Source organism: Acomys minous (genome assembly GCF_964271855.1).
Source record: "Acomys minous genome assembly, chromosome: 3".
Lineage (NCBI taxonomy): Eukaryota > Metazoa > Chordata > Mammalia > Rodentia > Muridae > Acomys > Acomys minous.
The window spans coordinates 25,213,111-25,285,199 of NC_140485.1; positions in this window are offsets into that span (position 1 = coordinate 25,213,111).

Sequence of the window (72,089 nt, forward strand, 5' to 3'; positions counted from 1 at the left end):
AAAATATAGTTTTCTAAGGTTCTCAATTTTCCCTATTCATATGACTTATGCAGACCCCAAAATGGGTACTGATGGATCTTAATGAGAGACAGGAGAGGCAGACAGGGAGGCAGCTGCAGATGAGAAGTGATGGAAAGGCACCAGTTCTCAATGCTAAGGTATTTTAATCACCACAGCCTGGGCCTGAAGTGCCAGCACCTTCAGCAACTAATAGCTGTGATCCTTAGCAAAAGAAAATTGGGCTTGTGACACCCTGAGTAGGGAAAAATGACACCTCTTGTTTTCAGGTACAAATGAGACACTTAGGCAACCCAGAGCAGGCTGCCCAGCAGGGGTTTCCTCCAGGGGTGAATAACAGAGTTTCTGTCCTTGCTCACTGGGTCCTAGAGTCAGTCTCTCTCTCTCTCTCTCTCTCTCTCTCTCTCTCTCTCTCTCTCTCTCTCTCTCTCTCTCTCTCTCTCTCTCTCTCTCTCCTTCCTACCTGTAAAGCTCCTGAAGGGAGCAGAGCCTGACCATACCATCTGGAAGAATCAAAGTGGAGGGTTTCTGCCTAAAATCATTTATTATGTTTTGTCATAACTTTCTACATTTCAAATATTTAAAAGATGGAAGCAGAAAGACAGGACTATGATGGGAGTTTCCATCTCACTTCAATGTAGACCAAAGCTATTGCTTCTTCCATATACATATATACATACATACTTACACATATATGTGTGTACACACACACACACACACACACACACACACACACACACACACACATTCTCTCCACGTGAAATGGAAAATTCCATTAGAGTTCATCTGCCTTTTGGGCTTTTGTGGTATCACCTTGGAAGTAATGAAAAGTACATAAGTAAATGTTATTGATTTATATGACTCCAAGGAAGCATGGTGAGTTTGAAAGTAGCACCACAACCAGCTTAATAACTTGAAATTTTTATTTGCTCTGTAACTTACTTAGAACACACTGTAACAACAGAAATCAAGAAGGGAAAGGTCACGTAATGATCCTCAATACATGTCTGTGCTTGTGTGTTCATGTGTGTGTACTCCCCTGTGGTTCCGATGGAAGTGAAAGTTACTTTGTAACCAGAGTATCCAATGCAAAGGGGTTACAGTCTTTATATTAGAAGAAGAATAATCCCAATGCCCAGGAATTAATGATGAGCTCATCAGTGAGGAAGGCGATGGTCTGTCTGTCACTGTTGTGAGTCCCTGTGTCCATACTCAAACAGATGGTGGCCTCAGTGAAGGAAACTTTCTGAGCAGATCCCACTAAAGACGAGAGAGCGCTGAGCGGCCCCCTCAGCCACTTTGTTACAACTGTGTCTAGATGATTCTGTGGTTGTGGGACCTGAAGTAGCCAGAAAGCAGTAGCTGGTGTGGGTGTGAGAGTAGCAGGGAAGTGTTTGTAGCAAGGGCTGTCTAGGCCTGTGTATGGATTTATATGGGTTTTTCAGAGAAACACAGTAGTGACTAAGAGACCAAGGTTTGGTCTAAGCGTCATCATTTGTAGTTCCCTGCTCTGTAACTCAGACCTGCCGTGGTTTTCCTGGGTTTTTGCGGGTGGACTTTACAACGCAGCATCAATGCTGAGCTGCTTCTGTGGGATCTAGTGAGTGCTTCTTCTGAAGGAGACTAACTTAAAATAACTACTAACAGGAAACACAAATGCTCCTAAACGCTATTTAATGTTTTAAACTCTTCTTTCTGTGCGTTAACCATTGAATAAAAATGTTAACGATTTTCTAGTGTTAACTTCCAGCCAGAAGCCACCTTCAGTTGTGGCACTACCCATCTTAGGAGACCAGGGGTGTGTTTTTTTGTTGTTGTTGTTTTGTTTTGTTTTTTTATTATCATTTTCCAATCATATAATTGCATAAGAATTGACTAGATATTGAAAATTTGAAGTGCCCATCATAATGACAGAGTTTTAGTAATAGCAGAAAATGGAAGTCAGGATGAAACCCTTAGAGTTGCAGTAAATGGAGAGTGTTTAGCTTCTGTGGGACCAGGGTGTGATCATCTATGAAAAGAAAAGGGCAAGTGCAGATGGCTGGACACAGCTGAGCATGTGTCTCAATGAAGACGAACTAAGAATTTCATGAAGTCATGCAGTCTTCAGTCTTTTAAGAACATAGTGTTTTATGATAGAATATTTTTTTAATTTTTATTTAATATTTTTAAAAAATTTTACACATCCGTTAATAATATTACACACATATACAATAAACTACCAACAGCAAAAAGAACCATGAGACAATCAGGATTCATGTAGCTGTTACATTCCTAGGGCTTTGGCTATTTGTGTTTGGCAACCTTGGAGAAAACATCTTTCCTAACGTGGTGCATCTACGATTCTGAATGTAAATCAATCTCCATCACATCATCATTATTATCAACTGAGAACACCTATTTAGACCTAAAACTATCTTAACCCCTAAGCAATTAAGTTTAACTGTAAAACTAAACTATCTGGTCTTCAACCCCTTCAGAGGCTTGAGAAGGAATACAATTGAGTGCACACGTCAGTAGCTTCGCAAATGAGAAGATGACAGATAGTTTGCTACCTGAGCAGTCACCCAAAACTACGATAGAATCTTTAAGATACGACAACAAAAAGTGTTTCATGGTAGAGGCTAAAGAGAGGTAGTTCTCAGCCAGGGAAGTGCTTGCCTGTATCACCATGATGACCTGAGAGCCCCTGAAGCACGTGAAAGCAGCTGTGCATGATGCAGCATGCTTGCAACCCCTAGTGCTGGGGGAGGGGAGTAAATATTCATGGTTCTCTGCTACTCTCTGGCCAGCCATCTGATGTATGCTGTAAGCTCTAAGTCAGTGACAGACCCTGTGCAACAAACAAGGTGGACAGCTTCTGAGGTTGCAATCTGGCCTCCAGTAGCATGTGGACAAATGAGTACTGCATGCATGACAGGTGTGGCCATTCTCTGCCTCCACCCATAGGGCTAATCACTTACATAGACAGCCAGGAGCATTCAGAGTCAGGGTCTGAGTTCAGACTCCACCCATTGACAGAAACTGTGAGCAGGAAGAACTCATAATTGAATCCCATGTGCTTCATGAAATACACTTTGCCTCACAGTATTTTAGTTTCCTTACCTAAAAAATTAGATATGATATCCTTTGCATTGTAAAGATGATATGGAGACAAAAGCAAATAACTTCCTGTGCAGCAACAGCTCATAAGCATGTAGATGATAGTTCCTTCCAGCTGACAATGGCCGTCTGACGTTATTTCACAAGACCCTCGGGGAAATTCTATATATTTTTTTTTAATAAGAAGGAGCGAAAGGCTAGAAAGCAAGCAAATAACACATTTGAGTGTATAGGAGAAGAAAGATTTTTCTCTGTGTTGCATAGCCAATGTTTCCGCCCTGGTTTGAATACTTGAGATCATGGTGCATTTTCTTTCTGATTTTTGAGAGCTGGAAAGAGGAAAGGTGATTAAGAAAAGCTTCTCCTTTATTCTCAAACAGAAACTAAAGCAGAAGCTATGTGCTCTACTATTAATCTTCCCACAGAGGCTTATGTTTCCATAAGCTATTGGAACCCTTAGATTGGGCAGAAAACAATTTTCAATGACTGACAGTAACAATCTGGTCATAACTTTTTGTTGGTGCTTTTTTTTTTTTATCTGCTGTGCAACCCAGGAAAGCCTCAAAGCCATCCATGATCTTTCTGCCTCAGCTTCCCAAGTACCAGGATGAGAGGTACATGCCAGCACATCCAAACTCTGGACACAAATAATTTAAAGAAAAAATTGTCCATAGGCTGCACCATCCAAAGACAAAACAGAGGAGGCTGAAGGCTGTCTAGATTGGGGCACAAGAGAAATGATAAAGGAGTAGGTGCTTTCAAGACAGGAAGTCTGAAGAAGCCATGGGGATACGCCTTGGGTGCCTCACACTAGCTGTGTCTGCAAAACTTCCCTTCCTCCTCCTCCTCCTCCTCCTCCTCCTCTTCCTCTTCCTCCTCTTCTTCCTCCTCATCCTCCTCTTCCTCATCCTTCTCCTCCTCCTCCAACTTAAACCCTTAATTCCCCAAACGTGGAAAAGCAGACAGCCTAAACCTCTCAATGGCAGAACTCATGTTATTGTTCTTTCCATAAAAGGGCCAAATCACCCAAGAAGACCAAATGCCTGACTGTCTTGTTATAAACCGAGGCAGAGGTGAAGGTCTGCTTCAGTGAGAGAGTTCTTTGCAGGGGTGTATAAGACCTTGGCCCATATTTGCAGTGTAGTTCAGCTCCTACTTTCCTAGTTTCATTACCTCAGCAGAGGTATTAATGATGCTGAGAGCCTCCTCCCTGAAACTCGCTGGCTCAAATCTCAGTTTCAACTTCCAGCAAGCCTAACCTGGGACACCAGTCCTAATGAAAAGCGTTGTAAAATGGCATGAAGTCAGTTGAGTTCATAATCTTGGCAGGTCCTGGAGGTGCCTAGGGGAAGTGTAAAACACGGCACATTTGAGTAGATTTGCTGTGCAGAAGTCAGCAACCACTGGAATATCAATATCCAAACAAGTTATTGCTCTGTGCTTCAGTGTAAAGGTGATGAGGACTAAACTTTAAAATACATAGGACTAGAGAGATAGCTCAGCAGTTATGAGGCCTTATTCTTGTAAAGGACATGGATTCAGTCTCAAGCACACGCCTAGCAGCTCACAACCATTCTTACTGGTGGTACCAGCTATCAAGTGCCTGTGAATGCAGGCAAGGCACTCATATACATGAAATAAAATAAATAAAATCTAGAACATTTTAAATGTTTTTCTAGGGTCAATTAATCCCAATGGAGAACTCTCTCTAAACTGGAAGTAAACATAGATGAACCTCACATAAGTGAAAGAACAAACAAACAAACAAACAAACCAAAAGCCAAGAAAAAAGAACCACAGACCTAAACTCTACAATCAAAGACAGACTTAGTGCTTCCTGATCAGAGTTGGAGGGAAAAAACACTTATCCAGCACTTATTGATTGCCCAGAACAATTTTTCTAACTTACACCTTTAATTATTTAGCAATGACTCAGTTTTCTGAGCTGCAGAGCCAGCATGTATATACTTCCTTTAATACTTATCTTAAATATATATTGAATTCCCTTTATGAAAAACAATTATGCCCGTCTTTAATTGTAATTGTGCTTAACCAATTCCTACTGATCAATAATTATATATACTGAACTTAACTAAGGATGTGAAATTCCCTTTCAGACTTGATCCTTGGTGTAGACCCACAAGTAAACTATCCATGCTCCAGTAGATGGCTTTGCACCTTTGTGTGATTGGGGAACATTAATTTTGGGGCTCAGTGGGTTACTAAAAGTGAACTACAACAGGAGAGAATGAAATGGGGGCTAAAGTTGGGAAGAAAACATGACCGGGTATCTATCAGGAGATAGAGCTGGAGTGTGGGAGTAGACATAATTTTAATATTTTACATATATTTATGAAATTCACAAAGAATAAATAAAATTATAAAGAGAATAACATTAAAAAGAATTTCCTGTGTCTTTCTTGAGCAATAAAAACAATTAAAAGATAAATTAACAGTGTGACTTTATTCAAGTTACTGCATTTCGTAGAACCTTATATTTTTGATGAGTGACACGAATTTCAGCATCTGTTCCTCAGAATTGAGGAGAAACTGAGCAATCCTGTGAATTATTGAAATAAAAACACATAAATTGCTTGGCTTGTAACATACACTTAATGAATGTTTGTTTATCTTTTTTTCAATTTATGGATTTTTTTTGCCACAGTACATTTTCAAGTCATAGAGATGCTTTAAAAAGAATTGTCAGTAGTGAAACATCAGCTCCAGAGAGATCCACAGGAGAAGGAATGAGCTTCAGTCTAGGAGAAGGGCGGGTGGGCACAGGGGAGCACTGGGAAGTCCAGCCTCCCCTCATCTGGGACTCTTTTATTTCCCCTTGATTTGTGCAAGTCATAGGCCAGTACTCCTTGGAGCAGAGTGGTACACCTGTGAAAGCAGCTCTTTGGTTGTGGACTGATTTTGGTTTTATTTTAATTTTTATTTATATTATCTTGTTACATATGCATTTATAGTATTAGGCACATATATAATAAATTATATACAGCAAGAATAACCACAAAACAATCAAGGCTTATATTAATGCTACATTCATTATGTTTTGGCTATTTGTATTAGGCAACCTTGAAAAAAATATCTTTCCTATCTTGGTGCGTCTAAAATTCTGAATGTAAATCAATATCTATCATATTTCATTTCTATCAACATTAAACATCTATCTAGACCTAAAAACAACCCCTAAACAACTAAGCTTCACTGTAAAACTAAACTATCTGGTCTTCAACCCCATCAGAAACTTGAGAAGGAGTAAAATGAATTACCTGAGTAAACAGGAAGTGCAGGTTAGCAGCTTCCAAAGTGAAAAAAAAAATGAAGGAGACAGTTTGCTACTTGAATAGTCATCCAAAACTCTCTATAATGTTGGAGCATCATCTTCAGCCTTCTGGCCCAATATATCTGACAGACATATTTGTGAGGCAGGAACTATTGAGGACTTGCTTACCCTGTCTTGGCAGAGTTTAGGCATGGACTCCACCTGCATCCAAGCTTGCCCATTTTTAGCCAGAATTCTGTCTGTGGTAGAGATGAGGACATTTCCCCCCAGTGGCTTGTTCGCCACTTCTGAAGCCAATTCCATAAGGAGATACATTGATGCTCATCATCTCTTGGTTGTGTCTATCCTTTGGAAATTTGTGTGGGACCTTCAGGTACCATGAACACTCGTCCTCAGGGAGAACTAGCTTTCAGTTCCAGATCAGTTTCAGCTCTGAGTGCCTCTATGCCCTGAACCTTAAGTCCATGGTATCTTCAGCAATAGGGACTTACCTTCCACCTTGAAGAAAACCAGGGAGTCTCTTGGAAAACTCTAGCCAACTCAAAAGAAGCTTCTCTTTCCCAATGTGAGGGCTGTGGTCTATGGTTCTTGGGGTGAGCATTTTCAGGCCAGATGAGAAAATTGTAGACATGACTATAACTCATACATATGACATACATATATATGTTTGTGTGTGTGTATATATATATATACAATTAGATCTTTTGGCATATATATATATATATGACTATAACTGACTTACATGTATTATAGATTTTGAGCAGATAGTTAATATTATGATCTTATTACTTATTCGGACATCCTAGCTATTATTTTACCGTTCTCCCTCCTCTTTATTACAGCTGAGGTAAGCATAAATTTATGCTATTAGCTCAATCATTTGTGTTTTAATTGGTATTTATGTTCTGAGAATTTGTGCCTATGAATAAAGTTATATAAACATATATAGTCAGAAAAAAAACTTATTTTTCTTTGTGATTTACCTGCATGTTTACCTTAAAGGGAATTCTGTCTCTAGGGAACACCAAGCAGGGAAGCTTTACATAGTTAATGACATTAATTTAAATTTAAAATATAAAATTAGCTTCAGAAGCAAGAGGGCCAAAAAGGAGGACACTGCAGAGTCTCCTGGCCCATGATGGCCTCCATCTTTGGCAACTGCAACCCCTGTGTTCCAGTAACTGAAGCAGGAATGGAATAATTGCTTGGTGTTGGCTGCAGGAGAGAACCTTGTTCCTCAAACACTGAGACCCAAACTCTCATTTCTTTTTGAGCTTCCAGATGTTGAGGAAGTAAGACTTGGCTCCTCACATCCTCAGTGTCATCAAGAAAATTCACCATCCTGCTCTTTTATGTTAATTAAAATTATGCCATTTTAATGTACTTATTTTTGGTTTGGTTTATTTTCAACACCCTTAGGAAAAGAAAAAAAGAAGACTCAAATTCCCTTTTCCTTTAAGTCTATAATTATGCTTAATTCCTTGGTTTGAATAGCATTTCCTTCCTTTACACATTACAGCTGAAAATGTTAATACTATAGAGAAAGAATTCTTGGTTTACTATTCAAAATTATTTTGAAGCAATTCAATTCATCAGTCTAGTTCTCACATCATAGAGAGAAATTCAAAATATATGCTTGATGACTTTAGCAGAAGAACTTGCAAGGAAAACCAGGCAGTGAGGGTGCCTACCCTACTCCCGCCAAACAATCCCTATAGATGTTTTCTTTAATTTTTTCTTTATGGGTCTGTTTTCCCACAGAAACTAAAGTATCTACTGCTTGGTTCCCAACCCTGCTCATTATAAAATTTGGAATATCAAAACTTGCCTCAATCTAAATATCAACTCCAGACTCCAAAATGATGCTGTATGTATGGAAGAGGTAAGTATTCAAGTTTTCAAGTAGAATCTCAAACCATTATTTTATTTTTGAAATAGGTGGACATCTTAAGTCTCACAGGATAGATAATAATTATTTGGAATATTTTCATCTTTTTATATAGCGAACGAACAGAAATCCCATTGACAACATTTCAAAATGGCTGTTAATTTATGCACAGCCAAAAACTCTGTTAATGAATATAATCCATTGGCAAACAGTGCATCATAAAAATATTCATATCTTTGACTCTGTAATATATCTTTGGGAACTTTATTTTAAAGAAATAAGTCAACAGAAATAAAGCTCAAATCAACAAAAGTATTTTTCTCAGTGCTATGTAAATATATGAGCTAATAAAAACCCACTGAAAACTATCAAAATATTCAGCAATAAAGGAATAGCTTATTAATTATGTAACAACAGCAAGAGATAATATAATGAGCCATTAAAGTTATACTATAATGTGTGCAGAGCCACATGGAAACACAATGTGCAATCATTACATGGTAGCATTTCTCTGATTATATGACGTTTATTCTGCAGAAGGTGAGTTACAGCAGCGTACTTGGGTGACTATGAAAGCTGGACAAAGAACAAAGCACCCAGGTATTTTACAGAGTTTAGAAAAGAGAGCAAGATGCCAGCAGTAAAACTTAGATGTTGCAGACAACTGCCAAAGCCAAGAGGTATATGGGAGTGAGGGCAAGAGAAAGACATTCACTGGACGGGACAGGAATACACCTAAGAAGAATTAGTAACTATCTAATACATAGATTTACATGGTTTGCTACTGGTAAACAGAGTGAGTTCCTCTGTCTTCTTATTAGGAAAGTTACTGTCCCTCAGTGGCCAATATGGATAGATAGATTTTTTTTCATGATAACTTCCATGAATGCAAGGCTAGCTTACTGAGAAGTGGCTGTTTCAAACGTCTGAAGCTACTGCACACTTAATATTCGTGTGGCCTTCCATAGCTCTCTTTGGGATTCAGCTGCTTTATCTATAAGTAGCAGGGTTTTTTTTTTTTTTATCTCACATTGTAGCTGTGAGCATTTCATGAGTCACCACATAAGAGCCAGTGAGAACCAGTGAACAGTCCAGCATATAGCAGACCTGATACATGCCTATAATTCGAATATTATCCATGATCTATGCCTTCCAAGTCCTGCTTTTCCTCCTCCTCCTTCACCTCCTCCTCTTCCTCATCATCATCACATAGCTACTATTCAGGTAGATAGCTTATAAGAATTTTTGGTTACAAGTGTTAGAAGTTGTATTTAGTGCTGTAGACCAATTTTTGTTTTTTAAAATTTAGGCCATTATGTCCGGTTGCATCAATTTAACTTTCTTAATAAAAACAAACTACAACCTAGTCAGTTATCTGGTAATTTAGTCATTACTGACGTATGTTTAGAAGGAGATCGTTCACAAGTAGGAAATAAAAACCCACCACATTTAAGCTACAAATAAAAAAAATACATCGAATACCAATCTAATATAGTTAGAAGCATTGAAATAGATAAAATATTCTTTGATCTGAAAACTATAGTCAGAACAAGAAAAGAGTAGGAGTAAAGTAACTGGGATCTAAAATTTTTTTACAATATGTTTATTAAATATTGTATTTATTAATTTTTAAATATACATTTATATTATTACACATGTGTACAATAAACTACCTACAGCATGAAGAACCATGACACAATCAGGATCATGTATATGTTACATTCTTAGTGTTTTACCTATTTGTATTTGGCAGCCTTGAAGAAAACATCTTCCCTATCTTGGTGAGTCTAAAATTCTGAATGTAAATCAATATCTATCATATCTCATCCTTATCAACTTATAACATCTATCTAGACCTAAAGACATCTTAACTCCTAAACAACTAAGCAAATTGTAAAACTAAACTATCTGGTCTTCAACCCCACCAGAGACTTGAGAAGGAACAAAATTAATTACCTGAGTATATAGGAAATGCGGGTTAGTACCTTCCCAAATGAGAAGATCACAGAGACAGTTTGATACATGAGCAGTCACACAAAACTCTTTATAATTTTGGAGCATCATCTTCAGTCTTCTGGCCCAATATATCTGGCAGATATATTTGTGAGGCAGAAACTATTGAGGAATTGCATACCATGTCAAAGCAGAGTTTGGCCATCAACTTTGCCTACATCAAACCTGCCCATTTTTAGGCAAAATTCTGTCTGTGCTAGAAATGAGGATATTTTGCCCAGTGGCTGGTTTGCCACATTTGAAGCCATATCCACAAGGAGGTTATTTAATGCTCATCATCTTCTTTGAAATAGGCTGGATGTTGCCAGGAGTTAACCTGTCTCATTGTAAATGTGTCTTTGAAGTAATAAAAATTATTTTTTTAAATTTTTTTATTTTTTATTAAATTAAATTAAAATAAATAAAAATTTATTAAATTCTTTAAATGCCATATTCTTTATGTATCTGAGGTGTTTGAAGACCTTATCTAACTATTTTTACCTTATCTTTCTATAGAATCATGAAGGAGAGAGAAACATGTTTTTTTGTTTAGATCACAAGTGTGGGATGAAAAAAGACTTGTGAGAGAGATCAGGTGATGTTTATCCCTCTTAGAAGTCGAATCACCATGTGGAGGAGATTGGTTATTAACCCCTGAAAAACATCCTTGAACAAATTCTGAAAGGAGGTATGAATGTGAGTCAAAAACAAAAGGCTGGGCCTTTGGAGACTTGGGATAGTTTTGGCTGTTCATCGCTCCAGTTTGAGATGCTCCAAGGAGAACCACTTGAGGGAAGGCTTCTGGGTTCTGGACTCTGGCTGAGGGTCTGAGTTCTGCTTGCTCCAGGTTTCAGCAGAAGAAATCCTGCTGATTACACCAGGAGAATCATTCCTCTGAACTGATATCCTTATGGTTTCATTATTGTATTATTTAATCTTTTTTTTCCTATTGTTTAGGTTAGTCAGTTTATAAGTGAGGTACTCCTGGTTAATAAGTTCGTAATAAAATATATTTGTTAAGAAAATTGAGCCTACAGAATCATATCTATTGGTTACACCTAGGATGTACATTCTTGTGATAAAAATAGACTAGTAATTGATATGACCATAATTTTAATGACTAACAATTAACTTGTATAACTTACTTTTCTTAAGTAGCCTGCAATAGCACTTTAAAAGTATGGGAAACAAACCTTGTACTATAATTGAGTTGTATGGGTACAATACCACATATTAGAGTAGAAATATATATGATGTGTGAAGAATAATGTTAAATTTGAATTCTATACCAATGTATCTAAAATTAAACTTATTTTGTATATATATACAAAATTTTATACCAATGAATTAAAAATAACCCTGTGAGTAACAGTTAAGGCATTAGTTGAGGAGTAGATTCACTAATATACTTTTTGTCCTATCATCACCATGTATTTCTTTATTCCCCTTCTTTCTTTTCAATCCCTATCCCCAAACCTAAGAATGAAATACAAAGGAAGGGATAGAGAGCCCTGAGTCCAACCTTGTTTTCTCTCTAAATAAGACCAACAATAAGTTATAACCAACTCCCAATGAAAATAAACATCTATTACCCAAGAAAACAACCAAAAACCTACCCAACCCCCCCTTAAAGTTTTTTATGGCTGATTTGAGGTGAATAATACCTTTGTAGAGGCCCAAATAAATTTGGGTAAAATGGTTAAATAAGCATTTGTGGTCCAGTTTCTAAATGTTGAGAGATTCCAGGCTTAATTAGAGTCCTGTGTAGGACAGTCTGAAATGCTGAACGAATTGGGATTGGAAGCTTTCTTCAAAGCTGTCCTGGGAGAAGTTCTGTTCTGATGAGCACAGCAACTGAAACACTTGGTCCTGGAACATGAAGGATGCAGGATGTCAGTGTCCAGTGTGCTGGCAGGAATGAATCCTATCATGTATGATCCAATGTCAGTTTCTGGCTCTTTTGCTCTGAAAAAATATAACCTCTCATAAGCATTATACAGTCCTAAAATTATAAATGTATAGTGTGCATGATGCACAGAACAGTTAAGTCTGGTTCTCTGCTCTTTTTGTGCACAGAAAAATACATCCATAAACTTTCATTCATGCCATATGAAGAATGGCATCCAATAATAATTCACAGGGATTCTGTAGCCAACAAGAACTATTGCTTATGCGTAGACAATCATGTCTCAGATAGTCTCAGAGCACTTGCCATGTAGTGGGATTAGCAATATAAATTTCCTGCTTGTTCTGCTATTTAAAAATGTTCACATCTGGATTGTATCCCCATCCATCATCTCCTCCAAATTCCCCTCCCTCCCTCCCTCATCCCCTCTTCCTACCACCCCTACTCCTCAGAAAAGGGTGCAATCCTCCCCCAACATCTAACCTTTACCTATCAAATCTCATCTCTACTACCTGTATATTCTTCCTCCGTATATTCTTGCAAGGCCACCTGCCCTGCCAGGGGAAAGTGATCAAAGTTGGGGGGCCAGAGTCCAAATCAGAAGTAGTCCCTCTTCCCCATAGGTGGGATGCACAAGGAGAAGGTGCTGCCTATGGACTACATCTGAGCAGAGGGTCTAGGTCCACATCATATATGGTCCTTTGTTGGTGAATCAGTCTCTGTGTTGTTATGTAGTTATCCTGTAGTATGTGCATAATATCTGCTTCTGAGTGAGTATATACCATGTGTGTTTTCCTGGGTCTGGGTTACCTCACTCAGGATGATCTTTTCTAGTTCCATCCAGTTGCCTGCAAGTTTCAAGGTTTCCTTATTTTTAATAGCTGAGTAATATTCCATTGTGTAAATGTACCACAGGTTCTTTATCCATCCTTCAGTTGAGGGAAAGCTAGGTTGTTTGCAGATTGGCTATTACAAACAAAGCTCCTATGAACATAGTTGAGCAAGTGTCCTTGATGTATGGTGGAGCATCTTTCAGGTATGTTCCCAGGAGTGGTATGACAGGGTCTTGAGGTAGAATTATTTCCAATTTCCTGAGAAAGTGCCAGATTGATTTCAAAAGTGATTGTACAAGTTTGCACTCCCACCAGCAATGGAGGAATGTTCCCCTTGCTCCACATCTTTGGCAGCATGTGTTGTCACTTGAGTTTTTGATCTTAGCCATTCAGATAGGTGTAAGATGGAATCTCAGAGTGGTTTTGAGTTGTATTTCCATGATGACTTGAGATGTTGAGCATTTCTTTAAGTATTGCTCAGTCATTTTATATTCCTCTGTTGAGAATTCTCTGTTTAGTTCTGTACCCAATTTTTAAATTGGGTTATTTGGTTTGAAGGTATTTAATTTCTTTAGTTCTTTATATATTTTGAATATTATCCCTTTGTTAGATGTAGGGTTAGTGAAGATCTTTTCCCAGTCTGTAGGCTTGTGTTTAGTTCTGTTAACAGTATCAATTGCCTTATAGAAGCTTTTCAGTTTCATAAGATTCCATTCATCAATTGTTGATCTTAGAGCCTGAGCTATTGGTGTTCTCTTCAGGAAGTTGAGGTCACTGTGCCAATGACCTCAAAGCTCTTCCCTATTTTTCATTCTATCAGATTTAGTTGTGTCTGGTTTTATGTTGATGTCAATAATCCATTTGTACTTCAGTTTTGTACTGGGTGATAGATATGGATCAATTGGCATTTTTCTACATATAACCATCCAGTTAGACCAGCACCATTTGTTGAAGATGCTATCTTTTTTCTATACAATGGGTTTGGCTTCTTTGTCAAAAATCAAGTATCCATAGGTGTTTGGGTTTGTTTCTGGGTCTTTGATTCAATTCCATTGATCAACCACAACCCTATTTGTATACCAGAACCATGGTGATTTTGTTACTATTGCCCTATAGTACAGCATTAGGTCCAGGATGGAGATTTTTCCAGAAGATCTTTTATTGAACAGGATTAATTTAGCTCTTCTGGGTTGTTTTTGTTGTTGTTTCCATATGAAGTTGAGAATGGCTCTTTCAAGGTTGGTAAAGAATTGTGTAGGTATTTTTATAGGACTTATGTTGAATCTGTAGATTGCTTTTGATAAGATGGCCATTTTTACTGTATTGAATCTTTTGATCTATAAGCTTTGGAGATCTTTCCATCTTCTGAAATCCTCTTCAAATGCTTTCTTGGGAAATATGAAAGTTTTTTTCATACAAGTCTTTCACTTTCTTGCTTAGAGTTACACCAGGATACTTTGTATTATTTATGGCTGTTATGAAGGATGTAGTTCCCCTAACTTCTTTCTTTGCATGTTTTTCTTTTTTTTTTTTCCTTTTTTATTAATTTATTCTTGTTACATCTCAATGGTTATCCCAACCCTTGTATCCTCCCAATCTTCCCTCCCTCCCAATTTCCCCTTATTCCCCTCCCCTATGACTGTTCCTGAGGGGGATTACCTCCCCCTCTATATGATCATAGGGTATCAAGTCTCTTCTTGGTAACTTGCTGTCCTTCCTCTGAGTGCCACCAGGTCTCCCCCTCCAGGGGACATGTTTTTCATTGGTATGCAGGAGGGCTACTGATTTCTTTGAGTTGATTTTGTATCCAGCCTCTTTGCTAAAGGTGTTTATCAGCTGTAGAAGTTCCTTGATAGAATTTTGGGGGGTCACTTATATATTCTATTGTAGCATCCATGAATAGTGATAGTTTGCCTTCTTCCTTTTGAAACTGTATCCCCCTGATCTCCTTTATTTGCCTTATTGCTCTAGCTAGGACTTCAAGTACTATATTGAAGAGATTTGGAGAGAAAGGACAGCCTTGTCTTGTCCCTGATTTCAGTGGAATTGATGTAAGTTTCTCTCTGTTTAGTTTGATCTTGGCTATAGGCTTGTTGTATGTTTCCTTTATTATGTTTAAGTATGTACCTTGTACCCAGGCTCTCTCGAAGACTTTTAAAATGACTGGGTGTTGGATTTTGCCAAATGCTTTTTTGGCATCTAAGGAGATAATTGTGTGAGTTTTTTTTCTTTCAGTTTGTTTATGTGATGAATTACAGTGATGGATTTCTGTATCTTAAATCATCCATGTATGACTAGATGAAGCCTCCTTGATCATGGTGAAAGATATTTTTGATGTGTTCTTGAATCTAGTTTGTGAGTATTTTATTGAGTATTTTTGCATTGATTTTCATAAGAGAAATTGGTCTGAAATTCTCTTTCTTTATTGAGTCTTTCTATGGTTGAGGTATCAGTATGACTGTGGCCTCATAGAATGAGTTTGGTAATGTTTCTTCTGATTTTATTTCATGGAATAGTTTGAAGAGAATTAGTATTACCTCTTCTCTGAAGATCTGGTAGAATTGTGCACTTAATACATCTAGTCCTGGGCATTCTTTGGGCGATAGTTTTGATGACAGCCTCTATTTCCTTGGGTATTATAGGACTATTCAATTTGTTATGTGATCTTGATTCAATTTTGGTAATTGGTTGCTGTCAAGAAAATTGTCCATTTCATTTATTTTTTAAATTTTTTTGTGGTATATAGGCTTTTGAAGTAAGACCTGATGATTCTTTGAATTTCCTCAGTGTCTGTTGTTATGTCTCCCTTTTCATTTCTGATTCTGTTGATTTGAATACTCTCCCTCTGCCTTATGTTTAGTTTGGCTAAGGGTGTTTCTATCCTTTTGCTTTTCTCAAGGATCCAGCTCTTAGTTTCCTTGCTTCTTTGAAATGTTCTCTTTGCTTCTAATTTATGGATTTCAGCCCTGTGTTTGATGATTTCAAGCTGGTTACTCATCTTTGGTGCATCTGTTTCTTTATGTGTTAGAGCTTTCAGGTGTGCTGTCAAGTTGCTAGTGTGGAATCTCTCCAATCTCTTTATAAAGGCACCTAGTGCTATGAACTTTCCTCTTAGCACTGTTTTCATTATGTTCCATAAGTTTGGATATGTTGTACCTTCAGTTTCATTGAATTCTAGGAAGTTTTTAATTTCTCTTGTCAGTTCATCCTTTATGCAGATGTCATTGAGTAGAGTTGTACAGTTTCCATGAGTTTGTGGGCTTTCTGTTGTTTCTTCTGTTGTTGAGTTCCAGATTTAATCCATGGTGGTCTGATAAGATGCAAGGGATTATTGTGATTTTCTTATATCTGTTGAGGTTTGCTTTGTGACCAAGTAAATGGTCAGTTTTGGAGAAGGTCCCATGAGCTGCTGAAAAGGTATATTCTTTTGTGTCTGGGTAGAGTGTTCTGTAGATATCAGTTACGTTCATTTACTTTATGATGTCTATTAGTTTCCTTGTTTCTCAATTTAGTTCCAGTCTTTATGATCTGTCTATTGGGAAGAGTGGGTTGTTGAAGCCTTCCACTATTAATGTGTGGGGTTCAATGTGTGATTAAGCTTTAATAATATTTCTTTTATGAATGTGGATGCTCCTGCATTTGGGGCATACATGTTCAAGATTGAGACATCATCTTATAGTATGTTTCCTTTGATGAGGATGAAGTGTCCTTCCTCATCTCTTTTGATCAGTTTTGGTTAGAAGTCTATTTTAGTAGATATTAGAATGGTTACTCCAGCTTGTTTTTTGGGCCCATTTTCTAACGCTTTACTCTGAGGTTAGGTCTATGTTTTTTGCTGAGTTGTGTTTCTTGTATGCAGTAGAATGATGGGTCTTGTTTTCACTTCCATTCTGTTAGCCTGTGTTATTCTACTAAAGAGTTGAGGCCATTGATGTTGAGAGATAATAATGACCAGTGGTTGTTAGTTCCTTTTACTTTGATGTTGGTGATGGTAGAGTGTATGTGTGTGTTTCCTTTCTTTTGGATTTGTAGATGTGGAGTTATTTATTTCCTGTGTTTTCCTGGGTGTAGTTAGCCTCCTTGAGCTGGAGTTTTCCTTCTAGTATCTTCTGTAGGGCTGGAGTGGCTAGCTACTTATTAAATTTGGTTTTGTCATGGAATATCTTGTTTTCTCTATCTATGTTGATTGAAAGTTTGCTGGGTATAGTAGTCTTGGTTGACATCTGTGATCTCTTAATGTTTTCATGCCTTCTGTTTTCAATCTCTGTTGAGAAGTCAGATGTAACTCTGATGGGTTCGCCTTTATATGTGACTTGACCTTTTTCTCTTGCAGCTTTTAGTATTCTTTCTTTGTTCTGTACATTTAATGTTTCATTATGTGGCAGGAGGATTTTTTGTGGTTCAATCTATTTGGAGTACTATAGGCTTCTTATATGCTTATGGGCATTTCTTTCTTTATGTTGGGGAATTTTTATTCTATGATTTTGATGAAAATGTTTTCTGGGTCTTGGAGTCTGGAGTCTTCTCCTCCTTATTTTATTTTACTTTATTTTATTTTATTTTATTTATTTTTCCATTTTATTTATTTATTTATTTATTTATTTACCATTTTTTATTAATTTATTCATATTACAGCTTGATTGTTGGCCTTTCCCCTGTTTCCTCCCATTCTTCCCTCCCTCTCACTTCCCCCCTTCTCCCCTCCCCTATGTCTGTGATTGAGGGAGACTTCCACCCCCTATATATGCTCTAAGATTATCGAGTCTCTTCTTGGTAACTTGCTATCCTTCCTCTGAGTGCCACCAGGGCTCCCCATCCAGGGGACGTGGTCAGAAAAGGGGCACCAGAGTTCATGTGAGAGTCAGATCTCACTCTCCACTCAACGGTGGAAAATATTGTGTTCGTCGGCTAGGTCTTGGTAGAGGTTCGAAGTTTACTGCCTATTTCTCCTTGGCTGGTGCCTTAGTTTGAGGAGGACCCCAGGACCCAGATCTGCCTGTCATAAAGTTCTTCTTGTAGGTTTCCAGGACCCTGTGGGTCCTACTATTTCCCCATTCTTCCATGCTACTCTCGCCTAAAGTCTCAATAAGATGTCTTCTCCTCTGACCCACTTTCTTGGTAAGTAAAGTTTTCCATGGGACGTATCCCTTGGACTACTGTTTTGATATAAGTGAGTATATACCGTTTGTCTCTTTTTGCTTCTGGGTGAACTCACTCATTATGATAATTTCTAGGTCAATCCATTTGTCCACAAATTTCGGGAATTCCTTGCTTTTAATAGCTGAGTAGTACTCCATAGTGTAAATAAATGGAACCTCATGAGGCTGAGAAGCTTCTGTAAGGCAGGAGACATTGCCAAGAGAACAAAGCGACAGCCTACAGACTGGGAAAAAATCTTCACCAACCCTTCATCTGACAAAGTTTTAATATCCAAAATATATAAAGAACTCAAGAAATTAAACACCACAAAACCAAACAACCCAATTGCGAAATGGGGCTTGGAACTAAACAGAGAATTCTCAACAAAGGAATATCAAATGGCCGAGAAACACTTAAAGAAATGCTCATCCTCGTTAGGCATCAGAGAAATACAAATCAAAACGACACTGAGATTCCACCTTACGCCCATCAGAATGGCTAAGATCAAAAACTCAAATGACACCACATGTTGGCGAGGATGTGGAGAGAGAGGAACACTCCTTCACTGCTGGTGGGAATGCAAACTGGTACAACCACTTTGGAAAGCTATCTGGCGTTTTCTCAGAAAAATGGGAATAGGGCTTCCTCAAGACCCAGCTATCCCACTCCTTGGAATATACCCAGAAAATGCCCTATCACACAACAGGGACATATGCTCAACCATGTTCATAGCTGCTTTATACGTAATAGCCAGAACATGGAAACAGTCTAAGTATCCCTCAGTAGAAGAATGGACTAAGAAACTGTGGTACATTTACACTATGGCGTCTTCTCCTTCTTCTAGTCCTCTTATTCTTAGATTTGGTCTTTTTATAGTGTCACCGATTTCGTCGGTGTTTTGTCAGAAAGTTTTTAGTTTTAATGTTTTCTTTGATATATGTTTCAATAACTTTGATCATAGCTTCCACACTTGAGATTCTCTCTCTTCCACCTCTTGTATTTGGTTGGTGTTGCTTATGTCCATGGTTCCTGCCTCTCTTCTCTATGTTTTCCAACTCTAAGATTGCCTCAGCTTGTGTTTTCTTTGTTTCTTCTAATTCCCTCCTTATGTCTTGAATAGTTTTATTCATTTCTTTCTCCCATTTGACTGAATGTTCTTGTAATTTTGTATAGGATTTATTCAATGCCTTCATCTGTTTGGGTGTATTTTCCTGTAATTCTTTACAGGATTTACTCAGTTCCTTCATCGGTTTGAATGTATTTTCCTAAATTTCTTTGAGCAATTTATTTTCATGTTTCAAAGCTTCTATCATTTTCATCACTTCATATTTAAAATAATTTTCTTGTGTTTCATGGGTGTTCTTATCTCCAGGGATTGCTGTGTTAGAATCACTGTTTTGTGGTGGTGTTATATGGCTCTTAGTTTTGTTGCTAGTCTTCTTGTGCAGGACTCTAGGCATCTGGTTGTCTCTGATATTGGCAGGCCTAGAGTTTCCTCCAATGGGGTTGCTGTCTGTGTTCCATGTGGACCAGGCAGGTTGGGACCAAGCAACGAGAGCTCCAAGCTGAAAGTTGTTTGCTAGGGCTTTCCACAGGCCTCCTCAGGATGGTAGACAGTGGGTGTTTGAGACTGCACCAGGCTCAGCTCAGCTAGGTTCCCTGTCTGCATCTCAGATTGCTCAGGCAGGACAGGAGTAGGCTGATAGAGTTCTAAGCCGAAAGCTGTTCAGGTACCCTATATTTCTTTATGAGATGGCAGGGCTCTGCCTATCTGTTCTGTATTCCAGATAATCTAGGCCAGTAAACAGCTGGGAGCCTATGAGAGGTTCGAGCCCAAAGTGCTTGGGTGCCCCACAGACCTTCTTGAAGTGGTAGCAAATGTGAGTTGTGGCCCACACTAGACTTAGCTCTGCCTTTTTGTTCTGGGTCCCAGATAGGCCAGGCTGGTAGGCAGCTGGGGAAGGTGGCTAAGGGAGATCTGTGCCCAAAGCTGATGAGGTCCTTCACAAGCCTTCTCGAGATGGTGGGGTTTTGCTTGTCTTCTCTGTGTCCCAGATGGGCTAGGCTGGTAATCCACTGGCTGGTGAAGAGAGATCTGAGCCCAAAACTGCTCACGGGGTGGCAGCTAATATTGAGTGTGGGCCACGCAGGTCTCTGATTAGCATGTCTGCTCTGTGTCCTACCTGACATCTGACCAGTAGGCTTCAGGCAGGTGGGGACAGATCTGAGTCCAAAGTTGCTAGCGGGTTGGCAGCTAATGTGGATTGTGGCTTGCAAAGGACTCTGCTTTGCCTGTATGCTCCGTGTCATAGCTGAGTTAGACCAGTAAGCTTCAGGCAGATGGAGAAATATCCAGCAATTCCACTCATCAGTGGGATCATGCGCAGTCTTTGCAAGTAAATCTGTAAGGATCCTTCAACCAGATCCAAACCCTCCCTTCTCTGGATGAAGTTTGAGAACAACTGGCTAAGTAAACATCTCTGGAAAAACCACAGTAGTGCCTATTCAAGCCACAGGAGGATGGATGAGATGTTGACCTTAGCAGGTCCTGGATCACAGCAGTTATCTATGTTGTATTGGTTTAGCTCTACAAAGCAGGGTCACTTGATTTCTGTCTTCAGTCTCAGGAGAGTACCAAGTAAAGCCAAAATCTATTCTCTAGCACTGCACCCTTACATAGCATATTAGAGATTATTTTCCTATGGACAAAAATGTAATATAGACAGATGTGTAAGTAGTTCTCAGTTAAAAATGGTGCCTCTAGTACTTTTAGGTCAACATATTAAATAATGCTTATTTCTAGGAATGCACTCTCAGAGAAGCATGCCTTCTAGAAATATCTGTTATTGATATCAACTTTGATCCTTTCCCGTGTGTCCTGGAAGAGTGCCAGGAGGATCAAACTACTGATAAGTGTGTAGAGATTTTCACACTGCTCAATAAAAGCCAAGGTAGGCCAGCAGAACACTGGCACAGTGCCTGGAGCCTGATACGTGTTTCTTCCACCCAAGTGCACACCTACACGTGCCCTCACGCATCCTCAGTGTGTGGCTTTCCCTTGTTCCGGATCAAGAGGAGCAGAAATGGCAGCCTCCACTTGAGGCTCCAATCCTGATTCAATCACTTGCATAGCTGCAGCAGTGCGCAGTACAGGCTGCAAGTATAGAGCTCACTGCCCAAATGGAGATTATTTTTTAAAGAAAAAGTACATGTCATATCAGATGCATTTTAATCTGGGTTTTCACTCTCTGAGAATATTCTGAGCCTGCTGTGTTCCCAAAATGCAGAGTAAACTAAATGTTATAAGACTCAGCATAGCACAGCAGCTGATGCTCAACTCTGCTTCTCTTCATGCAGTGGGGGAACGTGAAGAGAACTTGTCAGTCTGTGCATCACTCTCAGCTTGTGATTTCCTTCTCTAAGATACACAATCCTCAGCAAATTCACAAGCAAGAAGGAGAGTTCTACAAACAGGCCTTTTGGCATGCAGCATCTCTGAGCAAAACGCCTCTGACTTCAGGATCAGGGGCGAGTGCTGAAATGAAGAAATGTCAAGAAACTCATAATTGCAGGAAGCGGTTTTGAAACACACACTTACCAACTACTGACTTTTCATCTTGTATTTGAGGTTCTGTAAAAGGATACAGGAAAGGACAGCTATCCCCCATCCCGAACTGCAACACTTTGCCTCATACCCAGAAATCAAGTGTCAGCTGTCCTGAATCATCTCTAACACAGCTAAGGATGACAGAGGGGGAAGGGAAGAGCAGATCAGGAGACAACTGCCAATGAAGACAGTGCTTGACACTTGCTATTTCACCTCATAGAAAAAATACTTGGAGAAGTAATTGCCTTTGCCAAAAAAAAAAAAAAAAAAAAATCAGAAACTCCAAAGGACATGATTGTGGAATGGTGAATATAAGGTTAAAAAAAAATAGGGTGCGAAGACAGTAGCTGAAGCAAAGCATGCTCTGTGATAACTCTAGTGAAGCCAACTTGTCCACAAGGGAGGAGCCTGGCGAGCTTAAAAGCAGACATGGAAGAGCTGGAGGCCGTTTAGTATGAGGAGAAGAGTCTCTAAAGGCCTCAGTTTATACAGTATCACAAAGCCATTGATGTTCCTGTGTAACACCATTAGGGGGATAGAAACTATATTCAGTTTCAGCTTTAGGGGGTTAGGGGGTATAGAAGGAGTTTTACAGAGTTTTTATATGACATTTAAATTCTTAAATGTTATGCCTGAAACAGTTACACGAAATCCACTCTGTATAGGACAGTGCACTTCATGACAATGCAAAGGATCGCCAAACTTAGTGCACATGGGCTGCATAGGCACATATGCTGCCTGTGGTTGTCTAATTATACTTTCCCAATGTGTGTTTTCTAAAAGCCTTTTGAGAAATGTATAAACTTGATAAGTGTCTTAGTTACTTTTCTTTTGCTTTGAGAAAGCACCACGATTAAGGGAACATATAAAAAAAAAGCATTTGATTGGAGGCTCATGGTTCCAGAATTTTCACACTTTGTCCTCTATTCGTAAAGCTCTTTGAGAGTGATTTAAAGTTGTGTCCTTGTTGGAAGAGGTGTTTATTTGGGGATGGGTGGGCTCCGAGGTTCCAATGCTCTCTGTCTCTATTGATCATACATGCACAAAGAGAGAGAGAGAGAGAGAGAGAGAGAGAGAGAGAGAGAGAGAGACAGAGAGAGAGAGACAGAGAGAGAGAGAGAGACAGAGAGAGAGAGAGAGAGACAGAGAGAGAGAGAGACAGAGAGAGAGAGACAGAGAGAGAGAGAGAGAGAGAGAGAGAGAGAGAGAGAGAGAGAGAGAGAGTACTCCTGAAACAGGGACACAAATTTAATGTGTCTCAAACAGTTTTTCCAACAGGGGACCAAATACTAAATCATATGAGTCTGTGGGTCATTCTCATTCAAACCACCACAAATAAGGCTTTTAGTCACTAAAGGAAGACCAGAGGAGACATTAAACAAAAATCTGTAAAATTAAACAAGTAATAAAAAAAATAACAAAACAACTCCTGAAAAGGCTGTAAAACAGCCATCAGAGACATACAGTATTTCAGGAAGAAAGCATATTTGTTTTCTTTAAATGATACTGGTAGATGACAATGATCTTACCAAAACATAAGAACACAGAGCTCCCCCCATGAGTGTGACATGAATAGGATGTAGATGGTCTTTGCACTCATTCCTGCATCTGTGTCTGTGTATGCAAGGACAGAACGCTCCTGTAACTGAACTGAATCACTAGTGCTCGGGGTGTCAAATTCCAGCACATGTCCAGAGCTAATAGGCAGAATAATGTTGAACATCTCTGTCATATTTCCACCAAACACATAGGAATGCACAAGTGAGATTTTTATTCAGGTTGGAGGAATGGTGATCTCCTGAGGTGCAATGGAAACAGTAGAATGTTGTATACAATCATTAGCTAGGGATAAAACAGAAAAACGAGGCATATTTTTAAAAAGGCAATCTGTGGAAGTCAAATCAAAACTCATTCATTGAAAAGGGAATAGGTGCTATTCCCACCACTCCATGAACGTGGGAGATCCTTCCATCTTCTGATATCTTCTTCAATTTCTTTCCTCAAAGAAGAAAAGTTCTTGTCATACAGATCTTTCACTAGTTTGGTTAGAGTTACACCAAGATATTTTATATTGTAGCTATTGTGAAGGTTGTTGTTTCCCTAATTTCTTTCTCAGCCCACTTAGCATCGGTATAAAGGAGAGCTACTGATTTTTCTTTAGTTATTTTTTTGTCCATCCACCTTGTTGAAGCTGTTTATCAGCTGTAGAAGTTCTCTGGTAGCTTTTTTGGGGGTCACTTAGGTATACAAAATATCTTCTGCAAGTAGAAATACTTTGATTTCTTCTTTTCCAATTCATATCCCCATTGATCTCCTTTATCAGGTTTATTGCACTAGCCATAACTTCCATGGGCTACATTGAACAGATACAGAGAGAATAGGCGGCCTTGTCTCATCCCTGATTTCAGTGGAATTTCTCTAAGTTCTCTCCTCTTAATTTGATGTTGGCTACCAGCTTGCTGCATACTGCTTTTATTGTGTTTAGGTATGGGCCTTGTATCCCTGATCTCTCCAATACTTTTATCATGAAGGGGTGCTGGATTTTGGTCAAGGGCTTTTTTTTTTTTTTTTTTTTTTTTTTTTTTTTTTTTTTTTAGCATCTAATAAGATGGTAGTGTGTGGGTTTTTTCACTTTGTTTATATGGTGGATTACATTGATGGATTTCCATATGTTGAACCATCCCTGCATCCCAGGCATGAAGCCTACTTGATCATAATGGATGATGCTTTTGATGTGTTCTTGGATTCAGTTTGCAAGTATTTTATTGAGTATATTTGCACCAATGTGTGTTTAGGCTTCCATCTACTAGACATAGATCTTGATAATAGATTTTTGAGTTGTTTATTTTTCATATGAATATAAATTCTACCCTTCCCTAAAGGCTATACCTGTGGGTAGGGACAAGAACTCTATTTCAGACATTAATCCTTTCAGAAATACAGCTTTAGACTGGGACTATAGATTTTTCTTCTAAAAATGGTTTAGAACTAGTCCTAAATTGAAAGAGGAATATTATAATAAATACTGAGATCTACTCTAGGTGGGGTCTGGAGAGTTTGATCAGCACTTAAGACAAGCATTCTGGGTTTAGTTTCCAGCAACACATAGCTGTTTGCAACATTTATAACTCTGCTTCAGCAAGAATAGCTGGTCCCTTCTGGCTTCTGTGGGAACCAGGCACATGCATGTATGGTGCACAGACATGCCCACAGGCAAAAGACCCAAACACATAAAATAAAATAACAAAAATTATTCCACGTCCCCTGGATAGGGAGGCCTGGTGGCACTCAGAGGAAGGATAGCAGGCTACCAAGAAGAGACTTGATACCCTATGAGCATATACAGGGGGAAGATGTCCCACTCAGTCACAGTCATAGGGGGAGGGAGTAAGGTGAAAATGGGAGGGAGGGAGAAATGGGAGGATACAAGGGATGAGATAACAATTGAAATGTAATATGAATAAATTAATAAAATATATTTTAAAAATAAAATAAATTAAGTTAAATTAAAATTCAAAAAAATTATTCTTGATAACAATTTTGTAAAAGCTTAATCTAGATCCAGTTGAGCCGATCCATGACCTGACTAAGGGACTGCTACTGAGGAATGTGGGTGCACCAGTAGGAAGACCAGCTAGTTCACCTCAAGCCCTGCTGCAGAGGTGGGGGGAATAATTACCCCTGCAGCAGGATAATGTACTTTTCCTCTCCAGAATTCCTGCCCCCTCATGTAATCTCTTACACAGCATGGCCATGCTGCTTCATCAGTCAGGCTTTTCCAAATTGCTCAGAAAAGCATGCCTTCCCTTTTATTTTCTTTTTCTCTGTGCCTAAGCATGTTTTCCCTAACACTGTGCTTCACTCTACCGGAAGCCTCCCTCCCAGCGATGTGACCTCCATGAGAGCTTATTGTAAACAACATGGTAGCTGTTTTTCTTTTTCTCCATTCTCCCCCTCTAGACTACTTCTAAGATTTACTGCTTGCCTGTCCTGGGGTGTTTTCCTTTTAAAATGTAATAAAATAGTCCTTGAGTTAAAAAAAATAAAAGTGAATAGGAACCATTCTATTGCCCTATGGAGAGTAGTAGGTCAGGAAGCCTATTAGTTCTGCCAAGTTAAAACATTTGAATCCAAACTTTGTAGTGTCGTATACTTTATATTTTATACTTGATGTGCCCTGAAAAAAAGCCTTCCATGAGCTCTATGAGTTATTCGTCTAAGACCTTAAGGGCTTAAGCTGATTTGAATAGAGTAGAAAGCTAATAGTTATTCATTCTTTCTTCAATATTGTACTCAGAAATCAATGCTTTCACCTAAAAGAAATCAACTCTGTGCTCATCCTTGGCCACCCTGTCTACCTCTGACCCACACATCTATGATAATATCTATGATACTAGTACTAATTTCTATTAAATAACTTGTTATTAATTATTTCACAAGTTATTTTTTTAAATTTGTGGTAAGATGTAACTAGTCACCTAATAGAAGTGTGTCAAAACTGAAAAACACTAGTTTGTCATACATGGACTTAAGCAAAGAACAAGATTTAGTTTTAACTCACAAACCTCTTGTAACTATATTCTATAAAATCTTAAATCCCCCTCTCAAGTATTTTTGTAAGTCAACACTCTGGTCTGGTAATTTTCTGTCCCACTCATCTTGCTATACTCTATTCCCCCAGCAAAACAGCCAGTGTTTGCCTCAGCGCTGCAGTGGAGCCATGAAAAAGAAAGAGAGAAACAAACCCTATGACTAGTGCTTTCTCTTTATGGTTACTATTCCTTTTATGGTTAAGAAGCAGCATTGGGGCAGGTGGCTTGTGGACCAGTTCGCTGGTAAGGCATCAAACCACTCAAGTTTGCCTTCACAGATAATTGTAGATACTTAGCTGTTTAAGTGCTGTTTCTTTGTGTATGTGTCAATTGCAACAACTAAAAAAGTATAATTTTCAATTTAAAACACAGTTGTGTCTGATGAACATCTCGACAAAAAGAAGCAACCTTTCTTGGCTGCCATTCTGAGGTGCTTCTTGATCTAATATCTTCACAATATTCTTGATCTGGGATTTCCATTCCCACACTTGCTTTGCATTTAAGTGCTGTGTGCTCTTACAGAACTTGCTCTTCCCCAGCTTCTACCGAATCCCAGAGGAGTAAATAAATTATCCAAATATCAAATGTGAGTCCACACGAAATGATCCGATACAAGTTTAAACTAAAGCTTGTGCCTACACAGAAGGTCTAATCTGGTTAGAGGTAAAAAAAAAAAAAATGCAAAAGATGACATTGCCAAAACAACACAGGAAAATAAACCCACTGTTGCCAAGCTGTCACGCTGGAACAGAGCTGACAAGCATATTCGCAGTACGCTGCTTTGATGGATTATGTTTTCACAGATTATTCTCCTCGGGAACATGTGCATTTTAATAAGCAACAAAGCCCAAATCAGAGGGAAAGTAATAAAGGCAGGATTTCAGGAACCTAGACAGGCTTATGACAGAGAGTATTGGAATCTGGGGCTTGCTGGAATCCATCAGATGAGACAAGCAGGCCTCGTTGGCGCACACACACATACACACACACACACACACACACACACACACACACACACACACACACACACACACCTGTGTCTTGAACAGGAATGTGAACAAGAAATTTCATGAACATAAAAAAACACTCATTTACTCTACTGTGGCCCAGAGTCTAGATTGTCTCTTCATTGTGAAATCCAGTACAACCAACATTTCATTTTCAATTTCAGCTTGAAAATTACTTCAGCAGGAATGGTGTAAGAGGTGAGTTATATATTTTGAGATCAACTAAAAAAAAAATTTCAAAACCTAAAATTTCCGGCATCTGCAATCAAGTTTTACTTTCTTTAATTCATGTAGAGCAAGGTATTTGTAGAGTAATGCAGGTGATTTCATTCATAATCATGAGCTATGTATTTAAGCAATCAATCCTATGCATAATTATTCGGTCTGGATGAAAAACCGTGCCTAGCTTTCCCAGGGATATATGTACATTTTGTCCAAATTTAAAACCAATCACAAATGCTTTAAAATTCCATTCTGAACTTAATTTTGCCCATCAATGAGATATGAGGCATGCTGAGCGTACAAAATCAGTTCTTGGAATCTGATTTGAGGGAAAATGGCAGTTCCATAGAAAAGGAGAATGGCTTTACTAGTCACAGTTCAAAATGTCCATAAATGTAATTGTTAGCATGGTTATTTTAATGGTGGAACCCCCAGCCCCATTCTTTTATATTTTTCATTGTGAGCCCAGCCTTTAACGGCTGAGCCATCTTTCCACACCCACCCCCCTTCTCAAAGACCAGTAATGTGCATGGGTTCCTGGCAGTCCAGATGCCGTGATAAGTATTCCCATCTATTCCATCTACCCAAAGAGCTTCTGAGGCTCATCTGAAATTGCCTCATCTGTCACCTCAATATGTCACCACAGCATCATACTGCTACTGAGAGCCCTTTGAGGTAAAACTGGGTATTTACACCTTTGTCCTAACTTTGAAATCCCTTCTATAACTTGTTCACACATGCCAATGATGTTCTGAGAAATCACTAACAATAAAAGAACCCCCCGAGACTGAGCTTAAATGCAGCAACCAATTCTGCCTTGTGATGAGGCTGCCCCTCAGTGCATCCCACCTCCTCAGTCTTAAAACTGCTCCACTTCCAGCTTTCCTAAAGATACTTTTCTATTATCAATAAACCTCCCAAGCTGGGAGCTTCAAACTCTTGAAAAGTCTTGTCTAGGTTCCACATCAAATTTCCTTACATGGATTCTAACTTACATGCTTTTCCTACTGACCACAGCCACCTTTGTTCACTTAGTCTAATGGTATTTCCTGAAGTTAACAAAGCAAAAAACTGAGGGTTAGGCGCTATAGCTGAAGTTCACAATAAAAATTTTAGGAAGACATAATAATAAATAAATGTAATGTTATATGTAGTAATTATAAATAAATAAATAAATAATAACATAGGCCCTTATTTTTTTCTGACTAAATGGTTAAATACTCTTGCAATCACTTCACAAATTTCTACATCTTTCAATTCCATGAAATCAAATTAATCTTTGTAACACTGAGTGTTTATATCCTTTCATAAAATGCTAAAAGTGTGTTTATCTTCTGAGTAACAAAGCACTAAGTCCTTGGATTAGATACAGTGGCTTCATTAGTTCAAATCATGTCATCAATGGTTCATGTCTTTGTTTTCCTGCCACTAACTCATGCTGCAGGCCATCAGGAAAAATCCACAAGCCTTTTCTTTCTTTCCATTTTTATTTTTGTTCCTGCCTTAATTACATTGTGTTCCTGTTTGCAAGGCTGAACCTTTGCCTTCTCAGGCATTTCATGCTTACGAAGGTAGAACTCCCTTCGTCTGAGCTCTGCCATCACTCTGTCATTTCAGACTCCATGCATACAGCTTTCTGTTTTATGTATTTATAGCATCTTTCACCTCTGCTAATGAAATGAAAATGCTATTAAAGAGATGGTTTGGCAGTTGGTCATCCTTGGTTTTCCATGTCACATAGTATGCAAACCAGATCACATAGTCAATTTGTTGATTGTATGAAAAAATTATTAGCAATAAATCCCTTGGCTAATGGAAAGGATGATTGAGAAGAAACATTTGTTTTTTACTGACTTCCATTATGTAATTAAACATGTGCTCCCATGGGACAGTGAAACAAATGGTAGTGTTGACCTGGCTTGGCCATGGGAACCTAGCTGGAAAAACACGGAAATGAAGGAATAAAATAGTGAAGAAAGACACATATACGGATAAGCTGGAGCAGGTGAGCAGTGCTCACTTTGATAGAGGACTCCTTCTAGAGCAACCCGCAAAGTCAGCAAGTTTATTATGTACAGCATGAGGAGAATGCCTGACTCGCCTCAGGGGGAGTCTCTGTAGGTGCAGCTGCCTCAGGCTGTAAGCATCAGGGGAGGAGGAAGAAACAGTGGGTGCTTTCTGCACATGCATGTTACCTTTGATACTTAAACCAAAGGAATGGCTTTCTCAGTTTCCTCAGTTTGACCCAAGGGAGGCATTACCATTTCCATGAGTGGGGTATTGTCATACATGACAAGGTCATGCTCATGTCAGCAACACACATGCACTCAGGACTTCATCCACTCCCTGCATGATATACATAATATAATACACAGAAGAAACTTGAGAACAAGCAGCTCATTGAAACCTGAGAATCACCTATCAAACACAGACAAGCCAACAACTGTCAACCGTCCCTAGTTACCTTCCTATCTTGATGAGAGATTTTAAAGGCATTTAAGGACTGAGAAACAAGTCCAGTAAAGGGAACCTCCACTCCACTTGTGAACTGTCTCATGTAAACTGTTATACAAATCTCACATGTGGGGCAGGCCTAGCCAGGGACAGCTGGTGCTTTCTTATCCTATTTTTCATAGTCAGCATGGATACATTCAGATCTGACATACAAGAAAAAAAGAGAGGCATAATTTGAACAAATTACATGACATTTGTAAAGTCATCTTCTATATGATTCTCAATAGCCTGATATTGCATGTGTGCTCTCCGCTTTGTGTTTCCAACTCACACATTATGTTACCTTCAGTTATCTGTTCTGTTCAACATGAAAATGTCACCTCCAGATTCCATCTTAAGAACAGAGCTGCAGCAAACCAGATACAACTCCGGGAGAACTTCATTGCCCTCTTCTGGCACCCATGAATATGCACACACAGGCATACTCTTACACATACATGCACACATAAATAAAAAATAAATCTTTAGAATAAAGTGAAATAGAAGGGAAGGGGGTCTGAGGTGTGGGTGCATTGGTTAGGCTGTTTCTCTAGCATGTGTGGCCCCAGATCAAAGATATGTCTTTAGCTTTCAGAGAGGACCCTCTACATCAGAGGGTTGCAGCAGACAGGGGCAGCCTTCCCGTGCTGACCACATCAATAATGCATGACAAGAGAGGATGAAGATGGAGCTACCAGGGTCCAATATGGGCAACTTTGACAAGCCACCTGTGAAGCACAGCTACCTGCAGGTTGTGGACTGTCTGACCCTGTTTCTCCATCTCCCTTCAACAGTTGTTAGTGCCTCATAAATACACAATGCTTTATTGGCTTGTCAAATATACAAGCAAATCTCAGTTTCTTATGGCAGAACAGTCAGACTGCAACACACACACAAAGAAGCCACCAAATGTAAAACTGGATCTTGAAGCTGAGTCATTCTCACCACTGTAGTACAAGGACTGTACACAGACACTGGAGAAGTCCAATTTCAGGGAAACATAGTCATGTTAGAAGAAACGACATCCCTATATGCTACAGCATATAATATGCAAGTGATATTGGCACAAGTGTGCTTATTATACCTATTTTCCTATACTGCCCAACCAAACCTTTATGCTGCCATGTGCTTATGTTCAAACTCAGCTGCTCCATTTCCATCTATCAATGCACTGAGAGATGCAACATCATTATCTCTGCTGGATGGATGGGTCCCTGAGGGACAGAATGATAACCGCCCAGACTGGTCCTTTGATCTTCACAAGTGTTACTATATAGGTATGAAAATCTATTCTGTCTTCAACATCCACATCCTTTCAGGTATACAGGATGCTCTGATTCCCTTGATGCAGGCTACATCACAACTAACTTCTTTCTTACACCCATCCTTCCTTACTTTTACTTCCCTGGGTATGTATCCCACAAATAACTGATACTTATTGAGACTAACCCGGAGTAGCTGGTGCTAAGCAAATCTGTGAACACCGGAGATAGATGTGATTGTGGGCCCGGATCAAGCACTTCCTAATTAGCAGAGAGGCATATCAGTTATTGCATATAGCACAAAGATGCCCTCTGGCATAAGATAGTAGCCCCATTGTGTTCCATCAGTTATCAAATGGAATGGTGTACCTTTGAAAAGGAATGGAACTAGCCACTATGATAGACCCAGTAACTGAATAATATTGGGATAGTATGAGGCATTGGAATGACGCAAGGCTTTGAAATGCTAATAAAAGTCTGACTATAATCAACCAGTGACTAAATGGGTGTTATGAAAACAGTGGTAGAAGAGAGAAAATGGATAGCTTGGCACAGGACTTAGTCAGGACTACAAAAGTAAATTTGCGATTCAGTCAAGGTAGCGTTGTTATATCAGCTGCATTGTCTAGAGTGAACCTTAACACGTGATGTAAGGACACCTCATTTAAAGTGACTGGCAATCTCAAATTCCCAGGTCCTCCTTGAAATAGGCTGGACTGGATTGAAGTAGTGCACGACTGCATGCCAATGACTCATATTCCCTCATTGCCTGACACTTACATGACCTTTTCCTCAGATGAAACCCTAGGTGAACTCTCAATTCTGTCTCGATGTTTGGTCAACAACTGCAACTAGAGTTAACGTCACAGCATAATTAACCAGCTGCAGGTGTGCTTTTGCTGTTCTTCATATAGAAAAAATACCAGTGGGAGTTTAGGCCCCTGTGTAGCCAATGACCATTGGGAGCCATGTATTTTATCACAAGGCCCTTAAACAGAAAAGGAAGAGTTGTAGGTTTTCCAGAACTTTCCTTGGATAGAAATTGATGTTCTACTCAAATCGATCTAGAAATGGCAAAAAAAAAAAAAAAAAAAAAAAAAAAAACACCAAAAACAAAAAACAGAGAATACAGAATACAGTGGACAAAAGAGTTCCAAGCACAAACAAAATAGTAAACTTCAGGGGATATACCATGTAACTTAAGAAAGGCCATCAAATACTGCATTTCAGAGAAAACTTTTAAGGATACATCATTTTCTGAAGAAATGCAGAATGGATCAACGAGTTCCACTTCTGTTTAGATTGAGGAAAGCTGATCCCCTTCCAATTAGACACAAAATCTAACATTTTCTGGGCCCCTTACAAAAAAATAAGAAGCAAATTCAAATTTCAGAGGTTGGCAACTCCCTCTGAGAAGGCATGGTTCCTGTGTATTCATTTGTCTTTAGTAGAGAATGAAAAGAGAAAGTTAGAGCCGTAGCAACAGATGAGAAGGACCACGGATAGACAAATGAGTAAGCCCGTGGAGCAAAGTGTGGGCTAGTATGACAAATTTTGCAGCCCTGATGGCCTCTTGTATAATACTTGCTCCCTGATAATGTCTTTTCCATGTATTTTTCTAGATTCTCACAGAAAAAGATTGAGACTATGGTCCAGAGATGGCATCCTCTATTATAGAAACCTGCTGGAGGTAAGTGGTTGCCACTGACACAGACATGGAGACACTTTGATTCTGAAATAGGAAAAGTGCAGAAGATGCTCTTGCTGTCAAGTCATTGACAAAGACAAATTGCTCAGGGGTGAAGAGAGCAAAGAACATTTGCTTTTGACCGAGCAGCAGAAAAATTCATCTGTGCTTAGAATCAAAGCAGTTGGAAAACTGAGGACTGTCTGCTGGAATGGTCAGGGGATGCTCTCAAGAACAAGACCCTCACAGATTCAAGACACAACAGAGTTTGCAAGGCATGGGAAGAAACAAGGAAAACCCCACCCACGAGGCACAGTAGCATAGGATGGCCAAAGGCTGAGACTGAAGTGGGAAAACAGGGAATACTGCCAGTAGAGGCATGACACTAGCTGGACTATTGTGCCGGGCCAGCATGTAAGAAAGAGGGTACCTAGTGGTGCACATATGGAAACACAGCTGAGATGGAACAGAAATATTTAGGTTTCATGGGCTGTACTATCAAAACAAAGGTTCAGCTTTTCACCACTGCCATACATGGATAGTTATGATGGTTATAAAATTATAACTATCTGTTATGGTAACTCAATTCCACCTACTATATAAAACTGCAAATGTACCATTTCCATCTGTAAATATACTTTACCTCAGACACTAATACTCTTTTGCATAAAATGAAAATAATTTCATATTAGTATCATAATACATATTATATATTAGACTGAAGAGAGGGAATAAAAGTAGACTGTCAAGAGGTAAAGGAGGGCTATGGTTGCATCTTAGTTGCAATAGTACCTGTTTAACATGATTGAAGGCCTGGCTGTTATTCCTCAGTACTCATAAAAAGAATGTGGTGACATAGGCTTAAAATTACAATGTGCAAGGAAGTGGTGGCTGGAAGACCAGAAATTCAAGGCTATCCTTGACTGCATAACAAGTTCCAGGCCAGTCTAGTCTAGAGACCTGACTCAAAAGTAAGAAAGAACAAAAAATAGAATGAATAAAAAGTATAAAGAATCCTCGGCAAATTTCAAGTTCATAAGATACCTGTCTCAAGAGAGTGAGGTCCAAAGCGGCAAAGAAGAGGAAGAGAAGTCCTGCTCTATATCCCATAATGAGCATGGACACACAGACACACAGACACATACACACGCACACACACACACACACACATACATACACACACAAAAGAACCCACATACACATACTTGTGTGCAAGATGATTCATGTATTTTCCCTCATAGAAGAGGAAGTAACCTGGTATTAAAGATGCAATATCTCAGGAGTCAGAAATTATAAAGAGGGAAATGAAAATTCAAAAGTAATATCAAAGATAAAGAATTCTCTCTTTCATTATTCAGAACACTGGATGTGTTTGAGGAAAGGATCCATTGGCTTTAAAGAAAGATCATGGAAAGTTCCTTAAACTAAACAAGTGAATATAATGAAAAAGAATACTCAGAGTTGAAATATAGTATCAAATAGTCCAAGATATGTGTAAATGGAATTAAAGAATGTGCCTATGCAAGAGAAGAGATTTTTTTAAAAAAAAAAATCATTACCAGGACTGCAGAGGTAGCTCGGTGGTCAACAATATTGGTTGCTGTTCCAGAGGACCTGAGTTGGACCCTCAGAACCCATATAGTGGCTCACACTGTCTGTAACTCCATTCTCAGGACACTGATACCAAATTATGATCTTCACAGATGCTACACACACATGGTGTTACAGAGATGCACATGCAGGAAAGGCACATATGCCCTTTAAAATTGTAAATATTTTTATAATATATGTTGAGCTTGTAATTTATTTTTATTTTCTGTGGATTGGTATTTTGCCCACATGCATGTCTGTGTGATGGAGTCAGATTCCCTGGAGCCGGAGTTACAGACAGTTGTGACTGCTGTATGGGTGCTGAGAATTTAACCCAGGTCCACTGGAAGAGTAGACAGTGCTCTTAATCCCTGAACCATCTTCTGAGCCGCAAAAGTAAATGTTTTTTTAAAAAAGAAAGAATACATTATCCATGCACACATGCACATATACTGCAATACATGTGCATACACATACACACACATACACACAGACACATCACACAATACACTCATAAGTATTATACTATAATGGCTGAAGACAAGAAATGGAGAAATAAATCTTAAAATCAGTCAAAGTATCATGCACGGGAAAACTAAACATGTCTTTACCAAATATAGATTCATATCCTAAAATAGCATTCTTTTTAAACAAGCCAATACTATGAACCCAGAATTTCTAGGTATGTATCATCTAATGTTAGAGCACCTACGTGCACAAAACTGAACCCAACAGAAGAGTTCAGAGGAGTCGTAATTCACAATTATGGCTAGAGACTTCAATACTCTTTTCAATAATAACAGGGTAATTAACAGAAAATCAGGAAAGATGTTTGAATCTCAAGTCACACTTTCAACCACTAGACAATGTTCAAAACCCACAGTAATTGTAGGATGTGTGTTTTTATGACTGCATAGGGAATGCTCAACAGGAATAAACATTCTGAATCAGCTAGCAAGTCTTGGACAGTAAAAACAAAACTCTATACACAGATGTGTACCTAATTATAACAATTATACTAGAAAATTCTTAAAGAGAAGATACATGGAAATTTTCTAAATAGTTGGTAAATCAGATACAATGCAAAAAAATACTTTTAAGTAATGTACATGCTAAACACCTTACAGTTATAAATTCAGTTAGAAAACATTTTAAATGCAATGAAAATAAGTCCATAACGTCAATTTTGGAAGAGTCAGCTTAAAACCACTTTCAGAAAAAAGTACAGCAGTGAATGCTTATGTTAGTTAATAAGAATATTTCACATTAGTAATATATCACCACTAAAACCCAGAAATTAAAAAAAAATGTGAATAAAATTAGAAAGTAAGAAGAAAAAATAGCCAGAGAAGAAAGTGATGAAATAAGAAAAAGACAGAGACGCAGAAAGGCAAAGACAGGAGAGAGACTCAAATTAACCCAAAGGCCATTCAAACTGATTAGGAAAGGAGAAAGAAGACATGAATTATTAATATCAAGAATGATAGGAAGACATCATTGAAGACTCTGCAAATCAAAAAGATAATAATGGAATATAATTGAAAGTTTTATGCTCATACATTTAACAATTTAGATGAAATGGAAAAAGTCCTTAAAAGACACAGATAACTTCAATTTATTCAAGAAAGTTACACATCCTGACTCACCTTACGCCTACTAAGGACAATTAATGTGTGCTATAAAGTAGTTTGCTTGTAACATTTCACTGGTGAACTCTCCTAAACATTTAAATAATAGATAATATCAATACTGTAAAAGTTCTAGAACAGAGCAGAAAGCACCCTGACACTGCGTGAGATCAACATCACGCTGAGACTGGAACCCGAGACGGCCAACATCAGCAACCATGATCTGTGTGTCTCTAGTACGAACAGCCCAGCAATTCTCTAACAAAATGAGAGCAAAGAGAATTTTATAATAGCCAAACAGTAGCCCAAGCATGATGTTATCCCAGGGTTGAGAGTGTTTTCACATTCAAAAACACAAAGAAAGATAATAGAATTGTGTAAATACATTTGGGGAAGTCTAAAGCACGTGTACACATATATCATGAAGAAAGATTTCCTCTGCCTTCTGCTGAGCTTATTCCATTGCAAAGTAAGGCCAGTGTAGCAGTAACACGCGAACCATGGCTGAGTGTGGGCGCTGTCCTCTGAAGCTCCGTGTCTCCTGTGAAGCTGCTCTGTATAACCTAGTTTAATGTTCAAGTTCTATCTCCAGTGTGACCGTCTTAAGCTTTTGGGTTCTGCTGGATGGCGTCTGTGGAGGTTTGCTCGTTTTCATAGTTGTATTATGGATCTCTAGAGAATCAGAATATATATTATATTGCATAACATATACAATTATATATATATATACTATTTATATGTAATACATGTGAATATGATAGAGACAGGCATAGAGACAGAGATAGATATAATGGCATTTAATAGAGCATCTTACAGGTTATGTGCCAATCATTCCAAAAATGGCTGTCTTCTGATGGAAAGCCCAGGAATCTAGTAGCTGTTCAGTCCTGGATACTGGATGGCTCAGATGGTCATTGGTATATACAATGCAAAGAAGTAGGCTCTACTATGAGTGAAATGAATTTGTCATCAAGAGCAAAGAGAAGCAGGCAAAGAGCTTGCATTCTTCTTCCAAGTCTTTCATATAAATTTCCACCGCAAGGTGTGGCCCAGAGTTAAGACAGATATTCACTCCTCAAAAGATCTGGATTTGGGGTGTGTCTGTCCACTTCAGGTAATTCAATCGATAAAAATCTCTCACAGGTGTACCCAGCCCTTTGTGTCTCCTTAACTCCATATGTGGGTGGCAACCAAGAATCTCCATACCAATAGTGAGTAAAATATGTCTGTATTTCTATTTACCTTTGTGGATGAGAAGTAATGCAAGCTAATCCACCACAAGAAAAAACAGGAGGCTCTTCTTATTTCACTGTGTACTTTTAAGTATATGTTACATGCATATTTTATGTATTTGTTCATTTTCTGTTATCAAAAAATAATGGGTTTAATGTTAGGTTTACCACGTTTACTTACCTTCGTGGCCATTGAGCTGGCCCCGTTCTTATGACTTTTGTGCCTCTTGGCTTTTAGTCATGGGAATCCATCCCATTCACCATGGTTACCACTAGCTCCCATTCAATGAAATGGCTGGCATATGCTTTTATGTCACACAACTGGATCACTGTTGCTATAAAAACAGTTGAGATTACATTGTCATGTCTTAAGCCAGGACTACAGCATAACCTGGGAATACCAACATATTTGAGAGTTAGTTACAATTATACATTGTCAGGGAAAATTAATTTTCTTACTACCTGAATAATTTTTAACAAGGAGACTTTCCTAGCTTTCTTGATGTAGGTTCTCTTGGTTTCATTTCTAGATTGGCTGGAGGAGGTTTAGTCCAATGCCAAGGCCAGGAAGTCTCTTAAATGTCCTTCCGGAATCTGTCCTGGGCTTTGCATTAGGCCTTCTGGAAAGTCATGGAAGCCCAATACTAACTTTGCTAAGATAGAGTATTACTAAGATTTGGGTCCGAATCATCCCCCAACAGGTTCATATTTTGAACACATGTTCTAAAATTGGAGCAATTTAGAAGGTTGTGGAATCTTTACCATCTGAGACAGAGCTGACACAAATAGGTCATAAGCTATGAGCTTTTGAGGTTCCGTTAGGCATTTGGCACATGCCTCACTGATTCCTGGTCCCTCATGATGTGAGCAGTCCTATGAACACCCCACCACACTTTCTATGCCAACAACTGAGTTCTGCCATCATTCCTTTCCTGTCATGATGGATGAAACCCCCTCAAACTGTGAGTCACAATCCCCTTCTGAAGTTGTTTCCATCAAATGCATTGTTACAAAAAGGAAAAGGAAAAGTAATAGGGATTTGATATAAATTTTGATTTTTTAAAAATTCACCTAGTTTCAAAATTTTCAGTTTTCTGTATTCTTTTTATGACTGCCAGCTCTTTATTATATATTTTTAAAAAATATTAAAAATACCTATGTACAGTTGAGTTGTTTTAAAGAGAAAGATAGTAAGACTCGGAATTTCTTGACACTAAGAAACAAATGCACAAATTATGAATCCTGTCCTTATCTGTTACATCACTGATTTGTATGACTGCTAATGAGATAGGTGGCATTATTACACTATCATTTATATAATGATATGTCACAGAGTGATTTGCCCCAGGTCCACTACCAAAAAAAGAACAGTATATAGTTTTATCAAAATGTTTTAATCTTTGTGATACCAAACCACAGGCAAAACTTGGAAAAATAATAACAAAACTTATTCTGGGTCCCACATAAGTGTCACATTGCTCCTGATCCATCAGACAAAGCCAGTTTGCGGACAGGGTATTGCTTGTGTGTCCCTAAAATCAGGTACTGTAAGATATGCTAATGAGAGCAGCACAGCATCAGGGATGGCGGCCTCACAAAGAAAATTCATTTCAATACCAGGAGTTACACAGATCATCCGCAGACTTTAGAAGCAATATTTTTCTTTGACTTGCTGTCCACATTCTGCCTGCTGCTTTCATTACAGAAGTCTGATATCACAGCTACAGTGTTGTTGTTACTTTCCCAAGTACTGTAAAATTTGGAGGCCAAATGTATTATTATAGGCATTTGAATTAACAGCGAAGCATAAGAAATAGATGATGAAGGGCAGAGTCAAAGAATTCAAATGAGCAAAGTTCTCTTTTACTTGCTTTTTCATAAGTGTTGACATTTCATAAAATGTCCAAGCAGAAGGGATTTTACACATAAAAAGTTCATTAATGAATGGAGCTATTAATATTATTTTCCACGTGGAATTTTATTAAATATATGTAAGATTTGACATTCCATAGCAGCTGTGATGACAGGAAGCTATGTCTCCCTAAAATTAGAGAAACACAGTAAGCATCTTTACCTGTCTCCACTACTGTCACTCTCTTTACCCACACAGAGCCCAGTGCCGCACACATAAGGCATGACTGCTGTTGCCCTTTTTCATAGTTGTAATTTTAAGGGGAACAAGAATAATGTATTGAAGCAAGCCTCCGCCACACATAGCTCTAGAAGAATTCATGTGTATTTCTTTGCAGAGGGGTCTGGGCTTTAAAACACAGTGTATACTGATGGTAGTTGTGTCTTCTTTATTTTCGTAGTAGGGTTGAAGGAAAATCGTTCTGAAAAAGGTGTCCAGGTCCTTCATCTCAAGCGTCCTCTCCTCTTTATGCTACAGGCAGTGGGGCTGCGGCGAAAATCTGGCACCAGCTCGGTTCATTACTTCATTTGACTCATCATTAAGCAAAATTGCTGCAATTATGGTTCACATATTTCTACCTATTTCCAATAACTGATATATTTTTAAATAATGTGCTTTAATTTAAAAGGATATAGATTTTGAGCAACCTGGACTACAGTCTCAGGTGTACTGATTTTAGGAATTTAACTTCAAATAAGCTACTAAACCCTCTGAGTGCTAATTTCATTTGATATTTTTTAATTACGCATAAGAAGGCTGAGATGATAATCAAATAAAATAATGTATATTATGGTGCTTTGGACATAATCAATACTCAACAGTATTAGTTTTACTTGTCCCTCAGAGCCCTGGCACAATATTTATTATATATTCAAAGCTCAATTAAAATTAATTTAATAATACAGAGGGGTGGGCAAGAGCAGATGGATGGTAAAACACAGAGGTTCACAACAAATAGTTACCATTTCTAGATCTCATGGGATAGGAGCACTCATATCCCCACAGAAATATATATGTGTGTGTGTGTGTGTGTGTGTGTGTGTGTGTGTGTGTGTGTGTGTGTGTGTGCGTGTGCACGCTTCTTTACGGGCTCCATGGCTAAAGCAGACCAGAACAGCAACAGACAAAATCCTCCCTGCTTAGGGAGGAAAGTGGAGGCAGAAATCATATTATGAGCACCCTTCTTCATGGTCTCTGGTATTCTACTATGGACTTTTGTTCAATGATTCCAACTGACACCAGGGGCCAAGGAAGCCCCAAACAATGGCTATCACAGCGTCACTGCCCTGGGGCTCAGAATATAAGTAAAGGGTAAAGGGTACATCTAAGTGGCAAACGAAGTCCCTTTGGTATACTTCTCTCTTTCAAAGTCCATTTCTATGGTTTTCAGATTTTATTCACTTGTGTTGATCATGTATCCCTCCCCCCCCCCCAGCTGTCAGTAGAGTATGGAGTCTTTGAAATCAAAGATTAAACTTATTTATGATCCCAGATTTTCCTAAAGTAGGCACCACTAAGCAGACTGCATAAAAAATACAATGTACTATATAGCACCCGTGGGAAAGCACCATAGAAGATAAATATGCCTATAAAGTCTCATAATAGCTTTGTAGAAAATAAATAATAGGAAAACTACATTTTCCACCCAAGTTGTTGTTCTGGAAATACAAGAAACATACAAATGCTAGTTCCGGAAATTCAGATTGGTAACTCTCTGCCTTCTCCACGCCCACTGTGTCCAATGAGCACTGAGTATGTGCAAATCTAGTCCGTAGCTGGCTCCAGAGTGGCTCTTCCTAAGGCCTTTACACTTTCCTTTGCTCTTCATAATCTTCAACTTTGTTAATTACAGTCTTGCCAGCATTAAGATCTTCTGCAGTACGCACGTGCTATGAGTTTCATAATCGTTAGAAATTGTCTTGTTTTTATTGACTCATAAATATGACACTACATCTTCTCATGCTTGGGAAGACTTCATTCTTCTCACCAAGACTCCTGGAACCATCTAGCTCTGAACTAGAAAGATGCCAACTTCCAACTATCCATCTGACTTCCTTTTGTGGTTTGGACCTGACTGTGTTGCCCTGGGCCACTAGATAACATTACTGTTAAGCGATGTATATACATACGCAGCCTATGACTGGTAGGAACTGAAGTTGAGAAAGACCTGCATAAGATCCTGGCCCAAGGGACCACCTTAGTGCCAGCGTATGAGTATCAGCAGTGCCAGCTACACTACAGCCTTCAGACAGTAACAGTGGATATTTCTCATCTTCCTCCCAGAGGTCACCAAGTTCCCTATGGCCTATCTTAACCCCAAACCGTATAATAAAGGAAATCCAGAAAATTGCATTTCAAATTTAGAGAAACTTCCATAGGATAGAATCACTGTGATTGCCATATTTAAAAATCAAAATACAGAAGTTGAGACTGGTATCTGAGCAGTGCGTGAATATAAAGTCTCTGTTGGCAGTGCCCAGAGACAGTGGTGAGCACGGAACCACATGGGAACTGAGACCAATAGCCATGTGTCCATTTCCTCTCACTCCCTGACAAAGTATGACTGGCACCTCCATATCCTGGAAGAAGTCAGGTTGTTCACTCTCTGCGGCTTGTCCTAGAACTCTGCCTTTTTCCCCCCAGTGCATACTTTAAGTAGACTTTGAATTAGTGAAGCTCAAAGCTCCCCCAGTTCTGCCCCTCCCATGGTATTAGTTTATTTCTCAACCACATTTCATGAGAGTTGGGAGATTTCTGATTAGAAAGTCGATGGAAATGAAACCCCCAAGTTCTGACAGTTGAAGATTAAACTGTGAGTACAGATTATCAGGGTGGAAGCAAAGTGCTTTCCCCGCATGTAAAGCAAGGAAAGGTGTTGATTTGTACTCCGCTCATGAGCTGTGCAGTCGCATTATGAATGATCAATGAACATTATCATCAGAACAATGTCAACTGTGACAATTAAGGCACATCAAAAATGCAGGCTTAATTGCCTAGCTCTTCACGAAATACAAAAGGTACGCTTTAATAATGTTAGAGTTGTGGCTCAAATTGACGAGGCCACACAGAGTCACAGTTATGGTTACTGTAACCTACCATTTATTCTTGGATACCACAGTGTAAACACATGGGAAAGTTCTGTACCCCAGCTTTGCCATTCTCTGCCAAGAACAGGGTGTGCATCTTTAAACCTGCTTGCTGGATGCTCATAGGAAAGTCTTCAATATGGGTGACAATTCAGTTGATATCATTCTATCTGGTGTGGAAAATGTGTCATATTAACCATATATACATATACACGTATATTTATAAATATGTGTTTATAAATATAAATATATGTGTGTGTTTACAAATGGTTCATCTCAGAATTTAACCTGAAGTTTTACTTTTAAAACATCACAGTTAAAGAAGAGTTTATAATAATTGCAAGGCACAGTACATCTACATCCGTGTGTGTTCACACACATGTGCACACACATACACACAGTGTTGCTATGTCTGCACATAGACAAATTTATGTTTTCCCTGTGGAATAGTGCTTTAAACTCAGCTTTTGGAAAAACTATCCTTGTGTATCGTTTAAACCCATGAAAAGTGAAGCCAAGAGGAATCACTTTTTTGAAGGCCACACAAATATTAATAGTAGCTGAAACCAACTCTGGAGAAAACTACAGTGATTCATTTTTGTGTTTATCTTCCATCCCTCAAGCCTTTCAAATGCATATTCAAAAGTTCTGGCAAGTAGCAGTCTGAACAGACAAGCAGACAGTGAGCTTATCCCCTGTGTCCCACTAAGCACATGCTGATTCTCTGGGTGTGCTGTAGCCGGGAAGTCTGTTCTTAAGTCAGTGTAAGCCTCAGGGTGGGGTGCTGGTTTCAGTTCTCTGCTACACATCGAAACTGGTAGCATCTGAAGTCTGTGGCACACTCTCACCTTATGTCACTGGTTCCCCTTTAAATCCAGGAGATGCATCCTAGTAAAAGACATACTTACGAATATGCCTATTAATTCAAATTTTATGTGTATAATATCAAGCAGGCTGAAAAAAACCCTGAGAAAATAGCCAGCATCCCTAATCCACTGCCCATAGCGAGGTTCAGAGTCATCTTGAAAAACCACTGTGGTGTGGCTGAGGTCTCCCTGATTCTCCTTGTCCTTAGTTGCGGCCTTGGCACTTTGGTCTATCTTACCCCTGTGAAGACGCATTTAATGTGTACTTGGCATGATTGGGTTTTGGCTTCCCAGGATTTGTTGCTTCCCAGGATTTGACTTCAGTCATGAACAAGTCCTTCCATTTTCACGATACAGAATAGATACTTCCCAGCATCTATAGCTGGATTAGACTCCTGGGAAACTACATGTGGTATTTCAGATGACTTCACGTAGTTAAAGGGGAATTGCTAGGCTTTCTTTCTCCTTCCCACTTTCTCTCTTTTATCATTCCTGCTTTCCTGCTCACTGTAGTATAGATGTACAGCCAACAGATAAATTGACACATATATATTTATATTTAAGTCTATATTCTATACCATATACCTGCTGAGAGGAAATGTGAGAAAGAAACCACCATCCTTAGCATTAAGAAAACAAAACAGTGAAATGCTTCTCGAAGCAACACCATCTCAGGGACATCCAATTAGAGCATCTCACCTTTCGTTTCTGGATTCACATCAACATTTAAGGCAGAGCAGGCTTCTGGCATACTTTCCTACTGGGGGCAATATGAGTAATTGGCATTTAATGGCTGCTTTTACCCAAAGTACCTGAAAGGAGATTCCAAGCTAAATCAATAATTTGGAACACTGACATTTTAAGAGTGATTGTGGAAGTACCAAACAGAATGAAAACACATCTTTTGTACTAAGGAAGGCTCAGTTTTTAAAACTAAGTTCTTACTAACACTCTACAGGGATATATGTGTTGCCATTTTATCACAGCAATCGTTGTTAATAGTTGGTAGAATATTCATGCTGTCTGTGTCTATTAATTTTTCATAGGAAAATGTGTACCCCTTGTTAGGTCTCAGTTGTCACTCTGTAAAATGCAAGCTTCAAGACATTGCCTAGTCTAAATTGTTGACAGTTTGCTCCACCAGTTTCCCACTAGGTGTGGAGACTGTACCCAGTAACCACTGCAGAATCCTGCAAGTTGCTAGGCAAAGTTCATTTTCACATCCCCAGGAGAGACAAACTCCTGACCATATATTCCTTAGCACAAGCAGCATTTTTCAGATGTTCAATGTCCGTGTCAATCAACTTTAGGCCCCCGTGTGTGTGTGAGATCTCAGCATTTCACACGGATGGCTGCTCTTCCTACCTCCTGCGTCTGAAGAAATAATCTTAAACATTTACTGTGTGAAGTCTTCATGGCTTTGCAGAAATTAGTCATCTCATGCCTTTTTATTCTTTATCATAGTGGATGCTGTTACATTGACATAACATTTTATAGGTAGCCTCCTTTCTACTTGATCTAAAGCATTATAAACGCAGCATCTTAGGATGCCTTGATCTTATCTGAAGTGTGATGCCCACCAATAGCAAAGGAACACAGACTCATTGCATTGTGAATGGATATTCTTTCTATTTAATTTGTGATTTGGGGGAAGAGACCAAAGTCTAAAATGGCCAGTGCCATTTTAGATGTTAAAAGAAATTCAAAAGTGGTTCTTCTGCCTGTAAGAGTAGAGATGCTAGTCTGGATTCTTCTGCAAGCAGTGGCGTGGTGAGGATGTTAAATAGGCACCATACAGAAGTTTCAGGCGCTCACTCACACCATAAAGCACACTGACTTCAGCCGCAGACGCTTATTCTTTTACATTCATTTTTCACAGTTGGCAATTTGTCTCTATATAATTAATTTCAATTAACTTCCTTCAGCCAATCAACAGACCATAAACCAACTTTGCAGTTATGAACAAAGATTTGTGATAAGAATTTGTTTCCCATTAATTGTTAGTTCATTAGATGTCTGGGCCTAGGGAATTATAGTAGCTATGTTTTTTTTTTTTTTTTACTTTCTCAATTATGGTAGCATTAATATATTTAAAATAAAACCCTCAATTAGTGTGCTCAGAATATTAAATGTTTTAAATCAGCTCTACCAGAATTCTTAAAATGGCTCTAACAACGCAATAAACACATTGAGGAAGATTCTGGAATTTAAACAACAACTCAATAAACCCATGTTTTCAAACACAAAGACTCCACGTGTGTGGATGACTAGATCCACAGCTGTGCATTTATCTAGTTGCATTCCACTAAAACAATAATGTCAAGAAAATATGGTTATTTTGATATTGATCTATTTCTGGTAGATGCTGACTGGGAAAAAAAATTGAATCACAACAGAATACAAAGAATGAGTTCTTTCAAAGCTGAGGCAGGAATGCAGGACAGTGTGTGGAGCTGATAAAATAAAAAAGGAGACTGAAAGGGAACTAATGATACAATCCTACTGATCTGCTAAAATCAAAGTGTTTTGTAAATGCAGTGTGGGAGGCTGGAGCATGCTCGGATGCCTGGAAAAGACAGGCCTTCGGGGACTCATCTGAAGAAAAAGAGAAGTCTGGAGAATGAGACATTGAGGTTTCAGAGACGGATAGGACACAAAAGAGACAGGAAACCCAATAAAAGCGGCTGGAGGATTGTAGTTTCCCTGGCATAAAGGGGCGGTGTTGACAGCCTTGGAAGACTGAGTAAGGTGAGAAATTTAAATATGGCAGAGTGTTAAGTTCCCGTGCTACTAGAGAGAGAAAAACGGGGGTGAATATATTCATCTAACCCCTTTAGGTTTCTAACCTTGTGGTGTTTAGTGGCTCCCAGAGGCTCATGGGGAAGGCACTTTTGGAGGTGTGGTTTCTTCTGGTTTCTTTCTTTCCGGTTCCTGCTTGCCAATCCAGATGGAGTACTCTCAGCTACCCCATCCAGCACCATGTCTGCCTATATGCCACTGTACCCCGCCCCACCCTGCTGTCAGGATGACAATGGACTAAATCTCTGAACTGTAAGCCAGCCCCAATTAAATGTTTCCCTTCATAACAAGGTATTGGTCATGGTGTCTCTTCGCAGCAATAAAACTCTGGGAAGATTACTATGTCAGGAAATATAAGCACATCCCCTCCACAGAAGAGAAATGAAGAGACCCCCTATTGGTTTCTGGGCAGTTATTTGTGAAAATGGTTAAAAACAGTTTATGGGAAACTTGGTTTTGAGGTAATTCTAAATGTTCTTAAATGCCTGACATCTTTGCTGTCACACCAGTATGTTTATGCTGCAAAAGATAGTTTGTAGGTACAAGTGAACGTATGCTATAAGCCCCAGGGATAATTGCCTTCTATGCTGCAGGACAAAAATAAAGACTGAAACAAGCTCCACTTTCCTTTAATATCACCATTTAGTACTTATACCCCACTGCATTATAGCCTCATTAGTTAGCACCTATAATCTAACTACACTATAGCCTCATTAGTTAGCACCTATAATCCCCCAACCATAAAGTTATTTTTGTTGATACTTCATAACTGTAATTTTGCTACTGTTATGTATAGTAATGTAAATATATAATATACAGGATATTTGATACAAGACTCCCAAAGGTGTCATAATCCATAAGTTGAGAACCACTGGATTGGAGGAATGAGGGTGATTCCACATCAATGGTAAGCAAGAAAGCATGCACATGTGCCACTTAAGATATGCTTTGCAGTGTGATAATGGTATAGGTAGGCTGCAGTCTTCAGCACTCCTCAGACATGGCCAGAATACAGGTTGGGGGATCACCACACCATTAGGAACTGTATTAAAGGGCAGCAGCATTAGGAAGGTTGAGAACCACTGCTCCAATCCAATATTAACAAAGACTATTTGAAGAATTGACCTACCAGCTCCTCATTTCTTGTATATGTAATTAACCAAGCTATGACAGCAAAGACAAATCCAAACTCTTAGTCAACATGCATAGTCTAGAATTATATATATACACACATATACATACACATAACCAATGGGTGGAGTCTACACATCCACAAACAATATGATAAACCAAGAAAATAATATGATTCCTCCTCCCAAATCCACCAGTCTAAAAAATTGTTCTCCAGTGAGAATTACTTAGGTGAACTCTAGAACATAAAACTCAAACTAGCAGTCATAAAACTATCAATGATGTCAATGACTTCAAGGCATTCAAATAAGACACAAACAAGCAGCTCAGTGAACTCAAAAGAAAATAACAGCAAACACTCACTGGCCTTTGGTCAAACTGATGGTGCATTTTCTTGATGAATAATTGATATGGAAGGCTCATTTCACTGTGGATGGTGTCTGCTCTGGGATGGTGGCCGAAGATGCTACAAGGAAGCTGGCTGAACAATCCATAATGAGCAAGCCAGTAAGCAGCGTGCCTCCATAGCCACTGCATCACTTCCTTCCTTGAACCCTTACCAAGAATTTCTGCTCTGACTTGCCTGGATGGTGGGCTACAAGATATAAGTTGAAATAAAGACCTTCTGATTTTCTGTCCTCAAAGCTTTACATTCCCACAGCCACATGGATGAACTTACCCAGTTTCTGCAGTCTTTGGATTTAGGCTTCATCTATTTAACATGCCACTTTTGAGAAGCATCCCTCATGTTATGTACTCTTAATACCCATTCTTTCTAACCTCTCATTGGGTAGATGTAACAAAACTTGATTATCTAGCAATAAATTAAAGGTGTGTCATGAAACATGGACTATGTACAACAAATCATTTCCCAGAGATTTCTCCCAAACTTCCTCACTTGCACTTGGATAGCACCTTATATAACCTTGTGTCCTTGATTTAAGCCCCAAGTGTCTTCTTGCAGAAGATGTGGTGACGTGGATGCACACCTTCTTTACATACTAAGATCATGATTGCACAAGATTTCTAGAGAATATTAAGAATGAGTGCAGAGAGGCTCTCCATTGCCTTCTCTACTGCTTTCAAATTCTGTATAAATAATCTCCATTTCTCACCCCTTTCCTTCCACAGAAGTACTCATGGCACAGTAGGCAAGGGTCCTGCTGGAAGATTTGGGAACACTTCATAGGTGATAGTCAAGAGTGACAAACAGAGCAATTAGAGACCATTTCAGACACTAAGCTTTTGATAGTCCTGCTGCATATTCATTGTGAGCGGGTATCAGAAGGATAAATGACTAGAAAGGCAATACTACCACCAACGTATGAACCCAGAGAGGCACTGACTCAGCGTTAGTCAGCTCTGCATTCTTTCAACTAGCATGATCCTGGGCAACTGGAAGTTTAAAATATTTATGACTAATGGTCGAAAATAACGTGTGAGTTAAATGAAGTACAGCTCATGATAATATATGATCTGTGATACTTCAATTTTTAACTTAATCCTCTGCCTTTGCCTATCATGTCAAAGACCATCCATAAAATGATAAATCTGAATGATTCTTCCTAAATCTCCTAAGTTTTTAACCAAAAAAGGTAAACCATTTACCCCAAATATATATATATATTTCATAGGGGAAAGACGTAAGAAAAAGACAAGTTTTATTTATCTAATTATCTTTCTTGCGGGGCAATTCTTCACACAGGGCCATTCAGGACCCCTTCATAAATAATGACTTTCCCTGAGGGTTCCTCTTTCCTGTGACCTCACGCCACCCTCTGCACAACACATCACAACTATCACCACTTTCAAATGCAGCAATTCCCTTCATGGGGCTTCAGACTCTCTGATGTGATATTGTATATAAAGTCTTATTGGTGTAATATTGGTGCTGTCCATCAACTGTAAATTCCACAATGACAATATTTTTTTTAATTTTAATCTCTGACCTATTTCATTCTAAAACTCATACTGGTATCTGTCAAATATTAAGCTCTCAATAGATAATTTTTTGAGAAATTAAAATAATAAACACAGACTGGGAATAGAGCTCAGTGGTAGAGCTCATCCTTAGCACACAGGTCCTAGGTTCAATCCAAGCACCATTCCTCAATGAAACAAACACAAAACCAAACTTAAACAATTATTTGCCAAGAAACTATGTGGATAAGAGTGAAACTGGTTTTCTAAAGTATAGAACCATGGAAATTAACACTATACTAATTCAACAGGCCTTCCTTTATGGCGTTAAAGGCTAGGAGTTGCTCAGAATTAATATGTGAAAGTAGTAAGGATGTCGTAGGATCAGTCCACAAGTAACATTGTGCATACAAATTCCAAGGGGAATTCTGTCCCAACAAGGAAGCACAGCAGAGATACTGAAACAGAGGGAGCCAGCCAGGGCAACAGCCCTGACAGTGCTTATGGCTGACACTACAAATCCTAGGAATGGGCCAGTGACTTTACTGTGTGTGCTTTACTCTGAGGCTGGAGCAGTGGAAAGCTGATGGCAGGGTGATCAGTAAGGAGGACACGGATAAAAGGAATCATCCTTCCTGTGTCTGATTCCTGTTTCTACCGCACCACTGTTAGGTACTGTTAAACCGTCTCTGTGACCTAGTTTTTCCCCGTGTGAATGGTTAACAGAAGGATTACAGGAGCTCAGTAGGCTGGCTTCCTATGATGTCAAAATATAATTCTGGAGAATCTTATTGTTGTCGATAATCTTTCAATTGACTTTAAACATTAAGAATAAAAAATAAGCAGGGACTGGTGGCACACACTTTTTAGTCCCAGCACTTGGGAGGCAGAGGCAGGCAGATAGCAGTGAGTTCAAGGCCAGCCTGGTCTACAAAGCGAGTCTAGGACAGCCAAGCCCACACAGAGAAACCCTGTCTCGAAAAACCAAAATAACTAACTAACTAACTAAATTAATTAATTAATTAATTAAAAAGCATATGGGAGTTAATTAAAGCATGTGGGGGTTAATTTGTGACTAAACTGTCTCTGTAATATAGGCTTACCTGTATACTAAGTTTATCAAAAGGCTGCTAACTATTTCTTCCTGTCCTGGCTACTTATTAGTCCTTGGCACAGGGAGATCTCTGTAGCACATTCATTAGTTAAGAACTAGAGGATATTTGATACTTAATCTAAGAGACATTGGGTGACATATCATAAATCAAGGAGAATTTTAGCTCATCAAATCACCTCAGTCAGCCCTCTCAGGCTTAAATATACAGGCTCTCTGCTACTCAGTATAAGTTTAAGGCCCGCAATCTTCAGCACCTCTCCATAGGCTTGTAGATGTCCATATAAAACTCAGATTTTCCCCTAGGCCTGGCAGAGTAATAATCGATGTGAGGCAAGATAGAAGTCCAGTTCAACACAACTCAGTAGCCAGTGTTAGTTCAAACTTCAAGAGTCTGACACCAGACAATTTATTTTAGTCATATGTAAGTATAGCACAATTTGAGAAAAAAAAGATTCCTGGCATAACACAATCCCATGTGCACAAGGAAACATAACTACTTGGAAGCACTCCTTAAAATATATCACTTCTTCCACAAAGCTGGGTTCTACAGATAGGCTACAAGTGTTACCTGAAGGGCCTAACACAGGATCTGGTATGGTCTTAGTCATACAGAGAGCGCAGAAGTCACGGATGCTGTTTATCTTTTCTAGTCCTGTCTGTTGGAGACAGGGGAAGCCCCTGGCCATGTAGATACTGCAGAGGTGCTATTAACCTAGACTATTAACCCCTCCGGTCTTGCTTAGGGGAGCTTGGGGCAGACAGTGTAGAGAGCACCTATGCTATTATTCACCTCCATTTCCACCTTGAGTGGAAAACAGTTATACTTCTCCTCCTTTGAAGGGACAACCTTGTGTGTTTAACATTTCTCGTTTGCTTAGTGCTTATCTGTGAGTGCAAAGATCTCTGTGCTTTCAACACAGACTTAGACATAATTTTTTAAAATAAGTAATGCCATAGCTGTCTAGCCATGTACCCAAAAGAAAATTCAAGCATAATCAAAAGATGATAGAGAAAGTCTCCTTACAGGATCTCCTAGGGTTGTCTTTCCTGTGTATTTGTGAGAAGTAAATAAAAAAACAGAGCCATACATTGACCACTTGGCCAAATGGAGAGAACAGTGAACCCGTACCCCACAGAAGGCACCTGCCTATTCAGAGCTCATGAATGTGACCCCTAGTAGACCTGTTCTAGGCCTCTCTTACTTTCACTTAGTTCTTTTTCGTGTGTGTGTGTGTGTGTGTGTGTGTGTGTGTGTGTGTGTGTGTGTGTGTGTGTGTTTTATGTAGCTTGTTTCAGCTTCTGTGTGTTTATGTTTGGAAGCCTCCATCATGTCTAGAAGGGGATGTTCTATAGCTCCTTTTCCAATCCTCTGGCTCTTACAGTAAGTCTTTCTTCTGTAATGTTCCCTGGGTATTCAAGTGGTTAATATGGAGATTCCCCCTTAGGGATGACCATTCAAGGACATGGATTCTCAGCACTTTGGCCATTTTGAGTCTTTGCTTTAACCATTGTCTTCTACACCAAGAGGCTTCTCTGACCAAGGCTAAGAGCAGCACTAGTCTAGAGGTATAAATATAGACAATGACATTCCTACTTAACAAACCAATGGGAGTAGATTTCTAAGGCCCATTTCCACCTCAGCCATAAGTTTGGTTGTTGTTGTTGTTGTTGTTGTTGTTGTTGTTGTTGTTGTTATTGTTGTTGTTGTTGTTGTTTTTAAAATAGAGTCTCACTATGTAGCCTTGAAATCACAGAGATCTATTCTTCTAAGATGCTAAGATTACCACACCCAGATAGCATTAGGCTTTTGGGTATTTCTGTTTCTTATTTGATGAAATTCTGTCCCAATTCTTCAGATCTCCTCCTCAGTTTTACCTGGTAGATCTCCAGGTCTGTAGAGCCTCAGACATTATAAATCTCTTTATATACTCATTCCAAAGATTTCTGTTACCTCAGTTTCCAGTTAGATCCCCCAGCTAGATCAAGTATTTCTGAAGCTCGTTGTCTTTTTCTTGTAGTATTCTAACACAAAATATCATAACGGTTCTACACATCAATTCCATAAGTCTTAAGACATTAGCGGCAGTAACAACTCACGTGATAGCCAATGTCACTGCCTGCCTTAATGACTAAGATGTTCCTCGGTGCCTCATGACTTTGTTGTAGTTTTTCAGGGCACCTTGGCACATTTTGAGAAATGTTATCTAGCTCCTGCCTTCCTTCTAAACTCCTTTATTTTGGTGGTGTATATACTCCAGCAGTTTCCGTGACAGGGTGTGTCAGGTTTGATTTATATTTTGAGACACTGATAATTTTAAAAGGCTTCTTGTAGTTCTGACACTTGCTTGATATTTCCCCAGCTGTATATTAGAGAAAAATTTTTCTATACAGGGTGCACTTTTGAGCATTTTCTGTATTATTTTCACATACCTGGAAGGCAAGCAGTGATTAAAAAAACAAACATGAATAAAAAGACCTTGCAGGAACCTAATTCAAGTTAATCAATGACCAACATAATTAGGTCCGTCATTTTTTTAAATGACCAAAAAAATATAATTGATTCTCAAAAGTATAAAATCCAATTATCTGCATCTCTGATAGAAAAAAAAGCTGAAAATGCTTATACTTTACCAAATAGAAGTAGAAAATTAGAAGTTTTGCTATTATCATCATCTCTCCTTAATACCAATGAAATATTGCTTCGAGTTTTAATGATATTGTTGATAACACACAGCCTGAGCTTAATAGGCAAGCAACTCTATCATTCCTTGAAAGCCACTCTTTAATATAGTGTGCTAAAACTGTGAGCCAATAGTTCCAAGGCTGGGATAATGTGTCAATCCATAATGAGAACTACTTTAATTTAGCCATTGGTAAGCAAATAATAGTTCAATATTCATCTTCAAAGAAGGACTATTTTGATAATGAGACAATTGTCCTTTCTCTATAGCAAAGTCAACTCCTCAGGCTAACACTGTATGCTTTCAACCCAGTCACGTAAGTGAGAGCACTGTGGTTCCCTTTGTCATGTCTAATGCAGCCTCTGGGCTTTGAGCACTATTTGAGGTTCAGAGACTCGGACTGACCTGTTCTAAGATACTAGTGGAGGATGGGGCTTGCTAGTACAATGCTTAGCTATGACCCAGGAGGCTGTGTTGCATCTCCAGCATCATACATGACCAAAGCTAAATCAGCCAAGGAAAAGACTATGCAGTTGCCAATAGGAGAAATAATTGGGGAGTCTGTCCGTACAAATATAATTCTTAATAAAGACTCAAGTCAACACCATCATCTTATAAAGCAAAAACAATGTCATATGCCAACATCATCTACTTGGATTCTGTATCTTGAATTTAAATACTCTTATACTAGACTTATCCTCTATTTTATGCTTCCTAAGCCCCTATTTACTTACAGAAAAATTGAGTTGAGTTATAAGGCAACTTCTGCATGATTTCCCCCTTTTAATTAATCCTCAATAGAAGAAAATGGAATTTTGGCTAACTTTCAATTCTACACAGAGTTTTCACCTTTACCCTCCATTATACATCCAAACATCTCTAACTCTTCAATCTTTATAACTGTTTGGTTAGTCTTCCTGACAGTGTGGTATGTCAAGATGAATATGCACAATCAATGTCAGACTCATGAAACTGACCACATGTCCATGCAGGGGTCACCCATGTGCCATGAAGCCTGAGTTTGGTTATGGAGTATCAGTTCTGCTGAGTTTATTATTGACTGAAACCAATGGAAGATTCTGTTTGAATGGAAAGTCCTCAATTTTACTAACTTCAATGGTACTCTCCACAATTGTGCTACTATTTGCTCTATCCCTCTATTTCAAACTTGAAAAGTGTCTTAGGCTTTTGCTGCTATGATCAAACATCATGACCAAATAACTTGGAAGAAAGAGCTTACTTGGCTTACATGTCCCTATTATAATCTATCACTGAGGGATATCACGGAAGGAACCTGGAGGAAGGAACTGAAGCAAGGACCATGGGAGATCACTGCTTATTGGCTTGCTCTACATGGCTTGCTCTACATGGCTTGCTCTACTTGGCTTGCTCTACATGGCTTGCTCAGCCTCCTTTTTCTTGCAATCCAGAGTGTCTGCCTAGGAGTGGTACCACTCCCATTGGGCTTGGCTCTCCCATATCAATCCTTAATTAAGAAAATGCCCTTACAGATTTGACTGCAGGATCCATCTGATGGAGGAGACAGGTTCTCAATTGAGATTCGCTCTTCCCAGATATCCCTGGCTTGTATCAAGTTAACAAAACAAACAAAGCACAACTAAACTAAAAAAAAAAATTAAACAAACAAAAACAAAAGCAAAAAACAACCAGCACAGAATAATCAGTAGGACTGGCAGCAGGTCTGCCAAGGATGTCACTTACTGTGCATATTCCGTACAGTTAGGAGAAGATGGACATAGTCAGCTCTCCTTACCTGGCAGTAGCTGCTAGTAGCCTTACTGATTATCCTTTGTTCTGGGATATTCAGTCCAGCTAGTCACTCACTGAGCCAACATCCAATGACTTTATCTTCTCTTATGAACTTTACCAGGGACCAACTTAGTTATAAAGGACTTCAAAGAGCACAAGTATGTCAAGAACGTGCCATCCTATTATGTCCCCCATGGTGGCTTAAATGAAAACGGCCACCAAAGGCTCTTACATGTAAATATTTGTTTCCCAGTGAGTTGGCTCTCGTTAAAGATTCGGAGGTGTGGCCTTGTTGTAGGAGGTGTGCCTCAGGTTGGGCATGGAGGTTTCAAAAGCCCAGTGTACTTTAATTTGTTCTCACTCTCCTGTTTTCACTCTGCCTGTGACTTATGGATCAGATGTGTGTGGGCTCTCAGCTATTTCTCTACTTTCCTGCTTGCCTGGACCATGCCTTCCCCAGTATGATGGCCATGAGCTGGCCTATGAAACAGCAAGCAAGGCCCCAATCAAATGCCTTCTTTTATACGCAACCTTGGTCATGGTGTCTCTTCACAGAAATTTAACAGTAACTAAGGCACTCCCTTTTGCCCATTTCCTGACTACTTCTGATCCAGTCAGAACATTTTATGTAAGTTAATACGGATGTACAATATATTCTTCTGTATCTGCCTTCTTCACTTAACATAAAGATGTTCCTGTGTCACTAATTCACTCTGGGTCTGCTGCTGAATTGAGCTTCACTGTATGAGTGCGCAATTCATCTTTTCATTCGCTTAATACACTTTTGAGCTTTTGCCAATGTTCAGCTTATGAAAATAAAGCTTTTCAGCCATTCGATTTTCCTTTGCTGAGAATTCTCTGTTTAACTCTGTACCTCATTTTTAATTGGGTTATTTGGTTTGGTGATGTTTAATTTCTTGAGTTCTTTATATATTTTGTCAGATGTAGGGTTGGGGAAGGTTTTTTCTCAGTCTGTAGGCTGTCATTTTGTTCTGTTGACAGTATCCCTTGCCTTGCAGAAGCCTTTCAGTTTCATGAGGTCCCACTTATTAATTGTTGATCTTAGAGCCTGAGAAACAATTAAGGAAATGGCAAGGATGTGGAGACAGGGGAACACTCCTTCATTTCTGGTGGGAATGCAAACTTGTACAACTACTTTGAAAATCAATCTGGCGCTTTCTCAGAAAACTGGGACTAGTGCTACCTTAAGATCAAGCTGTACCACTCCTAGGCATACACCCGAAAGATGCTCCAACATACTACAAGGACATTTGCTTAACTATGTTCATTAGCAGCTTTATTCATATTTGCTAGAATCTGGAAACAACCTAGAAATCCCTCAACCAAAGAATGGATAAAGAGGGGGCTGGAGAGATGGTTCAGAGGTTAGGAGCACTGGCTGTTCTTCCAAAGGTCCTGAGTTCAATTCCCAGCAACCACATGGTGGCTCACAACCATCTATAATGAGATCCTGTGCCCTCTTCTGGTGTGCTGGTATACATGCACACAGAGCACTGTAATCATAATAAAAAATAAATAAAATCTAAAAAATTTTTTTAAAAATGGATAAAGAAAATAATGGTGCTTTTACATAATGGAATACTATTCAGCTATTAAAAACAAGGAAATCTTGAAAATTACAGGCAAATGGATCAAAGTACAAAAGATCATCCTGAGTGAGTAACCCTGACCCAGAAAGACACACGTGGTATATATTCACTTATAAGTAAATATTAGCCCAACAAAGATATCCTATGAGAAACTCCACTCAGTGGGGGAGTGGGACAGATACATGAACTTGAACCAGGTCTCTGGACAGAGCACTGAGAGTTTTAGGGAAGAATACGGGGATGGAAGGATCCGGAAGGATCAGAAGCTCCACAGGGAGACCATCAAGGTGGGTGGATCAGGACACAGGGAGCCGTGCATAAACTGATAAAGCAAGCAAAGACAATACATGTAGAGACCCTAGGCCCTCTGTTTGGATGCAGCAGATGGACAGCTCATTCTCCATGTCTTGGGGTGGTAGGAATTGGAGCTGCCTCTGACAAACACTCTGGTGCCCATGATTTGATCACTGCTCTTTGGTAGTGTGGCCTTGTGGGCACATAGAAGAAGAAGATGGAGGCTATCCTACTGAGACTTGATAGGCTGCGGTTATATGGTGGGGGAGGAGGTCCCCTTCTGTCAGAGGTCTAGGGGAGACAAATAGGGCAGAAGAAGGGGGAGGACGGGAACAAGAAGATATGAGAGAGGGGATAAAATTGGGATGTAATGTGAATAAATTATAATAAATTAAAATTTCTTAAAAGAGAATAAAATTTTTCTCAATACTAAAATATGGCTTTGACATATGTTTTATGTCAAAGTTGTTATTACTTCCTCAGATGAGGGGATGAAATGAGCGCTATTCCTAAGCCTTTCTAGTTCTTTCTGAACTCTCACCGGCTGTTTCAAGTCAGCTGTTCTAGCCTAAATTCCTCTCCAAACTGACTGATTCAATCTGGCTTCTCTTGGCTTCTGAGAAAATTGCTCTTTCTGGCCTCAAACTATTTCTGGAAATATGTTTTAATCTTCTGGCTCATCCTTATTCTCTGGCTCCTTCTGTCTTCACTTGTGTCTACCTTACTCTCTCTGCAATCTGTCTCTGTAAATCCATCTCCATAATGAACTCTTGCTGAAATTCCCTCTCCCTGGACTTCTCTTAAATAACTTCTCTTTCCTTTCCTGTTCTTGTCATAGTTGGACATATCCTATCTCTGACTCATTGTGTCAAATCTCTCTCTGATTCATTACATTGTCTGCCCATCAATTAGACATCACTTTCAAACATGGATGCTTCCTTCTATTAACTAACCTTGCTTTCATTGCTTGGGATTAAAAGTATGTACTAAGAGTACGTATGCACCAAAGCCAGATGATATAGAACTAGAAGGCCTCTGGACACGATCCCTTGCCAGAGCAGCCATGCTGCTGGATTAAAATTCCTCTACACTTTACTTTCTGGTAGAAAAATCAATAGGCTATAAGTACTGGTAAGCATATGATTTTTATACAATTATCAACATTTTTGTTGATCTATTATTTATGTTTCTAACAACTGCCTATGATTTGAGTTCAGCTAGCAAATGGGTAATACTGTCTCCCTGCGGTTCTAGTACAGATTTTCTAGCTTTTGTTTTTAACTTTGATTTATTGTGTGTAGTGGGGGGCATACATGTACCAGCACACATGTAGCACACATGTGGATGCCAGACAACAACTTTGTGAGATCATTTCTCCCCTTCCACCTTCATGTAGGCTCTGGGATCAAGCTCAGCTTGTACAGCAGTCACTTTTACATGAGTCATCTTAGCTAAGTCACTCCTTGAAACTAGATGCAGTTTTTCTACATGTCAATTGACCATTCCTTTCAGAAATATTTATTTAATTATTTCTCTATTTGAAAATATCAAATAGTTTTTTTTTATTATGATTGAATTTCAGTAATTTGATCTATGTTTTGAATACTAGTAAGACTACTTACTTTTCGTTTCTTACAAAATTAGATGAGTACTCAAATAAATTTTCAAATCTTTTTATTTTTTTTATTTTTTTTAATTTATTTTGGTTTTTCGAGACAGGGTTTCTCTGTGTAGCCTTGGCTGTCCTGGACTCACTTTGTAGACCAGGCTGGCCTCGAACTCACAGTGATCCACCTGCCTCTGCCTCCCGAGTGCTGGGATTAAAGGTGTGTGCCACCATGCCCGGCGAATTTTGAAATTTTAAAATGATTCTTAAAAAGCAAAAGATCTACATATTAAATACCTTTCTGTTTAATCATATATAATTTTTACTTTGGTTAGTAAAGTAAGACTACTATACAGTGAAGAAAATAAGATAATCATTTTTAGTTTCAAAATTAAGAACTAAGGTGCAGGCAGGGAGAATACTTCCGAGGCTTGGAATTGAAATACCTCATGTTCAAATCAGGACTCAATACAACTGTCTGAAGAACTTTGATGGAGGGAAGAATGGTTGAAATCTTTAACCTTTTTCACAGGTTAAAAATAAAGCAATAGGGACTCAAGGTGTCATAATATGAACTAAAGAAGATGGTGTTATTAAAATGCAATAAGTCTGATGATAGAACCACTTGTTTTCTCACGATACACCAACAGCCCAGGCATTAATGTCAACAATTAATAAATGGGACGTCATGAGGCTGAGAAGCTTCTGTAAGGCAGGAGACACTGTCAAGAGAACAAAGTGACAGCCTACAGACTGGGAAAAGATCTTCACCAACCCTACATCGGACAAAGGTCTAATATCCAAAATATATAAAGAACTCAAGACATTAAACACCACCAAACCAAATAACCCAATTGAGAAATGAGGCATGGAACTAAACAGAGAATTCTCAACAGAGGAATATCAAATGGCTGAGAAACACTTAAAGAAATGCTCAACCTCCTTAATCATCAGGGAAATGCAAATCAAAACAACTCTGAGATTCTATCTTACACCCATCAGAATAGCTAAGATAAAAAATTCAAGCAACACCACATGCTGGCGAGGATGTGGGGAGAGAGGAACACTCCTTCATTGCTGGTGGGAATGCAAACTAGTACCACCACTTTGGAAATCTATCTGGTGCTATCTCAGAAAAATGGGAATAGGGCTTCCTCAAGACCCAGCTATTCCACTCCTTGGTATATACCCAGAAGATGCTACAGCACACAACAAGAAAATTTGCTCAACCATGTTCATAGCAGCCTTATTCATAATAGCCAGAACATGGAAACAGCCTAAGTGTCCCTCAATAGAAGAATGGATAAAGAAACTGTGGTACATATACACTATGGAATACTATTCAGCTATTAAAAACAAGGAATTCCTGAAATTTGTGGATAAATGGATTGAGCTAGAAATGATCATAATGAGTGAGTTAACCCAGAAGCAGAAAGACTCAAATGGTATATACTCACTTATATCTGCATATTAGCCCAAGGGGCATGTCCCACAAAAGCCTTCACTTACCAGGAAACCGAGACAGAGAGGAGGACATTCTAGTGGGACTCTAGATGAGAGAAGCATGGGAGAATGGCAAAGTAGAAGGATCCAGAGGGTCCTAGAAGCTTACAAGTAGAACATTATGATAGGCAGATTTGGGCACAGGGGTCCCGCTCCAACTAAGGCACCAGCCAAGGACAATACAGGCGGTAAACCTTAAACCTCTACCCAGATCTAGACAACGGACAGAACACTCTCCACAGTAGAGTGGGTTACCAAGAAGAGACTTGATACCCTATGAGCATATACAGGGGGAGGTAATTCCCCTCAGGAACAGTCATAGGGGAGGGGAATAAGGGAAAAATGGGAGGGAGGGAGGAATGGGAGGATACAAGGGATGGGATAACCATTGAGATGTAACAAGAATAAATTAATAAATGAGAAAAAAGAAAGAAATAATAAAAAAAATAAAAAATAAAATGCAATAAGTATAGAAAGAAGGTGTGTTCCGTAAAACCATCCAACTAGGTAAGGGAGGATAAAAACTAAGATGAAGTTGGAAGATAAAGATCCTGAAAGCTAGTATTTATGTTCTCTCATGTGCTTAGTTTTAATTTTGCTTTTAATACCTTTGCACGGCTGAAGTCATGTATGAGCTAATCCAGTTAATTCTTATCTGCATATTGGCAGTTGAGAAATTTATATGAAGCACTTTTTAAGGAAATAGCTCTTACTAAATATAGTTTTTGGTCGATATCGGCAAATATTTATTGTACATACTAAAGAATTTCATAATGATATTTCCACTCGAGGGATTTACATTCTATGACCACATTCACTCAGGCTCTTCCTCCTCTTCTCTTATTTGTCTTCCTTATGTCAGTCAGTCATCCAGTCATCCTGCTTTCATGTCTCTCCTCTCCTCCCCCCCCTCTCTCTCTCACATACATACACACACACACACACACACACACACACACACACACACACACACACACTGTATGAGTGGATGTGTGCATGAGGATGTGCATATGTGAATTTATGTATCTATAATACATCTAGGATCAACAAATGAGAGAAAACAATACCTGTTTTTCATTATCTGGCTTATTTCACTTAATATGATGTGATGACCTCCTTTTTTTTTTCTTACAGATGATATAATTTATTTATTTTCTTTTTGTTTTGTTTGTTTGTTGTTGTTTTTCAAAACAGGGTTTCTTTGTGTAGCCTTGGCTATCCTGGACTAGATTTTTAGAGCAGGCTGGCCTCAAACTCAGAGATCTGCCTGCCTCTGCCTCCCCAGGTGCTGGGATTGCAGCCATGTGCCACTGAGACCAGCTATAATTTATTTCTTTATGGCTAAATACAATTCATTCTGTGTATTTGCCACATTCTTTTTATAACTTTATCTGTTGGTAGTTGAATAGACTGATTGCATATCTTATCTATTGTGAATAGTGTAAAAAATATTGGTGTGAAAGTGTCTATAGAATATATATAGCTGGCTCATATGGGTATACTTTTCATTTTTTGAAAATCTACTATATTAATTTCTATAATATTTGGAATAACTTTCATTCCAACAGGCAACGTGTAAGGCTTCATTTTTCCTGGCATCATCCCCAACTTTTGATATGATTTGTTTCCTTAATTAAAAAGCCATTCTGATTAGGTAAGAAGGAATCTCAATTAGTTTTAATTTCTATTTCTCTGATGCCTGAAGATTTTGAATATTTTTATGGTTACTGGCAATCCATACTCAATCTTCGAAAACTGTCTACTTATTTTCCAGGTGCCTACTTATTGATCTGATTGTTTGGGTTCTTTACATATTCTACATATCAATCCTCTTTGCCTTGGCACCACCACAGAGGAATAACTGTATAAAAACAAAGTCAAAACCTAATGAAATTGTGTCCAAAGTTAAGGAAAACCCATAGATATATTTAACAAGGCACCATCTGTCCCTGATTGTAGACTGCTCAATTGTAGATTGAGGGTAGGCCTCAAAATCTGTTATTCATGGAAAGCTTGATTTATAAGATTATTATAAATATAATTTAAGATCATTAGCAAATGTTGGTGACCACTCTTCCTGTGAGAGAATATCACAAGAGTAGGATGTGCACAGAGTAATGTGGGTTTCATTGTAAAGTCAGACTTTCCCTGTTCAGTTTATCTACAGCAGTGGTTCTCAACCTGAGGGTCATGAACTCAACGCAAAAATTAAATGGCTTCCTCCAGAGCACATAGACAGTCCATAGGTTTCTAAGTGTGCCCTGAAAGAGAATCTTCTCTTTGGCAGGCATAGAGCTCAAGCTGTAGAAAATAAAACCAATCTCTCCTTATAAGACAGGCTGACCTACAGCAAAAATTCAAGTTCCATCCTTGAAGAGTGTTCAAGATTATATAAGGGTGATGACCGGGAACTAGTGGGATCCTCTTACTCAGGATAGAGATGTGTGATAGGCCTCCAGTAAAATAAGGCCATGTTTTTCTAATGCCCAGATTCTGAAGGGTTTATCTCACCTGAGGAAGTAGTCTCTATTTCCTTATCAGATATATGCCTTCTACTGCAGTGTTGCTCTCTCCACCCTTGCTTGAGATAATTAAAATTTCAATGTCTGTCAAACAGTGATCTTTGTTTTTTTTCTCCTTTATTAATTTATTCTTGTTACATCTCAATGGTTATCCCATCCCTTGTATCCTCCCATTCCTCCCTCCCTCCCATTTTTCCCTTATTCCTCTCCCCTATGACTGTTCCTGAGGGGGATTACCTCCCCCTGTATATGCTCATAGGGTATCAAGTCTCTTCTTGGTAACCTGCTATCCTTCCTCTGAGTGCCTCCAGGTCTCCTACTCCAGGGGACATGGTCAAATGTGAGGCACCAGAGTATGTGAGAAAGTCATATCCCACTCTCCACTTTACTGTGGAGAATGTTCTGACCATTGTCTAGATCTAGGTAGGGGTTTAAGGTTTACTGCCTGTATTGTCCTTGGCTGGTGCCTTAGTTGGAGCGGGACCCCTGTGCCCAAATCTGCCTATCATAATGTTCTACTTGTAAGCTTCTAGGACCCTCTGGATCCTTCTACTTTGCCATTCTCCCATGCTTCTCTCATCTAGAGTCCCACTAGAATGTCCTCCTCTCTGTCTCGGTTTCCTGGTAAGTGAAGGCTTTCGTGAGACATGCCCCTTGGGCTAATATGCAGATATAAGTGAGTATATACCATTTGAGTCTTTCTGCTTCTAGGTTAACTCACTCATTATGATCATTTCTAGCTCAATCCATTTATCCACAAATTTCGGGAATTCCTTGTTTTTAATAGCTGAATAGTATTCCATAGTGTATATGTACCACAGTTTCTTTATCCATTCTTCTATTAAGGGACACTTAGGCTGTTTCCATGTTCTGGCTATTATGAATAAGGCTGCTATGAACATGGTTGAGCAAATTTTCTTGTTGTGTGCTGGAGCATCTTCTGGGTATATTCCAAGGAGTGGAATAGCTGGGTCTTGATGCCCGTTGGTACCCAACAGTACCTGTAGATCTGACTCAGGGGTACTCAGTCTCCTCAGAGTGAGAGAGAAAGTATAGTCCAGGAGGAACTGAACTACACCACTAAAGAGCTTAATGATTTTGGTAATCCATTCAAGCCAGAGTCTAAGGACTATGTATGGGGGTGAATTTTAAGGATGTGGGATAATGATAGAAGGAACAGAAAACATATACGGAGAAGGAAAGGGAAGGGGTAAATGATGTGGTTATATTATTATGTCAAGAAAATAAAATAAGTAATAATAAAAAAAAAACTCAATTGGCTGAGTTTATCTATAATGGCCCTCTGAGCTGAGACCAAATTTAATATGGAAGCTTACACAGTTTAAAAAAAAATAGGTGTCAATGTTTGATTGATTGGCTGAAGCATTTGTTAGAAGACAGACTTCTAAAAAGGAGCTAGAGATGTTGATATCTCTGGGCTTAGTGCTGATAAAGGGATTTTTAAGGCTAAGGGAAAATTCAGTGCTGGAGCTGTGTAAAACCTAATTTTCCACAATGAGAGAGCCCAGAAGACAGGCCCTTCAGTGAGACTGTGTGGTACAAACGCTAAGAGGGATACCAGTACATCTGAAGGACTTTGCTGTTGATATCTCTTCCTGTCAGACCTCAGGGCTGAGGCTGCTGCTGCACAATTGGATTAATTAAATGTGAGAGGTTTAACTGGGCCCTGGAGTAGCCGGGGACCAGGTGGCAGCACTGAATCATCAAGACAAAGTGACCATAGTTACCATAATGGTCAGAGCAGGCGAAGTGATTTCTATAATGGCCTGGCCTGTAGTGGGAAGCACAGGCCCAGTGATTTTGATGATGACATGACTAATGTGGATCTTTTGTATTGGCTACTCAATCATGCCATTTCCAGGAGTGAAATAGATGAGAAGCCTACTCTATTGTGGTTTGATCTGTACAAGCAGAAAAATTTTATAATAGATGAAAAGACTGGGGGAGACTACAATGGATCATGGCAACAGGAAATCTTGGCCCTTGTGCCAATTTCCAGAATTGAGCCAGTTCACAGACTTAGAATCCCCTGAAAGAAGGAAGGTCCAGGTTCCCCTGAGAAAGCACTTTGCTAAAAATCCTAGGAATTTTACTGGTAGCCTGTTTTCCATGTATCCCCAGAGGGACCTCTGGCCTTTTTACAAGGCTGAATGCACACTGGAAAAACACTGAAGAGGCTTGCAGATTTCTATTTGATAATAGATCTGAATTGATACTGATTCCAAGAACTCTTCCAAAGGACTGTGACCTTCCAATGAAAAGGTAGGCTTACGGTATTCAGGTGAGCAATGGAGTTTTCAGTGAATTCCAGTGGTCCAGTGGTTCTTTGTACTCATCCTGTGGTTATTTTCCTAGTTCCCAAATGTATACTTTGAATATTTGGTTGGAAGAATCCCCATATCTGTCCCCTGACCTGTGCAGTGAGGGCTATGGTGGCAGTTAAGGCCCAAAGAGACATTGTTGAAGTTGCCTCTGCAAGAAGAAATAGTGAACACAAGATAATATCCCATCCCTGAAGGAATTAGAAAATCTAGATCCACGATCATTGATTTGAAATACATAGGAGTAGTAGTTTTCATATCTCCCTTTAATTCCCCTACCTGGCCTTTGCAGAAGACCATGGAGAATCACAGGTGATTATCACAAACTTAATCAGGTAGCAACTCTGATTGAAGCTCCTGTACAAGAGGAGGTGTCCTTAATTGAGCAGATTAACACATCTCCTGATACATGGTATATAGCTACTGATCTAGAAAATGCTTTACTTCTTCATACCTGCCCATAAGGACCACCAGAAGCAATTTGTTTTCAGATGGCAAGGCCACCAGTATAGAGTTTTACATGAAAAGTACATTAATCCCAGTCTCTGTGTTATAACTTAGTTTAAAGGAACCTTGATCATCTGTCCACTATATTGACGATATGCTGACTGCACCAAGTGAACAGGAGGTAGAAACCGCCTCAGATTTATTGGTAACACATATATCTATCTGGGAATGGGAAATAAAGTCAATGTTAATTTAAGGACATTGTGTCTTGGTGACCTTGGAGTCTTGTGGTGTGGCACATACAGAGATAGTCTTTCTAAGGTAAGGGATACGTTATTGCACCTGGATCCCTCCACCATCAAGAAATAAGCACAATTTTTGGATGGAAACATAGTTGTCATTTTGGTGTTTTACTTTGGTACATACACCAAGTAACCCATAAAGGCATCAGCTTTGAGTGGGGCCTGGAGCAGAAGGCTCTTGAATACAATCAGGACATGGTGCAGGTTGCTCTGCCATCTGGCTCATGATTCAGCAGACCTGACTCTACTTCAGGTGTCAGTAGCTGGTAAGGATGCTGCCTGGAGCCTTTGGCAGCTTCCTATAGGTGATTAACAGAGGAAATCCTGGGAAGTTTGGAGCAAGGCTCTACTATCAACTACCGCCATCTGCAGCCTTTTTTTTTTTTTTTTTTTTTTTTTAAGATTTGTTCTACAGGATCAAACTGCAAAGGGTTATCTGAAAATTAGGCTGGAAATAATACATTGAGACAGAAGCCAAGACATGGTAAAATGTGACATTGACAATTCTATATAAAGCTACTGTATTATAGTATCCAAGAAGTTATAATTAAATTTCTTCCATATTCAATCAGGGTCCTTTGATATCTCTCCTTAATATAGATGTGATTCACTTCTACTTTCTAGGTGTGTAAATCGTCAAGACGGCTCATGAGTTTTGCCTGAGATCAGAGTACAGGAAGAGACAGAACTGATACATAAATGCAGTAACCACGCCCTGCTGGAACATTGTACAGTGACAGAAAGAAGATGATGGGGAATAGGATTGCACCATGCCAAGAGCTGAAACCTCATCCACTAGCCTTTCTGAAACTTTGGTCTGACTAGCCTGGCATTTTTTTGTATCTACTGAAGAAATCATATAGTTTTTCCTAGGCGCTAATTATGCAGTATATTTTAATTAATTAATTACTTAATCACACATGTTACACCAACCATAATTCTTAAGAATGAAACCAACCCAAGGTGACTGACATTTTCTATGTGCTCTTAAATTTGATTTGTAAGTGCTTTGTTACAAATTTTTTTACATCTATATTCATTAAGGTAACTGGTCTTTACTCACTTATAATTTCCCTTGAGGATTTTATTTTATTTTTTATTTAATCCCTTACCTTCATTAACTTGGATGTTTGTTCTCTGTCTTTTGATATTTGACAGGGTTTGTAGGTCTTACTTTTCTTTTTAATGAACCAAGTCTATGTTTCATTAATTTTACTTTTGTAAGGGTTTTTGTTTTTATTTTTCCATTTCACTAATTTCTGCCTTGATCTTGATTATTTTTTCTAAACGCTGATTTAGGGTTTAGCTTCTTCAAAGCCCTGCTGTTATTAGTTATTTATTTTAGATTCCTCTGAATTTTTAACTGTATGTTTTTAAAGATATGAACGTCATCCTTAGTTCTGCTTTATTTTATTTTTATCAGACAGGATTTGCTATATTTTCATTTGCATGCAGTTCTAATGACCCATTTATCATTCCACAGTGTGTTTTCCATTTCCATTAGTTTGTACATGTTCTGTACTTTCTGGCTTATAAATAATTTAAATTTTGAGTATTTTAAACATTCTAGGTAAACGGAAACAGATATATAAATCCATTAAACATTTAAAATAAGTTAATGATATCACCACTTTTGCCAGTTTAAAGAATACATTTTTTAAAAAATCATTTTCTTTATAATCAAACTGCAAAGACGCTGAGCCCCTTTCTCCCTTTTCTGTGTTTTTTAAGTGGGTGCTCAGGTCTGACTAATCCTCTCCCAAGGCTAACTAACCCTCAGGTGCCTGCTAGAGACTAAAGACTAACTGCCACTGACGAGACTGTTTTTAGGACAAAGGAAGTAAAACTACTACGAGAACCCATCTCTTTAATCTTGTGGTCCCTTTATTTGTGTGTTAAGCAACCTCTTCTCAGTCCAGGAATGTTTGCACTCAACAGTTCCCCACAAGGATAATATTTAAATCCATTTACATTCATCCAATATCCAACATAAAATATCAGCACTAACCTAGTATCCTACAGGAGACAGACGATCTTAGAAATAATTTGGAGAAGGTAGAGGACTCAGCTTGATTTATATAGGCTTTAAAGAAGTGATACAGGTTTTACAGGAAGGCTCTTAAGATAGTGCACGTGTGACTTTCACAGTTAGCTTCTTTTTATGGAAGGAAAAGAGTCAAGGTTCCATGAGCAGTGGCATCTCATCCACACTTTTCATGCTTCAAAAGCATACTGGAGACCTGCAGGGTTACATATTACATTCTGGAAGATTGGTTTATGCTCTTGGACTATCAGGCTTTTATATGATAGGAGTAGTGTGTCATGTCTCTGCTGCTGTGATCCACGGTAAGAGATGCAAGCCTGGAAATTATAGCTACTTAGCTTAACAATAACTTTGGATACTCGATAGCAGGATATCACTGTGACATCATTGGTCCTAGCCTCACAGATCGATGAAGCTGATTTGGAAGTTTGGAGTCCATGTGAATTTTGCTTGCGACAAACGTTGAAGAAATTCAACTCACTTTCTGGAAGGCTTGCATGCAAAGTAATCAGCCTAGGAGCCACTACTTCTTAGTAACTCAGTCTCCCTCCCAGAGATACTTTTAAACCATGTAGCAGCCCCCACCGCGATGGCTGTCATCCCTTCTTCCTAATGTCTCCTACATCATTGGGCCACGTCAGTGGTGGATGTGTTGTATTTTCTCATATTACATTATCCAACTGGATAAAGCGCAACATTTTCCACCAAGTACACGAATCTGATGTGGAGGTGTCTACAGTTGGCCTGCATAGAAATGATTCACAGGGTGATTTAGACCTTTCCCTTTCTAAGCTGGTAATAACGGATAACAGCGCTACAGTATACTTTTATTCGTTTCCCTAACGTTTTCCACTTCCTATTTTAATTTGATTAATTTATTCAGATTACATCTCAATTGTTTTCCCCTCACTTGTATCCACCCATTTCTCCCTCCCTCCCACTTTCACCCTATATCCCTCCCCTAGGTCTGTGACTGAAGGGAACCTCCTTCCCCACTATATGGTCATAGGCTATCTATCAAGTCTCATTTTGGTAGCCTGCTTATCCTTTCTCTGAGTGTCACCATGGGGAAGTGGTCAAATATGGGACATCAGAGTTCATGTCAGAGTCAGTCACCACTCTGCACATAACTGTGGAGAATGTCTTGTCCTTTCGCTAAATCTGAGTAAGGATTCAATGTTTGCTGCATGTATTGTCCTTGGTTGAGCAGATCCCCCCATCATGATGTTTTTCTTGTAGGTTTCATCATCAAAATACATACACAGTTTTTAAAAGGCATTGAAAGATCAATTCTCAACTTCATATGGAAAAAAAAACATTAAAAAATCCAGAATAGTTAAAACAATCCTGTACAATAAAAGATCCTTTGGAGGAATCTCCATATCTGACCTCAAGCTGTACTATAGAGCAACAGTGATTAAAACAGCGTGGTACTGGTGTTTTAGGCTGACTGATCAATGGAATCAAATCAAAGAACCAGAAATGAATCCACACACATACAGACACTTGATTTTTGAAAAAGAAGACAAATCTATTCGACGGAAAAAGGATAACATTTTCAACAAATGGTGCTGGTCTAACTGGATGTCTACATGTAGAAAAAATGCAATTAGACCCATGTTTATCACCACGTACAAAACTCAAATCCAAGTGGATTAAAGACCTCAACATTAAACCAGAGACACTAAATTGGTTAGAAGAAAAAGTGGGGAAGAGCCTGGAACACATTCTCACAGGAGACAACTTCCTGAACAGAACACCAACAGCCCAGGCCTTAAGGTCAACAACTAATACATAGACATTTCAAACAAATAGCAAACTACTTCTGTCTCTGCTCTATAATATGGATACTATTACCCTTGCTAAAGAAGTGTCATGATAAGAAAAGTGTTAACCATGCTGGTATACTGAACCAGATACAATGATACAATAAAAGCCTACAGTAACAGAATTGTGCCTTTGCCCAGATCCAAGCCATCAGCCTCCAACCTTGTAGTTATATCACATCTGATAATAACCTAACAGCCAAGTTTATCATGCTCATATCTAGAATTGAAGAAGTGGTCAGCTTAATTTTTTTTCAGAGTTTTTAGAGACAGATTAAACTCTGGGCCTGGGTTTTATTATTATGATCACTGGGATATTCTCATTTTCTATAGAGACCAACATGAGTAGTTTACAAAATATCATCCCTAAGCCCTTAATTTTCCCAAGATTTAAGACATAAAGAGTATCATCAGAGTTCAACGCCGTTACTCAAATGGTTGAAATGGAATACATTGCAGTATTATGGAGAATTAGTTAAGAGTTCATCAAAATTATGAATCTTATAAGCAGATACTGGCCTAGGGTTTCCTAGTGTCCCGGTTATCAAAACACAATGATAACAATAATAAAAATAAAATAAAAGGTAAATCAAATGAAAAATGTGGCTTTTTTATGTGAAATGAGATTATTTTTCAAAACAAGCTCTCTCCTCATGTTAATTCTAACTACTGGATCATTAGTTTACAACCTCTGTTAACATATTGCTGGCAATTAAGTCACTAAGTACCTAAAGGAGGAAAACAAACAAGAAAAATGTAGGTCAGGGTTTGTGTCTGGACTCCTGTGCCTTAAGGGGTTACTCAGCAAAGTGTTCTGCGATTCTCCTCTTCCTAAGCCTAATGAGCATCACTAACCTGTAAGCCTGTCTGTCTCCTGTGAGGAATAGCTTTATATCTGCTTGGAAGACTGAGCACATTTCATTGCTGCCAAGATTCCCCTATGATATTTCAAAGATATCACTTCCCACCTTCTTGTTGCTTTTACCGGATTTTTATGCTACCATAAACATGAAGTTGGGACAAAAGAACTTGTTTAGGTAAAGTTCGGCCCTCTGGAGCTAAATCAGGAGCGTTATCGCAAAACACCATAAATAATGTCATTTCACCCTTGAGCTGCAAGAAGGGGGTGTGGAGGTGGGCGTGCTTGAGTGGCAGCACAATCTCTTCTTATCAGTGTATCAGTTCCCTGTGGGTGATCCCAGGGGCAAAGCAGGAAAATGGCTTTAGAGAAGAAATGTGTCTCAAATCTAGCAAGAGGTTTTTGAAGGATATAGAACTTAATCACCAATATATATTTTAAACTTTTAATTATGCTCAATAGAAAGAGTACTCAAGATAGAAACATACACAAAAGAACAAAGAATTAAAACCTGTCTTAAAGGAAATACATAGTGGAAAAGTGAGCAAATCAAAGGAAAATAGCAATTTAAGGATCATTACCTTGAGGCAGGAGGTGTTAGGAATTCGAGGATCATTACCTAAAGCAGGGGGAAAATGAAGCAAAGATGTGACTGGTTACAGTGAGACAATGATAAACTGTTTAATAGGAAATATGCCACATCCACACTCCAGATTTTAATAACATTCACTGCAGATATGAAAGGAGGCTCAGGTTGGGTAAGAGGTTATGTTGACATTAATTTTCTTCTCTGCCAGAGCTTTGAGTGGACCAATATTAGGCAATTGAAGTTACAATATATGGTTGAATCATTAGCAAGAATTTCTTGAAACGCTGTAAGTTCCCAGAGCAATAAGTAATTTCATTAAAGATTTAAAAAATAAATAACAAAGATCAGAGAAGAAAAATGTTGATCATCTCCAATTAGTTTGCAAGCTAGAATCTGAAATGTCCCAAACATGTAATATCTATCTTAATATATACGATATATTTGTGTGTAAATGCATCTATATGCATATACAAAGATTGATAAGTGTTAGTCTTTTCCACATCAGACATAAGAGAATTATTATCTATAAGTTACATGATAAAGAAAGAAATGATCATCTACAGAGCAGTGGAGAAATGAATACTCTCCCTTGTCAGCAACCAATGCTCCAGAACACTATAGGTAATAGGGAGGTATATGACTAATCCCAGTGCTCTTTGGTAATGGTGTAGCGTAAAAAGCCAACTTAGCATCAGACACTGTCAAGATTCTAACCTTGATTCTCCTTTCTCAAGATTTGATTTTTTTTTTTTTTTTTTGGGCAGGGGATGTTTGTTGGGGGAAGCTCTGTACTCTTTCCATCTCCTATTAGATTTGTGTTTTTATCTACTACTATAAATAATGCCAATAATCAAAATAGTACAGTGTTGGCATTATGAGCAGTGGAACATAATAAAACTCAAGAGGAAATTCATGCTTATATGTGAAATTAGCTTCAACAAGGAAAGCCAAGAGGCATAATAAAAGAAAGGAAGATCTCTTTAATAAATAGTGTGAGGAAAACAGTCTGAACATATGCAAAACAATGAACTTGAACTATTTTCAATACCACATGCAAAAATATATTCAAAATAGATTGGTTAGGACACTAGTCTGGGTGACAAGATCTTGAGCAATAGCAGCTATAAAAGAAAACAGGACATAGAAATCTGACCAATGCAGTAGTAAGTCAGAATCACCTGCTTGGACCCATGGTGAGTTCCTACAAAACCAGTGAGAGGTCAGAGGTATGAGCATCTCCACTCACACATCTTCAGACTACTGCTAGATCACAAGCACTCCAACCAGCCTTTAATGAGGTCCGCAACTCACAATCCCATCACTAGCACATAGTCTGATCAAACAGACTCCATTTTACTCAACCCAGGCATACCATA